At 37.9% G+C, this 72089-nt stretch overlaps 1 protein-coding gene across 1 annotated transcript; it reads right to left on the bottom strand.

Moving 5' to 3' along the window:
* Positions 1-18292: 18292 nt before the first annotated feature.
* Positions 18293-56529, bottom strand: ATLIG4 (DNA ligase IV). The gene is made up of 27 exons (XM_078582891.1): positions 55674-56529; positions 55402-55493; positions 54234-54319; positions 54028-54164; positions 53758-53832; positions 52849-52940; positions 41049-41120; positions 40281-40360; positions 40174-40211; positions 40085-40091; positions 39485-39640; positions 28152-28227; positions 23519-23643; positions 23401-23435; positions 23265-23323; positions 22273-22356; positions 21804-21896; positions 21658-21706; positions 21488-21575; positions 20886-21086; positions 20656-20781; positions 20490-20589; positions 20293-20398; positions 19611-19744; positions 19057-19233; positions 18811-18984; positions 18293-18732 (listed from the first exon to the last, which is right to left on the bottom strand). The coding sequence occupies exons 1-27, from the start codon at positions 56010-56012 to the stop codon at positions 18504-18506; spliced, it is 3030 nt and encodes a 1009-aa protein (XP_078439017.1). The 5' UTR covers positions 56013-56529; the 3' UTR covers positions 18293-18503.
* Between the last annotated feature and the right edge of the window lie 15560 nt (positions 56530-72089).

Below are 72089 nucleotides of genomic sequence, written 5' to 3' on the forward strand. Positions count from 1 at the left end.
CTATGGATTATGATCTTGTCATGATTCATTAAGCCATATCATATATTCATAAACACCATCTTTAGTATTGCACATGCATAATGATTAATAAATTTTATTAGTGGACAGTAAATAAAAATCATAGCAAAACTTCAAAAAAAAATTGAAGAATGATCAAATCATATTTTCAAAGATTGAATGCATGATTTTCAATATCTCAAATGAGTTATGATGAGCAGTTAAAGTATCCAGCTACAAGCCGTATCCACCTAATCCTCATCACATCAATACACCTTATCTTCATAAATCACCCTCATTATTGTCTAAAAGGCACCCATGGATTTTGATCATATTAAAAATAGCAAAGTGATTCACTCAATCAGAATCTCAATGGGCATGTTCTTGTATACTAATAACAAAGGACTCAGGAGTGACATCTTAATCAAGTTTCACAAAGAGAAAGCAGCACTTGGTCAGTTAGGCACGTGGAAATGATGTTCCTATGATCTGCATATTTCTCAAACTTACATCTTTATACTTTTTCCTAGCTTACCATCTCCATTGCTCATAGTATGTATCCATCATCCTCTGCCTAAGCAAGAGAGTCCGTAAAATCTATATTACTTGCCCCATTCAGCCTCTCGTCAATGTGTATCCACAGGCATCTCTGTCATACTCCGTGATGGCAAAATTCATCCATTCAATCCATTTTTTCCACAACTATCATCGTTATCTAACATTGTCGAAGTTCCAAAGAAGGTACTTTATTAGGCTTAACTAATATTTATCATTAAAATTTATAAAAGTTAGGTTCATTAGTATAATAGTTTGGATGGTTCCTCTACTTATTTTGATTTATTTTTGCAACTCTTTTTATTAAGTTAAAATCACAAATTTAAAAATACAAAGTGAAGACAATACATACTCCCTCTGGATTCAACCCATACTCTACGCGTGTAACAAAATGTATGAATACGTTTTAGGAATCCAATCCCTCAACAACACAATGATGAATGTTTTTTGGTTTATCAAATTGTAATGTGAAGGTTTTAGGAATATTCGATATCAATTTTGGTCAGCAACATGCTACAGTATTTTTAATCTTTTTATAAAATGAATTGCAGTGCTCTTATTCATGAAATATTATAAAACCATCTGCATCCAGCAGGTGCATGCATTTTTAAAACATTCAAGAAAAAACTAGAAACGTTACGAAAGAATTCAAAATTTTAAGCAGTAATTAAACTAGCTTCAGAGAGAGAAATAGTTGAAATGCACACGCGTTCAGACTTGGTAAATATTGAAGAAAGAAGTCGCATAGAAATATATGAAACACTATAATATCTATGGAAATTTAGACTCCACAATCAAGATGTGTTTTTTGAGGCTAATTGAGTTGGTACAAGATTGAAAATTATTTTTTAATGTCTTCAAGACCTGTATAAATTAATCCAATTATATGAATAGATAGAGGTTAAAAAGATAAAAGTCCCCTTAAGTTTTAGCACAATTGGGGAGATAGATCTCCAGATATCTCTGTTACAGACTGTCTAAGTTACAGATTCAATAAATACTTGACACACTCTCGGCTAACAACACTATCTGAAGATCTCTAGAATGGGGGTGTCTTCAATTCTTCTCTTTGACTGTTCTCCTCCACAAGCATCTTTAACTCCTCCTTTCTTCCTATGGATGTTAACAAGCCTCTGAAGATACTGTCTCAAATCTTGATCTGCGGCTCTCAAAGATAGGTCTTTGCAGCCTTGGTGCCTCAACCTGAAATTTTCGATGCCATAATCACTTCCAACAGATCTCATAGTTTTCCCCTTTGAAAGTATGTTAGTTAAATTTCATTAAAAATAACTTTCATATACTATTTCCTAATGTAGAGATTATTCTATTTTCAATGGCTTCATAGAGAAATAATTTCTAATAGTATGGGTAGTTCAACCACTGGAATTTGAAAAATGATTCGTAGAGTCCAATTTCAGATAAAGTTTTGAATCAATATGATAGGCTAATCTGCATTGATATAAAGTTGGAAAATACATTTAGACTTAAATGCTGACAAAATATTCATAGGAAAGTTAAAGTTTCATGGTGTACAAAACTGCATGAAAGATTTAACTTCCATAAAAATATTGAAATTTCACTGCTTCCATATGACTGTAGAAAAACTTGAAGTTCCCTGGAGCAGAATAGTGAAGATAGAGACTTAAAAACTTTTATTTCTGTGAAATTTAGAGAGAGAAAAAAAATTATACAGTAGAAAATTTTGCAGAAGGGGGTAAATTTTGTTAATGCAATCACAATATTAAGATAAATGCATATTTGGTACTCTAAATTCATATTTCTAACGCAGTAAAAACTTGCGCATAAACATTTTATTTGGTAATCTAGAAAACATTTCCTACAGAAAGATCCAAGTTCTAATGCAATAAAATTTACTGATAAAATTCTTTTTTTTGCTTTAGACAATATTGCTGAAATTAATTTCAGCTTTTAATGATTCCTTTAATTTTTTGCTTTGGATTAAATATTTTGTATGAAAATTATAGAGAAAACGAAAAATTTGTAATTGAATCGAGATTCAGTAATGATTACATATGAGCCTTTCTTATATTCAACAATGCATCAAAACCAAAAGTGATGATTACATATCAAGACAAGTTTAATATATCATCGATAAATTCAATTAAAAAAATAATTACAGTTACTTGTTCATATAAGGGAAAATTTGATACTTCACCTCAATTAATCATATTCCATGATAAGAAAATATCATATATTTAAATAGATTGAAATTTTTAATTAAAATATTATATTTAATTAGATTACATATTTAATGCATATTATGTCTTGAATCAGACTCCAAATTAAAGAAATATTATACATTGAACCAGATTTAAAATTAAAGAAAAATGATAAGTTCAATCAGATTTCAGATGAAAAATGTATCATATATTCAAATATATTATAAACTAGAGAAAAATCACAAGTTCACAAATTTTTTATGCTAACAAAGATTAGAGTAAATTCATTTTCAGAAGAAAGGGGACGATTAATATCTCAGTATTTTTGCTAAAACATAACTTGAGGGAAGTACACAATTTATGAAGAGTTGAGAATAAAATCTAATGAGCATTTGCCACATATTCAAGATTTATTTTCAGCCAATGAAATGAACAAAAAAACAGAATCCAACCTAGACAATATCATCCCTTATTTTTAATCATCCAAAGAAATAATTTATAATGAAATAGAGAGCATTGATTGTTATAAAGATTGTCTATAGAGATCTGATTTAGATTGATCCACACAACTGAGTGTAAAATTGAATTGGATGTGGTACCTACCATCCGACGTGAATGTTTATTTTTCCTGTTATTTATTGAATATATCATTAAATTTTCCTATAACCTACATCAAACATGTATGCGTCAATAAAACTCAGTACAATATGAATGACCACCTATTTGGCCTCATAAATTTACGTAGGGTTAGCTAATCATATCCAAAATTAATAAAACTGGAAAATATTGGTAATAATTAGTTCAACATTATCATTCAATGTTTATCCATAAAAATGTATAATATCATAGTATTCAAATCTACACATTTAAAATAGATAAATATACTGCTGCATTTTCTTGTTGAGCCAAGACAATTAGTCTGCCCACTTTGTCGATCCTTTATGCCAAAATAATTTAAAACTGAGATATTTTTAAAAGATTTATTCTGACTCGATAGACTCATTGATAAAGACACATTGGATATTTAAAATAAATTAAATATCTTAAAATCCATGAAGATGAAATGACTCGGTGATGATAGCAGAATCTTATTTTTCACCATTTCACACATATATTATCCTATTTAGTGGTATTTAATAATATAAAATGGAAAATTATGTGTAAACATCATTATTACAAATCAGTCTGAAATAATCATAAATGACATCTTAATTCGTCATACATATCTTTATATATATTTGGTATCTTGCCCTCCCTACTTGAATCATTTCTTTTTCATTCTAAATAAAGGAAATGGGAAAATAATGATTTTAATTTTTATTCAACTACAGCATGAGTTAGGGAATAATGGGAGATTATATGAATTATCTCTCCTAATTTTATTGCAATGTCTACAATAGTTACATGCCACACTAAATGTAATCAAAATGATTTATACATTCGTTTAAATTATACTGATGTGCACTTCATTAATCTATACATGCATCTTATTGATCTACATTCTACTCTATTATGTGTACAATGTAATATAATTAAGCTTAGTACTACCATCTTCCACTATTCATAATTAAGCCTGGTGTCAAACAACTGATGTTCCTCATGTGTATGGCTGTGAATACAATTACCAAACTACAAGGGCAACAACTATTCCTGAGACCATAACACTAATATATAAAACTGATTAGAATATTTGAATATTCTTTATCTTTATTTTTAAAAAAATTTAAACTTTGTAGTATTAGTTCTTAAAAAATATTCGATATGGAGAAACTAAAAACTCTACAGAGATATAATTTGACCCCGCATGTTCTGTCCATAGAGACATAGTTTATTCTATAAATAATATTTTGCTTCCCTTTGTGGAAAGAGCATCAATATCTTCGTAATTGTCTTTTAAGGAATAATGCACACTCTTTTAATTGCATAAAAAATTATGTGGTGCTTCATTGGCCTTGCTGCAAATACAAGAACGAAGTTCAAGAAGTTGAGAACAATTAAGGTGTATATCTGTGTGAATTGCCTTATTAAACCGACTTAGTGTTCGTAGATAACCTTAATAAAAGTATTTAGATCTTAGAGTTTATACACCCAAATACTTTCCCAATATAAAGCCACGAACACTTAGATTTCCCTTGTCCTGAAAAATTGATGCACATGGGAAGTTACAGATGAATAAATCTGAGTTTAAAACAATTCATTCCAATTCAGAACTATTTTCCTTTCCAATAATAAAATTTTACATTATCCTGAATAAAGTGTGACATTGCACTAATTAGGTCACGTATGGTCCGTGAGGCATGTCAAATAAGGCAACTTATGAAAGCAAGTCTTTAACATGCCCTCTACTTCAATATAATCCCTTGTATCATTGCTGATCTAGTCTCTAAGTAAATAATTTTACATAAATATACATGATACTAATGTTACTAAGAGTGTTTTTAGAAAAAAATTTAAAAAATGAAAAACAAACTCTAGGTTATGATTTAGAAATAATTGGAATCTAGATTATAATTCATCTAACATCCACATTAAAGTTAGATGTATATAAATTTTAATCAGCTAATATGGATTTAGGAAAGCATAACTCCTTAAACGATGTCATTAATTCAGATTCCTAGATGGATGCGACTATATACACTTGTTTCAGCTTACTATGTGCATTTTTGTGATAGTTTCTTTCCTTTTGCACGAGTAACCCTATGATTTTACTCGAATTTTTACCCTTGATTTACTAAAATTCTTTGTTTTTCTTATACTTTTTATATGTGAGGATTACATATTATTGCATGAAATAAAAAAAGATGAGTTTCCAATGTTTATTCTCCTCATCTAATTTATCTATTTATACCCACTGCATTCATCACCTCATAATAATTTAAAATCCCATTTAATTAATTAAAAATCCCATTTAATGAATTCAAACCATCTAAGGTCTATTTATGAAAGCATGGAAATTTTATGAATAAAGCATAAATGGTTCCCATGAATAATGAAACATTATTATTGGACATTGAGGGTTTTTGAGTATTTATATAAGCACCAAATATTATCATTAACAGTAGCCTTTTCATTAATTTAATAATTTATGCCTAATTTTAAGATAATTGCAAAAAGTTTGAGTGAGACTTTTATCTTATTGTATTTAATCAACACCAACTATTCATTCATATCGAGGCTTTGTACTTTTATTTTATGAAATATCCTACCATGACCTATTGCCAAATTTTCAAATTCTACGAATTTGAGTATGAGAAATTACAATATTATTTAACATTTTAAAATTATTAACACATGGAGATTCATTTACCAAGAATAAATTCATTTAGAGTGTAAAAAATTCTATTCTCCAAAGTTTAATTGATCAATTAGATTCAAAGGCTTTATCCATTATAAATCAAATCAATGTGCCAATGGATACCTTAATTATTCATGTAGGATTCCCCTTGATCCTTTATTATCTTTTAACATTTTAACATCTTGGGTATTTTCACCATACGTTTTTCCTCTGATACGTCTGTCTCATAATGTTGTATTATTTGCTTTAACTAGTTATTATGCACAAACTTATACAAGGTCATTCATCAAAGGGACTTTCCATAATATATTAATTTAGGTATTCTTTTTTATTATCCTTTTATTAATGTGTAATCACTTAGAATACCATAAATTAAAATCATATTTCCATTACTCTACCTCAACACCTAAAATTAGAGACAACGGAGCAAAGTGAGGAATAATATGATTGTCCTGGAAAATTTTAATATGTTCAGTTATTTCATTTCTTACTTTCATGTCTTATAGATTTACCTGATTATGGAGTCACATCGCACTCCAAGGTATCATTATACAGAAGTTATCTTAATTATGAAGGTAAACTAATATTATTCAATTCAAAACATGAGTTGATTCATAATGCTGAATTTTTCTTGTCCATCCTACATACGATTCCCAGTATTAGGTTATTCATCATGTAATTGAAAATACTCCTTAATCCCATATTTCTTACATTCTTTTTTCCCTAACCTTTCTCTCAATGTGAGAAACAAGGTCTTAATCTCAATATTCTATTTTACAATAAATTCATTGATAATTTTTAAAAAATATAAATTCATTAACTTGTGTTACCCATCACTGCTTAAATATCTAAGGTTTTATTTTCATTTGCCTCATTAAGCCATTAAGGCTCTTCTAGGAGATAATTCCTCTAGGATGGTGTCCCTAAAGATCACATCTTCTATAAAGTCAAATTAAATATGACAATGTATGCATTTATAGTTCATTTTATATTTATTTCAAATCTGGTCCCAATTTCTAGCAACAATCTAAATTTTACCTAAAGTTCTGTATGTTGTTGGTCAAGTCTTTTGTGGCCCTGGTTCACTCCTAGTCCAATCATGTTTAATAGTCAATGTCAAAAAAAAAGTCAAAATGAATTCGGATAGACTAATAAAAAATAACTTATGTGCTGCAATGTAAACCATAATGTCTATCGTGTGACATGAAAAGAAGAATAAATCAAAGGGAAAAGAAGAAAACAACTGGAGAAGACGATGAGAATAAAAAAAAAAATTAAAAAAGGAAGAATCAAGAAAAAAGAATAATATAAATAATAAACCAAGAGAAAAAAAGCATAGCAAGAATACCAGAAAAAACAACATGGGAGATAAAAATAACAACAGTACAAGAGTAGGGAACATGACAAACATAATAAAAGAAAATTTGAAAACAAGAAGAACAGAATAAAAAAGAACGAAAATAAACTACAAGAAGAACAGAAGACACAAAAATATTAAAAGTAGAATAAAAGAAAGACGAAAACAACAAAAAGAAATACAATAACAAGAGAAGATGAGTAAAACAAAATTATAAAATGAAGAGAATAAGTACAATACAAAAAATGAACAACAAAAAATATGATAATTAAAACAAAACAATAAGAAACGACGAAAAGAACAATAAATTAAAAATAAAAGACATGAGAAGACAAATAAAAAATGAATTTAAAAGAAGAACAGAACCTCAAAAAAATAGTTAAATGACAATAAAATAAAAGGAAAATAAAAAGAATGGAAACGAATAGAATAAAAAGAAGAGATAAGGAACAGAATAAGAAAAAAAGAATAAAAAATTATCTAAGAAAAAGAAGAGAACACAAACAAACGTGATGAGAAGAAATATAAAATCAATTCAAGAACAGGACAAGAACAAGAAAAAATAAATGAAAAAAAAACTAAAACAAGAACGGAAGATGGACGCAATAATAAAATAAAAAAATTATAATAGGAAATTAACAAGAATGGAAAATGAATAGAATAAAAAAATAACCAGAACAAGAAAAGAAAAATAAACAATAGGAGTAATGTAGAAAAGAACAACAATAAAATAAAAATAGAAGAAAAGGAGAAGAAGAAGAAGAAAACAAGATGAAAAGAACAATAAAATAAGATAATAAGAAAATGAGAAGAATCCAAAATATATAAAATGATAAAAAACATAAGATGAAGATAAAAAGAATATAACAGCAAAACACTGATGAAAATAAGATAAAAATAATAAGAGAACAACAACAAGGATGAAAAGAAGAATAAATAGAAATAGAAGAACAGGAGAAGGAGAATAAAAACTAAATAAATAAAATTCAGAGAAAAACCGAAGACGAAAAAAAGAATATAATAAAAAATAATAAGAAAACAAAAAAGTGAAAAGTTAAATAAAAATAAAAGTAAAGTAGAAGAAATAAAAAAGAGGAAGAAAATAAGAAAACAAGAAGAATAAAGAAAGACGAAAACAAGAGTAAATGGAAAGAAGAAGGAAAAAAATCACAAAAAGAAAAAAATAAGAATAAGAATAATAGCAGGACAGGAAAAACGTAAAATTAGAGAAAATAAGAAAATAAAACGAAAATAAAAAGACAACAAGAAAAGAAGAATTGATGAGAAAAAACAAGAGTGCAAAGAACAAATGGAAATACAACAAGAAGAAAATAAAATTAAAAGAACAATAAAACAAGAACAAAAAAGCACAGAATAAGAAAATAAGAACTGTGAATAAAAAATATCAATAACAAAAGACCAAAAAAAGAAAATGAAAAGAAGAGGAATAAAAAAAGTACAAAATGAAAAATAAATAAAAAGAGAAAAATAAAATAAAAAGAGAAGAGGAAGAATCTTGGATGAAAACAAGAATAAAAGAAAAATAGAAGTGGGAAACAAGGAGCATAGAACACTAAAAAAAGAGAAGAATAAAACCTGAAAAGAAGATAAAAAAAAATAAACAAACATAAAAGACAAAAAAGTGAAGAACAGCAATGGATAATGAAAACAAGAAGTACGGAACCTAAAAAGAGGAATAAAATAAAATGAGAAGAATAAAAAGATAGAAATAATTTAAAAATAAAAAGACAAGAAGATGAAGATAAATAAGAAGAAAGGAGAACCAGAAAGAGAAAAAGAAAAATATATATAAAAGATAGAGGAGAAAAGAAGAAAAAAATAAAAGAATAAAAAACAAAATTCAAAGAAAAGAAGAGTAAAAGAATATCGGAGGATGAAAAGAAGAGTTAAACACTAATAAAACAAAAATAAAAATCAAGCAGAAGATGAAGCAGAGAAAGAAGAACAAAAGAACAAAAAGTACAGAAGTAAAGAAAAGGAAAAAGAAAAGAATTAAAGATGAAGTAACCAATCATGTCAGTCTAAAAAATATTATAAACCCCTCTAAATATGTAAATAAATGTATACATACTATGCATTGTAAAAATAACTTATTTATGAATTTGATGTCAGAGAATTCTGGAAGAATCAAAAAATAGGGAAAATCAGGACTTCATTATAAAAGTGTAATAATTTATTTTCGCTGCAATAACGTGGATTATTGAAAACTTGATTCAAAATTTACATAAGAATTAACATAATTACTATCAAAAGGACCAGGTTATTTGTCATTATCTTTAGCCACCTAGTGATTCAGGTTCTTGGAGAAAATTTATATCTTGGCAGTAGGGGGAAGTGCTAGAAGTTTTTTGTAAAATAAGGTATTTTGTTTAGTACTTTTCAGCCTTTTCCCTATAACTTTTTCACCACGTACAGCCATCATAAAAACTTTTGAATCCCACTTTTTACTACAATTTTACAAGAACTTTATTACATCACATGTCACCATCAAAATGGTCTCCCATAGGTGCATCGTCCAGGATTTGTACCCTGACAAGCACAACCATCCACATAAATTTCTGCTGAATTCCCAACCATCGATAAATATAAACAGTTTTGATTGGTTTATTATTCCATTATTTTCACTAAATTCCCAAATTTTCTAAAAAACCATATAATATGTTTAAAAAGAAAATATATGAGAAAAACTGAAGTTTTTTTCTTATGTTTGATTCTATTTAAATCGTGAAAAAGCAAAGAATCATAATATATTTTTATAAAATTCTATCCCATTTTGTTCTTCAATTGGATTCAATCCTTACCCTTTCAAAAGAAAATTAGAAAATTACTATAGCACGAATCAGAGCCAAAAATGATTTTCTTTAACCCAAAACTGTGGCTTGTCACATGACGCCTTTGCAAGGGAGCAAGTGTCATTGATGTAGTAAAAGCTTATTTGCTAGCTCGTTTAATCAAAGAAACACAAAAACAGAGAAGTCTATAAGTGTACCTAGTTGGTCATTTGATTATTTTATCGTAACGTATTGACTTCAAAAGTTTAGGTGAGAAATTTATTATTATGTATTATGATAATTTCGCCTTTGCATTATTATACATATTTTTATTTATTCTAATTCTGGTGAAAAAAAATATCACGAACAACAAAAATATTTTCGTAAAATAATTGAGGGTCAAATGAAGTCTAATCCTCATCCTCAGACTTGATTTTGCACTACTTGGAGCAGTTAAATAGAAGTGAACTTCATTTCAACTGAGTTCAATGCTAATGAACATGAACGGAAGCAAAACATCACCCATTAAATTACACACCCATTTTAGCAAACAATATTGCATTCTCACTTCCAACCTTAATATGAATCAAATTCTTCGTGTGGGACAATTGCTAATCACAATTCTGATGATTAAAAAATATAGGTCGTGAAGATGATGACAAAGAAGAATAAAAAAATTTCTACATAGGACATAAATTATAGATGTCTCCAAAAGAAGCAAGACAATTATCTTATGAACCTCATGGTAGCAAAGAAGTCAACAAGTGTGGAAATCAAGGTGGACCCTAAACTCACACATTAATTATGTGTTTGCAGATATGAAATGCTTTGTCATTTTCATGATCATCAATGTATTAAGTTGATAATGAAAATTTGGAATCCATTCATGCCTTACCTAAAGTAATCCAAGAAAATTAGTTATATTTATTGACTATTTAAACTGCTTATAATAAAGTTTAAGAAGATGATAAGTAGATCCACATCCACAGCATCATCGAAATCATACTCATTGTCCTGTAGCTCTTAGCTCTTTATTCTTTAATAAAGATTGAAAGTTATAAACAGTGTGCAATTATATACGAATGTCTGATGTATTCTAATAATGACAATCATTTTTATGACTAAATATTCTAAACATGACATTCGTACAGAAATTCTGAATGAAGAATTTGTGGAAGGAAACTTAAATTAAGAGTTATTTGAATAAATTATTATAGGTGTTCAGACACTCTGTTAATGAAGAAATTTCTTTAACAATGACTTTTTATTTGAGCTTATATAGAGAAGAAATAATTTATTACACTCTTATACTTTTTAAATGTTGAAAATCATATTTTAAGAGTCATATGATAATCAGGAAAGGGCATCAAGTTTGATATCATATATAACATCTATGACATGATGATGTCGTTTTGAAATATATTAGTGAAATTGACATGCGAGTACTGAGATGATAACAGATCAAATATTTAAAACTAAAAAATGATTTTTGTGACCAAAATGAGGATCATATATGTTTGTAAGGTCGATCATAGATGTTTAGATATTGCATAGATGTAACCTAGGATTTTTCTTTGTAGGAAATGAGGTAGAGGAAAATGAAAACACAATTATTTTTCTATACGAGTTAGGCTAACCTTTAATACTGTCAAGGGGTATTCGTCCTGAGGTGCTGAAGTGCCCTAACTGTGTTTGTGTGAATTCCCCCCAAGTAAACAGGAAAAAGTTGAAGAAACTCTGTCATTATTTACTCCCCAAGTCTTCCATGTAGTGAAGGCACTTGACCTACTAAAACTTATCCCTGTAGCCTTTTCTGCTCTGGCCCCGAAACCATTATTCTCATGGTCCCCAAAGTCTTATCCTGACCAAACACCAAGCTCTAACAGGAACAATATACTTATGAAAAGAATGGGTTTCTCATTAACCACAATTAGTTTATAATCAGCCTCTTTAAGTAAATATTCAAGACAAGGCATAGTTTCATGTACTTCAGAAGAAACATAACATCATATCAGAAATTGGTTAATTAATAGATAATAATTAGTTATTTTAATTAGGACTTTCCTACAGAAATACCTCCCTATTTGTGGTCGCTCTTTCCTGTAGTCATATGTTCCTTCATGTTTCTCTTTGGATGAAATTTTTGATCCGTGTTTGACCTTTGGTGCTTAAAAATGAAATATATTCTTAATTAATAAACCATTATGATTCAAACACCTATTGACTTATAACACACATAGAAACAACTGTTATCTCAGACAACAAGTTTAAAATTGAATTGAATCAGTGTCTGAACATTAATCTTTCACCATTCTTAGACAACGGCCTGATTCATCTTCATCAAAGTTAAAAACATGCAACTTTTTTTAAAATCAACCCAAACATTAGGTTCCAATTTTTATAGATCTTTATCAATGTGAAAAACTTGTTATAAGTTGAAAAAAATCTCAAAATCAACGTAAAATGTACATTAAAGTTATCCAAATTATCAAAAGGTTCAAGGATGAGTGATATTTGGATGTCAGCTGTCTTCCATTGAATCTTGAATCACCCTGTGCACAAAAAACACAATTTCAAATCATTTGAACTAAAATTGATGTAAGCAAAAAATATCCTCTAAAAGAAATGCTGAAAAGTACTCAAAATTTTCTTCATTGAGTGAATGGCCTCTCTTGTTTTTTAATTGGAATTTTCAGAAATCAAGAAGAAGGGGAGACTTTCAACGAATATAACAAAACTATATAAATCAGAAAAGGCATACTGCTAACTTTTCAAGATTCCAACATTCGTACATTGATTATGATTAGAGAATATCAGAGCATAATCCTTTTAATTTTAAACTTTTATGGCCACTATTTTGCCATAAGTTCAAAAAACCTCTCAAATGTTCAGATTAAAACTAGCCCTCATGCCAACAACCTCAGTTTTTAAAAACTCTAGACATTTCAGTTCTGTTTAATACATCATTTTAATCAATATATTATCACTTGATAGTAATATATCCATGTATTGAATCTTTATTAACTCACTAAAAAATTCAGTCTTTAATACCATAAGGTAGTAATTGAGAATTTGATAAAGTCCTTAAACTAATCAGATTTGGTCGAATCCACACAAATATTTTAATAGTGTTACATCATATTGTTTTTTTCACCATATCGTCAAACCTAGGAGCCTTTTAATACAACTCAAGATGACATTTCATCTTCACATATAACCAGTCAACCAATGACTGTGGATCTATCGTTCTTGATCACAACCCCTATTAAGTCATGCATTCCTTTTAACATTCATCAAAACACATTCAGCAAAACACATCAAAAAACATCCCTTTAGGCTTAATCTTCAGCTTACTTTTTTAACCTACAATTTTCACTTTGAATTTTAGAAAACTGGTATTCATAAAACTGGTATTTTTTAATAATTGATTAGGACCATGCTTCTTTTTACGTGATGAAATTTATATGATATTTTTAAAAGTTATTGTTGTGCTTCAAGTTTAGTTAGGGGAAATGATTTTATGGAAATTGATAATTCTTAAGGGCTGCATCTTGATAATTTTGGCTATCTTTAGTTGAATGAGTATTAATTTAAACAGATTCCTTTTGTGAAAATGTGCTTTATAAAACAATGTTGATCCTGATTTTAGCCAGCATTTATCGGACTTCCAAATAGTAAGGATATCTAGTTGAGTTAGGTGGCGGTTGAAAAATCAAAGGGTAGAAATATGGAAATGAGATATGAGAGTGACTGTAGTATATGAACACTACCTCATTTAATGGATAATGATCTTACCTTCACTCCAAAGTTTCTTTAAATACTGGAATATTGAGTAGGTAAGGGCTAGGTATGTTTCATAACGTAATTTTTTTGTATGATATACATTCTAGAGTATTTCATGAAAATAAAATAAAAAAATTTCAAAATAATATTTTCTTTATTAATGCAAAGGAAGAAACCAGTCTCATTCTGCACCATAATTTAGAGCCATAATGATGCATTTTTTAATGCTTATAAAAAATAAGTGCTTCTCTCAATCTAGACATTAAAGATTATAACATGTTGTGGCATTTATTAAAGCAGTAACTTCTTGATTTATCTTTCTGGGGGGGGGGGGGGGGGGGGAATTAGGCTATCCTTTTAAAAATTTTAATTCATTAAATTAGGTTAACTCAAATTCCACTCTTTCAAATATTCTCAAACTCAACCCTATTCACCAAAAATTTTGATACAAACTTGTTTCTATTTTAGTAATTTCTCATGTTTACCTGCATACAAAACAGTTAATGCTTAAAACATAAATGCATTAAAACATAAACCCAAACCTGGAAGGATTTATGCAAATCCTTTGGTATTCTTCCTTCTTTTTTTGTGCAAGATATGCATTGACTTTCCTGCATTGTTAATTTTAAACGAACATGAATTATACAATATGAATAAGCACTGATCACTTACGTTGAATCAATATTAATCTTGTTCAATCAGAATCAACCGATTTCAATTAACCTTAAACTCTATTAAGCCAATTAAATTTATACCTATTTGATTCAATCCAATTTTAATTCAATTCAATCTAACTCAGTTCAAGTCAATTTAATTTAATTCAATCAAGTCCAGTCAATTCAATTCTGAGACATCCAAATTAGGCACCATGATTATAGTTTAATTCTTATCAAGTGGTTTTAATCAAGGTAGAACATTTTCATCTAATATCAATCAGATTTTAATAATATCAAATAAATGTTCAGAAAATCTAGATCTGTATTTTGGAAAAACCTAATATATGCAATTCAATTTGATTTCAGATGTTAATTTCCATTAATTTACCAAATAAAAAAATACTAAATTGAAGGAGACCTCAAGATATTTTTATAGTAAATTTCAGGAATCAATTTTAGACAATGGATTAAATTTAGCATGAGAAAATTTTAAATAGTGATTTAAATAATTAAGATAAAGCAGATTAAATTGACAGAAATTGATTTAAACTCAGATGGCTTCAATCAGGTCTGATATTTTAATTCAAAGTTTAAGAATTCAATATAAAATTAGAGTCTAGTTTCACGATCAAAAGATATAATAACACTCATATATATATATATATATATGTATATAAATATATACATATATATATAATCCAATTAACTTGGAGGTATTTGAAACTACTTTTAATCCATAATAAATCAGAAAAATATTACCGAGAAATTGATCGTCGATCGTCGAAGAATGCTGTATCTCAGGACACTTTGTCAGATGATTCCAGGTATTCATTATGTCAATTTTTTTGTTTTTTAATTTTTTTTCTTAACCTAACTGAAAATAAAGATCAAATTTTTTATCTGAGTCTGCTTGATCTGATCAGATTTCAGATTATAATTCAGATATTTTGATCTCTTCGTTGTGATTCAGAGGCTTGATTCCATGTCAAATTTGTTCGAGTGCCACCGCGTGTGGTCTCTCTCAGGGCCACCGCATGTGGTCTTTTGTCTTCAATTACCTCGGCTAACTTGCAATCAGGACGTTCATCAGAAACACAAATCGATCTCACCAAACGTTCTTCCAGACGATTTGTATTTCCAGATTTCTGGATAGATCTGCTTCCCAAATTGATTCTAGACTTCACAACTCCATGAAGTGATCTTGATTAATCAACTCAACAATCTTCTTCCTGTTCATAGATATCACTCAAAATCAGGTTTTCTTTTGCGCTGTGGTGCTTCGCATCGCCAGATTAAAAAGATCGTCGTCGTTTTGTGTTTCTTTTTTTTTTATCGATATAGAATTTATGCCTAAAATGTCCCTACATTTCTCAACCTAATGAACACTTCTTCTGAGGGTAAAACTGTAAAGATAATAATTAATTAAAATTAATTAAACTTAATAATTAATCCAACAAATTTACCATTATAAATATTAAATTATAGGTCTAAAATTTCTGAAAATATTATATTTGCAAACTAGATATATTTTGGATGTTTTTTGTGTGCAACTCATCCTTAAAATCATCATAGATTATCGGATAATAAATAGAAAATCATTTCATACAATTTCAACCAAAAATTGATTTCTACCTTTGACCACTAAATTTACCTATCAATTGACTTTACATGTTCATAAATATTTGCAAGCATACGAATTCAGGGGTTCTAAAATTTTGGAGTCAAAATTCATCCATTTGGCCCTTTGACCTAGTGTTACAAGTTAACCCATGCTATGGTAGACGTCTGATTGGCCTTGGTTTAAGTCTTGTAGATTCATCAAAATTCACCCAAAATCAAGATTAATGCGTAGGCAGTAATCTTCAGTCTTGAAAACTAAGTTGTCTTAAGAGCGGCAAGTGGATAAGGGACTCCTTTGTATCTTTAACTAGATAAGGAACAGGTTGTACATAGTTACCGATAAGGAACAGGTTCCATAAGTGAGTCAATACACACTCCTTTGTATCTTCAAGAGCACGAAGTGTAGCTTGACACCCCACGGGTTGTAGAATCAACTGATCAATCGGATTAAATCAATCTTACATGAATTAATATATATGATAATATAGTTAATTAACTACAAAGTCCAATAAAGGTATGGAGTTGCTAGAGTCTTTAACTAGACTGATACATGGGCTTAGAGGGTCACATGAAAATGATCTTTAGGACGTTAGAATATATACCCAAAGTTTTGGTGTCTTTATGAAATATACTACTTAGGGAAGGCCCTGAACAAAATTCACCCTAGCAGTAATTGTTCAGGGGATTTTGCATTCTTTTCCCTTCTCCCATACCTCCGCTCCATTCTCAATGTGATCGGGGCGGCATAATGACAATGACAGTGGGTGAATAGAGCTTGTCAAGGCGAATGAGGAGATTTGACATGTCGAGGATCATGTAGATACTTCTAGAGGCTACACACATGATCATCTCCACATGAATCATTCGAGGATCGAAGAAATCACGGATGCAATCCATGCCAAGGTGATTTCATTATTTTGTCAATGCTGTTATGTTTCCATTTAATTCATCCACCGTGAATCATTCTAATTTTTTCATCCAGCTCAAGGTTGCAGAACCCAAAAAAACATCATTAATGAACAAAAAGTTTATCGGAATATCTAAATACACAATATTGATTCCTTATTGTGTTTATTAACATCACATTAGATTTTTCATAGTATAAAAAAATATTATTGAATAATTTCCAAAGCGAGTAAATTAAAGTAAGGTAATCAATGTAATAAAGTACCTTATTTTATATGGAAATTTTAATAAATAATTAAAAACTGTTTGAAAAGTCCAATTTTATTATTTTAATAAATGATTGAATAATTTTAATCATTCATATTTTTAATCAGTAGAAAAACTGTTTGAAAAGTCCTGGGGCCGTAGGGCTTCGACCTAACACACTCAATGATCAACCATATTCCAAGGATTTTTCTCCTAGTAACTTATCAGTTTTTTGAAGTTACAACACTTATTTGGCAATGCAATTATTCTAGTTTAACTCAAATTCAATTAGAAATCTGTGTCCCCCACCTGACATTATTTCTAATCAATACATAGGACATTTTAGGTTAGAAAGCATACTCAAAACTGACATTGTTTTTATTAATATCCGTCTCATTTTCCAAATTTTATACCCTAAAGCATTTTGGATTTTATCTGGCCAAATTTCGAACTAATGCAATTTAAGCCTGCGCTGATGTATAATGCAACCCTTTCTTCCAAGTGGATCTACCTGGTTGACAATTATCAGAGAAGAATCCTATTATTTATTTGTTTAAGATTTTGAGAATAATAAGATTTATTTTATTTCACCAAACCAGAAATGAAGTTGGGAATACTCTTTTTTACAATTAATGGATGATGAATTTATTCTTTCCTGATCAGAAATTATTTAATAGTAATGATGCATCTAGTGTCACGGTATGCCATATCAATCATTCCGAGCTGTCAATTATACCTAAACATCACTAAAAAAACTCAAATTTATTTAAAAGCATGACAACTGTTAATGAGATAGGCCCAGAGTTAATATATAGCAAGGGGATCCAATAGTCAAATGGGTAAACTTAGGGGAACCTTCTACGATTGTAGAAATCCAATGTTAAAATGGAAAAAAAAAGATCCACTAAGAGAGAGAAACACACTAAAGAAGAAGAAAGTTATACATGTATACATTTAACAAAAATGGTTTATACCCTCTAGTCCTCTATCAACAAGTTGTTTGACTGCAATTCCAAATAGAGAGAAGGAAAAATGTTGGTAGACTTTATCTTTGTGTCTTGCCATGATGATAAATCTCTAAATTTTGATCCAAAAAACCATCAAAATACCTGACAATCAAAGCTCTTCGAGAAGCCGAGCTGCCATCTCCTTGTAGCTAACCTTCTTCTTGTCCTCATCTTGGGCATTGCCAGCCTGGAGTCCCTTCTCTGTATCTTCTGTCACCTCTCCCTCTGTAATCTTCGCACGAGTTCTATCGCGAGGCCTTGCAAGGGTCGCAGTACCACTTCCAGAACCTTCCCGCTTCCTCTGAACCTTGTCTTTCAGAGAACCAACTTCCATTTCTCTGAAAAAAGAGAGGCATAAAATAATTTCCGGTTAAGCTTATCGGCGTTGTTAAGACGGATCGCACAGTCTATCGTACCTGGCCTTCCCCGCCATCGATTCTTTAACCTTGAAAATATCAAAGTCAATGGTTTGGGGTCTAACGGAGTAGGTCTCCTCATAGAGCCTTGTTCTAGAGGTGAGAGAATCTTCGAGCCAACGGATGTCTACTACATGAAGCTGTCGAAGGAGTGGCCTCTCAATTGGCGAGAAGCTGAGAGAACAATCCCCATAATTAGAAACAAAAAAGTAAATGACTTAACCGGAAATCATGCATAGTTTCCACCTGTCATGAATCATCCAGAACAGCTGCTCCGATGATGGTGAAAGCTGTGCAGCTGCCATAGTTAAGACCAAGTGCGTGGCTGTCGAGAGATTGGTGCTGATTTGGCCGCCATGCCAGGCGACCTCAAGCTTCATACGCCGCTCACCAAGCTGTGATATGACCTTTCTACCCTCATCCCTTCACCCACATGAACATGGATGTGATGGTTGGATATGATAATTGGGTAAGGCATGATATGGGTGCTACATTTATGTGATGTGAGAGAAAAAGAAGATAAGTATTTTCCACATGACAAAGGGACCAGAAAGATTTTTTTCTGGTTTAGTTTTTTGTCCCCTTTCTATCTATTTATGTTTATCTATCTGTCTTGCAGCTGCAGGATTTATAAAATTATCAATGGGGACGTGATGGTTAGATATGACTGAGGGGTAGGCATGGGATGGACGAGAGGTATATTCGTTGTATAGACAGAAAGGGGGAAGAGGGATACAGATTCAATACCCCTACAAGTGGAGGTCCAAAAGGAAAAGAAAATAGAGAAAAAGTAATCTTACCAGTCAGGTACTGGAGCCTGGTAAAAAAACATGTAGCAATCATGAAGCAGGCGCCATCTCTTTGAAGGCCAATACTTTGCGTCATAGTGGGTGACTTCCAAAGACTTCCTCGATGAGATCATGTTGCCAAACATCTTTCCAGGAAAAAAGGCAATGAGTTGTAAAATATTTTATTATCAAGTATAGAAGACACGAACAAAAAAAGACCAAAACGATTACATTTTCAGCAATTCAGCAAGAACAATGTTCTTCATCATGAATAATAAAAATTCATAAATCTCTCAAGCACTAATTTTAAAAACTTCAGTTTTCACCGTGAATAATAAAAATTCACTAAATCTCTGAAGCACTAATTTTAAAAACTTCATCGATTTATTGATAAAAAAAACATTACTATATTTTAAATATAGTATTTAAATTTTTGCTATTTAAAATGCATTGGAAATACCAATGCATTCGAAGTTATTTTGCTATTTTTATTATCCTAAAAATTTGAGATATGGTGAATAGCATACCAGCACAAACAAAAACAGAATTATTGCCCACAAGTTTGCGATTATTTCTTTGAAAATGTCGAATGTATCCTTGCTATTTCCATTTTCGCACTACACTCCATGAAAAAAATAAAAATGCATATTCTAAAAATCTATCCATCTGTTCATCACTAAGATGAAATGGAAACCTGTTTTAAATCCGTCAAATCAATATCCCAATAGTAGTAATCAGAGTACAAGTCCATCTCCTCTTGAAGTTTCTTTTTGGAAGAGTCCGAAATAAATAGCAAGTACCTTGCAAACAAAGAGGAAACCAGATTCTAGTTTTGGCAAATGGTAAACAAAAAATAAACGTAAAAATGATCAAATTTGATGCAGATTTTACTTAGGTTGCACATGGAGAAGACGCTTTTGGGCAGAACAGTCCAAAATCCAGGAGTAATGAATTACATCACCATGTCGCATGGCAGCCTGATATTTGATCCCTGAGTTCATAACACATGTTTTTTAAAGCAATAAAAACAAAGTCCACGTCAAAAAATAAACCCTACCTTTTCTTTCAGCTGCAACACAATGAGTGACAGAATCATTCAGATTCATGGAGAATTTTCCTCCATTTTCGGTCACTAATTTGTGAAAATCCTCCAAGGTAGATGATGATGGAATATTAGCAAAATCTAAGCGCGTTAAGTAATTCTCACCATATTAAAGCATAAAAATTGTAACAATATTTCAGAGAAAAAATTACAAACATGAAACTCATAAAGAGACAAAAGGATACAAAACATCATGTGCGTGAAGATCGGTGTTTCTTCTTTGACGCCTGAGACATCAGTCTTAGCTAAGTGAGAAGGAACAACATGAAACTTATGTCTCCCTCTTTTTAATGATTTTACACGTTCTGGGGGCTCTTCATGAACGTTTCCTTGTCCTTGTGTAATTCGTATTGTGCCACTACTCGAGTGTACCAGGTCAATGAAAGCTATGGCAGAAAGAAACAAATGTTTGAACTTATAAAAAGGAAGAGCTAATTCTAAGAGCCAAAGACCAGTAGCCCAAATTATTCAATGGCAGGTGATGAGGAGTCCTCATCATCCTTGTCATTCATCTTAACCAGGATGATGATAATGAAGTTATCATTGTCATTGTCTCTTTTTCAAAGTCATGATAACGACAATGATTGTCCCCCATCATTGCTTCTCATCACTCTCTGTTACCCTCAATCAGATGACAAGAGACAATGATAACAACTGGGTTTGGATGATGTTTTTCATCATTGTCCACAAACACTAACTCAGACTTAATTTATCACACAAACCTGGCTAAATGGCGCAAAAAATATATAAGGAGAAATATTAAGGGTACCACTCGCAAATCACTTACACTGGACATCCAGGCACTCATGCCAAGGTTTATCATATCTTACACGATCAATTCGAGGGAATCTCAAGCTGTATGGGGCTGCAAACACCTAAAAATGATAGATATGATATCTTCGTTGAGGTTGAATCCACCTTTCATCCTTGTTGGAAAAAGAAATATTAGTATCAAACCTCAGACTTTATGGTTCTAACATCACTGGTGATAGAGAGTATTACAGATCTGAAAATTTTGAAAACAAAAATTTACAAAAAGCATCAGTATCATTTGAATTGGATGTCATCCACCATGAGTTTAAGACACATTCGTCGGTGATTACCTGTCAGGACTTTCGACCCAGACATCTGGTCTTTCCTTTGCATGGTAGGTAACATCAAAGAAATGTGGAGCTTTCTTTGGATACTCGTTTCTCCTGTAAACCTTGACCACATGAGTAAATATAATTTTTGGGGCAAACAGTTAACAGAGAGACCTGACTACCTTAATATGTAAGAAACGTAAGGCACATAATCCCTCCCTTCCCCTCTTCCTCTCTCTCCCTCCTGATACAAATTAATTTTTCTCATCTACATTCTGCCTGAATTCACATAAATTTTTCTTCCAAAGTTGATAGGCTTTCATCACAGGAATGATTTTTAGAAGCTACTAAACATAATTTTATAAAACATGTTCACAAAGAATTAAAAAGACTTCAATCCAAAGATTTAAGGGGTCTGACGTAAGGACTCAATGGAGAATAACTAAATTAGGATAGTTGAAATAAAAAATTACAAACAAGACCAATGTACCTGAAAAATGGGTTTAGCTTATCAACGAGAGAATCAAGTTCTTCATCAGATAGCCCAGAACCAACTCTACAAAATGAGATGAATCTGGAAAGAGAAAGAAGTTATCACTGCTATAAAGTGAATTTAAAATGATCCCATCTGACGTAATCAAAATCCTTATAGGCAAGAGTAGGAGGGAAAGAAAAGATAAAGTCGCTATCTGACATAGAGGTACAACATCTGGCGGACAGAAGTCGATAACTTAATCGTCTGGCACAAAAAACTGGTGGAGTGAAGTCACAAGGCTATCTCACAATCCAAATCTAAACGATTCTAACCTGGAAAGATTTTTCTATTTTCCATTCTTAGTATCAACACAACCAAAAGAACTTCAAAGGGGGAGAAAAGATCATGACTTATGTATTTTTCCAAAAATATTAATGTACCCTAAAGACATGGAAAATAAATCTCACATTTTAAAAGTATGATTAAGCTTACTTTTCTACTTCACCACGATGAAAATTTTCATGGCTTACATTCAAAAGCTAAAATCCAATGGTTTAGCAAAACCAAAGCAAAACAAGAACTAAATATCATTTTATGAAGTCATGATAAGAACTAAAAATGGACCATGAATTAACAGGTATGAAATTCTTTCTTCGAGAAAATTAGATGGATAGATAAGTATCACTGAAATGGGCTTAACACACTGCTTTGAAATAAAACCATAAAAAAACAATTATTATGATCAGAATTTTATAACTGTAACTGATGCCCAACACCAAGTAGTGACCATGTTGTCAATGACCTGATGGAACAATAAATCGATGACCACTATCTCCTGAATGGAAGTCTAGGAAAATTCTTTAATATACTAATTTTTCTATACTTTAGCTGCTCGTTGATCAACTTCTGTGTCATGTATATGAAGACATGATGTCACGGATGAAACGGAAAAGAGAGTCCTAAGCCTAAGAAAGACACTTCCCAGCAAACTAAAGGTGGTGCTATACCGCCTTGGGTGATTATCAGGTTTAGAACCATCAGCTAAGGCCATCAGAAACTGTGAAACCTGCAACCAACCAACAAGTTAGGTTTCAGCCCTTAAAAATTACCAATGAAAGACTCAAAAAGTAACTTGATGTCTACCTGCCCTCCTCGACGTCCAGAACCAAAATATCCTCCTAGAGGGAAAAAAAAAATGATATAGTTTTTTGGCAGAAAAATTGAAAGCTAATCAAGTTTCTACAAAACCACAAATGCAAACCTATGATAAGGACATCTAAATCTGCACCCGCATGGATGTAATCAGGTTTCAGCTTCAGCCATTTTCCACTTCGGTCACTGGGTTCCCACTTGGAACCCAGATCTTTCAGAATAACACCTTCATCCCTGATAAAGCGAGTTTAGTAGAGACCAAGATAACCAACTAAGAGTTGTAGAATTGAAAAGCAGACAACAATAGCTTTGATCTAGATGATACCGCATCAGGTAAAGAAACTCGGACAATGAAGTAAGTTGTGACACTGTAAGAGCATCATAATAAATTTGAGAATGCCAGAGGGTAGTAAAAAGGCATCGACCAAAAACAATGGAAAGATACTAAAATGTTTTATATTCCATCTTCGTAATCAATCAATCAGGTCGGCACTTTGGGAGTCATTAGAGATATTTGAGTCAGTTTCCATTTCATTCTGGGACAAAAACAATAGTAAGTTTTTACGCGGTCTCGACAGGACAGATTTCCATGCTCATTGGAGCTGCTGGAACCATTCCCCATGGCGGACGTGCACTCACTCTCAAGGCTTGTCTGATCACTCCCCAATTGTGTGGCAGATGCTGCAGGGTCATGGCCAGTCTACAAATTTCATGATGGTCAGATCTGGGCTGCAGGAGCAGGCTTTCAATGAAGAAGTGGAAAAATGGTAGTCATCCCAGTCCATGCAGGGTACTGTTACAGCTAAACTGGCTCTAAAATTGGAAGGGCTCCAAATTCATCTCCTCGGAGTTCGGAAACGCATTTGGGAGGAGAGAAACAGACGGTCAAAGGTTTTGGATAGCATAAAACAGTTAGATGGTCTGGAGGACACAAGAACCCTTACAGTAGAGGAGGAGACGAAGTAAAGAAGTACTGAGAACCCGTCGCAGTGGGTGATAAAAAGTTGGAGATGGAGTGGAGGCAAAGATCATGACAACCAAGGCTGAAGGAGGTGGACGCCACACTCGATTTTTTCACCTCACAGCAAACAGAAGGAGACGATCAAATAAAAATATTTAAGTTACAAGTAGGGAACTAAGAAATCGTGGGGTCACGGGCAATAGCTGAAGCTTTGGCAGAACATTTTAGAGCCCTCTCAAGAAGGGAGCCCTAAAGCCGCAGGACATGGAGTGGTAGAGGACCCACCAAGATGATGTGGGACCAATGTGGAGTTTTCTTTTAAGAAAGATAGGGAAGATCACACAAAAGCAATGACCCTCCCGATCTGATAAATAAAATGATTCTTAAGTACACATAAGGTTTAAAAGGTCACCCTCCCTGGCCGTGGTCCTTAAAACCATGCAAAGGCAAAAATCACCACTGCTTGTACAACAGCGTCCATCCTGATTTGAAGGCATCAGATCTCTGGTAGAGGCTAAATCCAGTGATCCTCATATTTTAAGAGGGGCATATCAGGGAGAAGCGAAAGAGAAGAAGATCCAATGCCTTAGCCCAAATCAAGATCTTGGATAGCCTAAAGGATGTTAGAATCCTAGCACAAGAGTAGGAAAGGGAACGACATTGCCATAGAGAGACATTAACAAAGGAAGATTAGAAGGTGGAGACGGATTGGTGGCAGAGCTCGAGACAAATTCTTTCATTTTAAGGCAAATGGGAGGAGGCACACCAACCAAATTTTGAGGGTGCAGGCTGGAAGCCAAGAGTATGTAGTAGCCCATGCAGTTGGTAGAGCGCTGACTGATCATTTTAAGAGTTTCTCTTGGCAAGGGGCTAGACATAAATGGAGGTGAAGTGGACAAGGAGCAACTCTGTTGAGTGCAGCACAACAGGAAGAACTGGTGTGTCCCTTGTTAGAGACAAAGTTCCGACCCAGCATCAAAGGACTAAGCGAAGGAGCCCTGAGCCGGATGGCCTCACAGTTTTCTTTTATTTTGTATTTTGACCGACAGTCAAGACAGTGGTAATGTCCACAATGGTGGAGTTTCGCCAATGAAAATTTTGGATTAGAAAGAATAAACCGTGCATACTTAGTGTTGCTCCCAAAATGCCAAGGTGGCACTAGAGTGGGAGATTTTCGGCTTATTGCATTATCCAATTCCATCTATCTTATCATAGCCAAGGTCTTGACCAACCCATTCAGGAGACTAGGTAGGACCTTTTCAACCCATCTTTATTCCTGGACAACAGCTGGTTGATGCCACAGTTCTTACATCAGAAAATTAGACGACACGAAAAAGAACAAAGGTAAATGTGTTTATATGGAAAGTGGATTTTGCCAAGGCGTATGACTGCCTCGACTAGGACTTCGTATGGACATTTCTATGACCTCAAGGCTTTCCAGACGAATGGGTTGGGGGGGTTAAAAGATGTGTTATGTCTCACTTTTTTTCAGTCCTGGTGAATGGGCAGTCTGAAGAGGGATAAAACAACAAGGGATTAAACAAATATGCTCTCTAGCACCACTGCTCCTTGTCTTGGCCATGGATGCCCTTGCCATAAGCACTATAGAAGCTTGCATAAACAGCCTGTTGAAGGGATTTCAGACCGCTAGTTTCCCAATACGCGGATAATACCACATTCTTCATGGAGGGTTCTGAGAATGAGGCCAAGAACCTATCCATACTGCTGGACCTAATCATGGATTGTTCAGGGCTACACATTTACTGCGCCTAGTCAGCCTTTGTTGACTTTAGGTTGTCGCAAGATGAGGAAGCCCTGTATTCCAGAGCCTTGGGGATGCCAAATGATATACTACCCATGAAGTATTTGGGTCTACCATTGACAGGGGGTCGTATCAGGAACACAGATTGGTAACCGGTACTGGAGAAGGTAGAGCAGAAGTTTGAGGGATGACAAGCCAGCATGCTATTGAGGGGGGGACGATTGCTGTTCCTCTGACACGTGCTTTCAGCGATACCCATCTTCTATTTCTCGGTGTTGAAGATACCAATGCGGGTCAGCAAGCACCAGTAGAGCATCACGAGAAGGTTCCTATGAAAACGCATAGGATTAGAGGAGGGCAGGGGGATGGCCCTCATATCACGGGACATAGTATGCAGACCAATCTGTTTTGGGGGGACCTGGGAATACTGAAAATGCAAGATTTGAACATAGTTTTACTGGCCAAGTGGGTGAGCAGACTTATGGGAAGGGGTACAAATATGGCCACCCATGCATGTCTCATCATATGGAGACAAAAACCCCCCCTTAAGGTGAGATTTTTCCTTTGGCTGCTTCTTTGGCAAAGACTAGTGATCAAGCTTGTTAGAAAGAGATTGCTCTCGGACGCTTAAACGGAGTGTGCTATCGCGCTAGCAGCAAAGAAGACAACACCCAGCTGTTCTTTCAGTGCTCATTTGGCCAAGCTGTATGGACCCAAGCTGGGTGGATGTCTCAGAGGCCTTTTGGGACTCTATTCGAGGCACCCCACACAGTGCTTTGGGCATGGACAACCCTTCACAGTGCTTTGGGCATCACGACTGCCTGGAACAAAGCCATCTTCAATAGACAGGAAGCATTGACTGATGCTGTTGTACAAGCAGTGTTGTATTTTACATCTGCATGGTTTAAAGGACCATTGCTAGGGCACAGAGAGGCATTCTAGGCCATTTGTGTACTTAACGATCATATTTATATATCACATCGGGAGGTCACCGATTTTGTGTGATCTCCCCTATCTTTCTTCAAAACAAATGATACCTATCAAGGAGGTTTTAGGAGAAAACAAATTTTATAACTTCAACCCATTCCCCTCAAGCTGGGGATTGAACATCCATCATTCCCTAATTGCAAAAGAATTGATGGAAGCCTCTTCAGAACCCTTAGTGAGAAGATTCACACACTATTTAGTAGAGTGCAAGTATGGCGCAAAAGTGATGGAGAAAAGTTGTGATCCACTTCAATGCAACTGGTTTGACAATATTGAACTGGGTCATGTGTGAGTATTTTCTGTTGTGCCACATTTGGTTGGGTTTCAGATAAGGGATCTTAAGATCTTCAGAGCGACCCTCAATACAAAGTGCATCTCACAGTCTGGGAGCAAGCGCACAACATTTGGCTTCTAGCATTGAACATTTCCCCACCCAGACTTTTTGCTCTACCACTGCCTGAAACTCTACACCAATTCTTCCTACCAATGAATATTTCCCATAGCCTAAGGGAAAGTCTTAATTATGCAGACGGCTGTTGGACGTTAGAGAAGAAGATTTCATATTTAGATGTGACTTTGAGTTAAGTATATATCTAGAGGATCAAGTGATTGTTCTTTTACCTTCTCTCACATGCTTACGGAGCATAAAAGGCAAGTCCAAAATTAAGGTGAGTTGGTCTACAGTTGGTATTGGGAAGTTAAAATCCTTGAAGAAGTTTTTGAGTTTTGGTATCCCAAAAATATTCAATAATTCATTTTCAGAGGAGGGTTGGATTACAATAGGCTGATGTTGGGAAACTTGCTCTTGTAAAGTTAAGAGTAATATGCTGAGATCAGCATGCATGCCCATTATATCATGAAAGAGATAGATCAGTTGATAAGTGAGGGGGAATAGACATAATGCACTTAAAATGGCAAGTATAGGGAAAAGAAAAAGCTTTATCTTCACTAAAGGGTTTTTCACCTAAATACAAATATCAATATTATTCACCAATAGAAATAGGAAAATAACGGTCATTATTGCTTTCTCACCTATTTTCAACCATTTCTTTGTAGAATTTTTCTACATCGTCCAGCGTTTTTGCCATAATAGACCAGCACGGTTCACCTGGAAAAAAGTAATAAAAGGGATCAGCAGGTCCACAGTATTTATATGAAAAAAGAGATGGCAAATTCAATTAGGAACAGAAGCAGAAATGAGAGATTTGGCTGTGTCCACCAAAAACAAACTGTCCTCGCATTTCAAACTATCGCTTAAAATTTTTTACATCAAAAAATGTATCACAAACACTAAAAAACGTTGGAATATGATATGGTATGATACGATATCCGAACCCCCAGGGATATTTCACTCATGAGTTTTAGGAGTTTGAAAAGACCCACATTGTATTTCTGGTTAGTTTTGTCATTTTATCCCACTAGGGGCATTTTGGTCACTTTGAGCTTGTACTGTCCTTTTGTAGGGGAGCCCTCCCATTTGGATGATGGGCAAGAAGAAAATTGAAGCATGTTGGGTTCCATTATCTCCCCCTTCACGGGCAGAAAGGAGGAGGAAACGAGGGATAGTGGTTGAGGCGCATGGTGTCCCGTTGGTACATTGCAGAAGATCGACATATGAGAGGATTGTCGAGTCTTTCGGACGACTTACACATATCATCTCGACGGGGTTGGAGTCGGGGGACCCTTGAGTGGTTTTGATGGAAGTCGAAATGATGGAGGGAGATCCGACACCAGGGTCAGTCCAAATCCATGGCTGTGATGAAACTTTCAGAGAGGGTATCCGAGCCAGACCACTCCCACCAGCACCTTTTGGAACCGGGGGGCATGAGGCGCGACAGGGAGAGGTGGTGGGGAGTACTCCCAAGCGACTACACACCACATTGCAGCCCAAAGATGACATGCCGGCACCAGTCAGAGATAGAGGGGACCAAGCCCAAGGAGAATCTGTGACATCGGCTTCTTTGACACAATTGACTGCAGATGTTCGAGCAACAAAGAGTAGCGGGTCAGACCCTCCACAAAGGTTGAAGGAATTGGATGAGGCGACCATCCTAATATCTCAACAGGGTGACCCTGCCACACAGGGGCAAGGACAACGGGGGAGGAGATTAAGGGCAGCCCAAAGAACACGACGTATCACCAAGGAAGATCTCCGGCGGTTTAAAGGTATTGTATATCGTCGGGGGAAACTTGCCTTGACGGATGAGCAGGGAAAGGCGACATGGCTAGTGTCAGGGAAAAATGGTCAGATGCGACTGAGAACGGAAGGACCATCAAGGAAGACAGTTCCGCGTCCGTTGGTGGGTGAGGGGACACAGCCTGCAGCTTTCCCAAGCCAAGGAGTGGAAGCCGTGATAGAGAGGAAGTCAGACATGCAGTTGACGATACGTGAACTGGCAGAGAGAGTGGAGCTCCTATCGGAGCAACCATTGGGGGGGAAATCACCAACACAATTATGAGGTGCATCTCCTGGAATGTACATAGTCTCCGTGATGAGGGGAGACGTGGTGTGGTGGGAGGGTATTTGCGACAATGGGGAGCTGATGTGGTATGCCTACAAGAGACAATGCTGGAGAGGTGTGATGCCAAAGAGTGGAACTTGGTGGGGCGAGGGTTTTTGGAGGGTTTCGTGGCAGTCAATGCAATCGGCAGATCAGGGGGCTTATTGGTGGCATGGAACACGGTGACCTATGCTAACGAGAGGTCTTGGACAGAGCAGTATGTGGCTGCAGTTAAAATTAAGAGAAGGTGCGACAACCGCCACTAAGTGGTCGCATCAGTCTACGTCCCAGTCATTGAGGCACGCCGGTACATGCTATCGGAGGAGCTGGAGGCTGTGGCCTCGCTCTTCCAAGGGACCGCCATGCTTATTGGAGGGGATTTCAACGTGACATTGGAGTCGGGCGATAGGCCAGATGGGACGGGAGGGCAAGATCTGGGCTCGGAGGAGTTTTGGACCTTTACATCACGAGCGGGCATGCAAGAAATGGGGCCAATGAATTGTGTCTACACATGGAGAAGTACGAGGGGGCTTAATACTCTCTCCTGTTTGGACAGGTTTCTCTGCTCAGTGGAGTTATTGGAGGAATACCTGTTGGCCGATGTGCGTGCACTCCCTAGACCATTGTCGGATCACACCCCAATTTTATGGCAGAATAATGTCGGCCAAAACAGACCCACATACTTCAAGATGGATAAATCGTGGTTGTAGGAGAAAGGGTTTAGAGAATAAGTGATGTCATGGTGGTCATCTCAACCCGGCAAAGGCACAGCCATGGTGCAATTGGCCACCAAACTGGCAGGCTTGCGCCTTCATCTATCAGAATTCAAGAAAAAGATCCTACAGAACTTCACCGTCGTAGAGATGAAGCCCTGACACGAGTTCAGCAGATAGATGCCCTGGAAGATATACGGGGCTTAACTGATACGGAGCTCATGGAGAGAAAAAACTGCAGAGGGATAGTTGAAGACGAAGACAAGAAGCTAGAGCTTGACTGGAGACAGCGATCTCGCCAACTATGACTTAAGGATGGGGACGCCAATACTTGCTTTTTCCACTTAGCGGCAAATGGAAGATGGCCGCTCGAATCAAATACTCCGAGTGAAAGTGGGGGCGCAAGAATTTGTCGGGACACAGATGGTTGGAGAAGCGCTGGCAAACCATTTCAGAGAAGTGAATAGAAGAAGGGCTCGGAACTAGTGGAGATGGAGCGGTAGAAGTACATCCAAGTTAACACAAGCCCAACAAGATGAGCTGGTGAAGCCATTCCTGGTGGAAGAAGTGAGGAAGGCAATCAAGCGCTTGAATGAAGAGGGTGCACCGGGCCCCGATGGATTCCCAGTATTCTTCTTCAGCGAATTTTGGGAGGTGATCAGATCAGAGGTGATGAGTACATTGGAAGAATTCCGGCGTGGTAATTATGGCTTGGAGAAACTAAACCGATCATATTTATTTCTGCTGCCCAAGCGCTCTGGTGCCATCAACATGGGGGACTTTAGGCCCATTGCACTCTCGAATTCTATATATCTTATCATCGCCAAGGTGTTGGCGAACAGGCTAAGGGTGGTAATTGGAGACCTGATCGGACCTTTCCAATCAGCTTTCATCCCACGTAGACAACCGGTGGACAGTGCGGTGGTGGCGGGGCAGATCGTATCCACATGGAAGGCGAAGAAGAGTAAGGGGTTCATATGGAAAGTTGATTTTGCTAAAGCATATGACTCGCTTGCCTGGAGATTCCTATGGTCTGTTATGCGCAAACGTGGGTTCCCCGATGAGTGGGTGACCTGGGTAAAACGATGTGTTACGTCTCACTCCTCGATACTGGTCAATGGTCGTGCTGAGGGGGGATGGATCCGGCCACAAAGGGGAGTCCGACAAGGCTGCCCACTAGCACCGCTGTTGTTTCTACTTGCGGTGGACATCCTGGCCACCTGCACAGTCAAGGCCTGCGAGCAAGGCCTTTTCAAATGCTTTCAAACAGCAAGCTACCCTGAGGGCATCCCGCTTCTGCAAAATGCAGATGACACCACGTTTTTCATTGAAGGCTCGATGACAGAAGCTCGTATTCTATCAGCATTACTCGATCTGTTTGCGGACTTCTCAGGATTGAAACTTAATCGAGCTAAGTCCACGTTCGTAGGCTTTGGACTTACTTTAGAGGAAGAGACACAATGTGCTGAAGCTTTAGGCACACCTCGATGATCGCTCCCGATGTGTTACTTGGGTCTCCCATTAACAGGGTGGTGTATTCTAGCAGATGAATGGCATTCGGTGGTGGAGAAAGTAGAAAGGAGGCTAGAAGGATGGCAGAACAAAGTACTTTCGAAAGGGGGATGACTGGTACTTCTACGGTCGGTGATTTCTGCGATTCCGATATTCTACTTATCGGTATTTATTAAAATACCAGCGGGAGTGGTGAAGCGCCTGGAGGGGCCGATGAGGCGGTTCTTCTGGGGAGGCAATGGAGAGGAAGAACGAAAGGGGGTGCCGCTAGTAGCGTGGGAGATTGTATGCAGACCTGTAAAGCACGGAGGGCTGGGGATCCTACATCTGGAATCAATGAATTGGGCACTGTTGACCAAGTGGATGGAACGGATTGCAACTTCAGTGGAGGGGCTGGTTTTCAACATCCTGAGAGACAAATATGGCTCCGAGATAGACTGGGAGAGACGTTGGGCTAGAGTCAGAGGAAAGTCCCCTTTCTGGAGCGGTCTGCGTCAAGCCATACCTCGCATTCTCGAGTTCTTTGAGCCCAGATTGGGAGATGGGGCAATATTTCGCTTTTGGACTGACAATTGGTCCAACCACGGCCCTATGCATTTGAGGTTCCCAAGGCTATTTGTGCTAGCACGAAATCCAGAGGCCACGGTCAGGGAATGTTGGGATGAGGCTTGGGTCCCTATGTTGACAGATGCTTTATCATAGCCACGGTTTGGGGAGCTTATGGACCTGCAGGAGTCACTTCTACCTTTCAGACCGAAAGCTGATTCCCACGACGGTTGGATATGGCGGGGGTCGTCCTTCTCGGTGAAAGATGCATATTTGAAATCCGAGGAACAGCTCGGGACGACGAGACGACCAGTAAGGCCTGCCATATGTTGATGACGCTCAAAGTCCCCCTTAAAGTGCGGTTCTTCAGCTGGTTGTTGAGGCGTCGAAGACTTGTCACACGAGTCTATCGACGGAAATGGACCCCTGCAACTCCCATTGGCTGCCCTATGTGTGACAGGGGAGAGGAAAATTGCTCCCACCTGTTCTTCACATGTCAGTTCGCACAGGGCGTCTGGGCATCACAGCAATTACCGGGGGTGGATATCTCCTCAGACGAGGCCTTTTGGGCTTTAATTTCTGACGGAAGACACGGAAGCCGACTTGATTGGGGCCGCTTGCTCACAGTGCTCTAGACGATATGGATACATCGAAACGAGGTAGTGTTTAACGAGAGGTCGGCTTCAATAGAGAATGCCGCTCATGATGTGGAGGCGCTGAAGTCGTTTTGGGGTGGAGGGAGAGGGTAGCCTATTTTGAGTTTGATTGTACATTGTTTGTACATAATCTTTATCGTAAATGATAGCAAGTAGGCCACTGGTTCCGGGTGGTCTTCTTTATTGTTCAAAAAAAAAAAAAAATTATCTCCCCCTTCACAGGCACAACCCATTATCTCCCTCTATGTAGGAGAGTTTATTCCACCACTCCCTTTTTCTTGGCAACATCCATTCCATCAAGTCCTATCTTATTTTCTCGGTGATGATCTCACAGCCATCCTTCCCCACTAACCAATAAGAAGTGCAGGTTCTTATTAGAGTTCTTAAAAATAGATGTGAGTGTTCTCCCAAACGGAAAGGCGACAAGAAGTAACTACTGGTGCACATTCAGCAAGGAGGGAAAGTGGAGGGGAAACTGGACAGTGGATGTGGCTGATCGGCATGGGTGACTTGGCCCTATGTAAGGTCCAGGTCAGTAAAGGAGAAGCTCTTTGGAGGTACAGGTGCTGATCCAGCAATGTACTTCTGTTGACCTGAAAGATTCCAATCTATTGATCTGTTGATCTCAATCTATTGATCTTGCCAGCATATGACCCCCAAACTTTGTTGTTTCCTTCTGTTTTCCACCTTTGGCCTTTTTCCCTATGTATTTCTTAATTGGCTTTATGATACTATAAAACTACCCTTGTGAGATCCGATTGGATACATATCATACAAGGGCAGGTCTTACTGGTCTACGCGGGTACTACCATGTAAGTGATATGATCCCTAATCTACTAATTTCCCCTTAGGGGTAGTCATGTCCTTTCCCTTGTGCATGTTTTCATTTAAATAGAGCACCCTCCCTTTAGGGGGAAGCAGATAAGTATTTGCTATTGGAAGTACCCGTACCTTTCTCTCCTCTGCGTCTGAGCTTCATCCCTCCCCCGCAATCTCCGTCTCTCGTGACCTCTCTTGATCGTTCTCCACTTCACTGCATCTTCAGGCGGCTCATCCTCGGCCGATTCCCTACTGATAAGAACTTCATGAGCACATACCAGATGAGGAGCAAGAGAAGATGATACTACACGCGCAGCCCAATAAAGGCACGTGCCAAGCTTCAAATAAAAAGAGACGGAAATAAGAAGGCATAAATAAAGACCCAAGCCGTGGACGGGGGAGAACTTGAAATTTGAAGTCGCATCTGGCAAGATGGCTGGTGGGAGATCCTCCTGACCAGAAGAGCAAGAACCAATTCGGTTTGCTCTGAGTTGTTCGTTTCTTTGTCCCATTCTCCTTTCCTCTTCCTATACTTCTGATCTCCATCCCGAAACTCTATTATCATTCTTACATATTGATCCACGGGGATCGTGTTCATACACAACTGTTATCTTCAAGAACGGTTTACCAGTTGGCGATCGTGGTGTATCTCGTGGTGTTCCCTACCCTCTCCTTGGTCTCTCCCCGATTATTCCCATTCCACACTTTTCCCTGGGAACTCTCTTTATCATCAAATTCCATCAGAGATGATACGTCCCCTGTGGGATCTTATTAGTAACCTGTATAAATACATCTCTGCGCACAATAGAAAGGTATGCCATGTAATTTTTGCTTTCTTCTGTCGCAGACACACAGAGAAAGATTGTTGGAAGAGCAGAAGTTGACAGATCTATAGATTGCTTTATTTCTTCCAGGAATATCTTTAATTTGAAAAAAATCTTTCAACATCAATATTTATAATCAAGCCTGCATAACCCCATATTGTGCCGTGAAAAATACTAAATTATGACAGGCATCTCAATCTAATGATGAAGTATTTGCCATTATTACCTCTAAAGACTGATCCAATGCCTAGAGTATTTGGCTGTGTGATGTTTGTTCGCATCCACCATCCGGTTAACATATCAATTTCAAAGGCGGTCAAGAGTGTATTTGTAAGCTACTCTCGAAAACCAGAAAGGTGACAAATGTTTTCATCCTGCAATTAGCAAATTTTTTATCTCCCCTGATGTCACATTTTATGGAGTAAAATCCATACCTTCCCAAGGGCGTTTAGTTAATGAGCCTCCTATTTCAATGGACACTTACCGAAGTATTGATGATGCTCGAGACCTGGAAGTGCTACCCAGTCATCAGCCCTAACCACCGGTGGAAGGGCATGTTTACTCTGAGGAATGCCAAATAAAAACTAAAGAACAGAAATCCCATTTATTCTGAAGAATGCCCACTAAAAAGTAAGGACCAGCAATCTTATTGAGGAAGAATGTGGGAACAAGGAGCATGTCAATTCTGAGGATATTAAATCGGCAGAAAGTGCTGGAAAGGAAGCGGTGAATGGCTGATTGCTCTGCGGAAAGGGAATAGAGGGTGCACCCAAAACAGATCCTTCCGGAGTAATGATGTACTGCTTGATGTACGGTTGTATTGAAGACGAGGCCTTGACGAGAAGTGTAGATGTTTGCAGGGTTGAAGTAGAGTGCGAATGATCAGAGGAGAGGTCAAATGGAGGAGGTCGGGATTGACTGAAGGTGAGCCGCCTGAAGACGAGATGAGAAAGAGACGATCAAGAGAACACGGATTGCAGATTTCCCTATTTAAGGTTAATACTTAAGTGTCTGATATGGCTCCCAATCAAATTAGAACAATTCACATAAGAATATAGCAAACAAACATCCCTTGATTCCAGGGATGTCAAGAACGGTGTGAGGTCGATGAGGTGGAATGTGGTATAAAGAACGAGGAAGTCAAAGAACTAGAAGGGAGAATAGATGGTACTGGAACTAGGGTTACCCGTCTGAAAACCCTCCCTTTGGATCAGGACACTCCTGCTCTCCAGGCAGTCGCCACCGCAACAGACTTCAAGAATGAGTTGGTATGCTTCTCGTCCTCCCCCAACTATTTATGTCTCCTTTATTAGGTTGATTGTGCCCTTCATATTGACCAAGGATGCCTAGTCCTCCGATACATTCCCAAGTCGGGGACGACTCGATGTTCAAAATGTACCTTCAATTCCAATAAAGAAACGACTCAAACAATTCCAATCGAGGTGCAATGTGATGCAAGAAGGGGGAGAAGGGAGGAGGGATAGAAGAGGTTCCTGGGATAGAGAGGAAGAGAAACCAGAATGGCGAGGGCCAATGGCAAGGGATTACCGGGGAGCAGTTGTGGGCTCAGCAGGGGGGATGATGGTCGCGATCTGCGAGTCAAGAGAGGGACAGATGACACAACTAAGGGGAGAAAGGTGACCAAGAAAGAGGGAAGACCTTAGAGTCTGGTTTCCCTCCAAGCTCCCTCGAGTGGGGCTTTAAGTAGGATGCGTTGTAGAAAGGGTCTATGCTTGTGGATTGGGCCCTTCTTGGGCCTTCCTCTGTACATACACCCCCTGGCATATCATATCATCCTCTTATATGTACGCGGAGGGCTTGTATCAGTGTCAAATGATCAAAAAACCACTGTGGACTAATTTGATGAGATTAACCCAAGATTGGATGGGAATCGTACCACAATCTTTCTTAACAGTGCTGAACTTCGTGGCAATACAATCACCTTCCAATCTAGAGTAAAAGATAAGAATTCGAAGGAAGCTACAGATAATGAGATGAATGCATTGACGAAGAATGGTACCAGGGCGCTAGTTAATATCCTTCAGTGTAAAAGACCAGCGGGATGCAAATGGGGGTATACAGTGCAGTACCGCGCAAATGGGTGTATGGATGATACAAAGCATGGAGCAGATGGGTTTCTGAAGTAGTGACATAAAGAATGCCTTGATCCATGGAAACCTTGACGAAGAAATTTATATGCAACTTCCACCTGGGTACAATTGGAAGAAGCCTGGACATAGAGTGACAGTTGAAGAAGACATTGTATGGCCTGAAACAATCTACATGTGCATCATTTGGTAAGTTTTCGGCAGGGCCGTGCTACCCGTGTATATGGGCTATCACCAAGGCAATATGGATCATACACTGTTTATAAATAACTCTGGCACAGGGAAATTTTCTACTTGTATATGTGGACTACATAATTATCACCGCTGATGATGTTGGTGGAAATCATCAGCTAAGTGTCAAGTTATCTGAAACATTCGAGAAAAAGTCCCTGGGAAGGCTGAGATATTTCTGGGCATACAAGTCATCTACTCAAATGAAGGTATAATTATCTCTCAATATAAGTACATTTTTTATTTATTGAGAGAGAATGTGGCCAAAGAAATGCAGGACGCTATGTGAATTAGGAATTCGTTCGAATAAGTCGGAGTAACTCTAACTGCATAAAAACTCATGTCTTGTGATTGATATTGCGCATAACCCAGTGCATCATGACAGAACGAAGCATCCGGAGATTGATAGACATTTTATCAGAGAAAATTGGATTGGAGAATCATCCAGTTGGAGTATGTGAAGTCAGCAGATCAGGTGGCTGATTCGCTAACCTAAGGACTGCTAGGAACTCTTTGTCATCGGCTCACTGACAAGCTGGGCATTAGAAACATCTATGCACCAGTGTAAGACCCCAAAGTGTGTGGCACTCCTGCGCGGAGGCCTATGCGCTAACTACACAGAGTACGTGGGCACACACAAAGAGGAGAAACCCTACATACTTAGACTTTGGACAGGAAGCCGAGTTCGTGGCATGGACACAACTAAATACACCAAGGGTGGTGGCGCCCATCCCTAATCTTTAAAGCCAATGCCCACATGGTGCTCGTGCTCATTGGCGCGCATGCGAGGCGGATCAGGGTAAGCTGCATGCGAGGGTAGCTGAGGCTGCGCGCACTGGCTGCTGAGGCTCCGCCCACAGGCCGCCGCAGTCTGCACCACAGTGTGCAGGTACTTGCCGCATGGGACGGGGTCGTATCCCGCCAAGGAGCTAAAGCGTGCAGATGCCCGGTCGGTTAGCCATGGCACGCGGAGTGGCGAGACGGTTGAAGGGCACCTGGAGTGTCCCTGCGGGCGGGGCTGTGGCGCGCAATTGCCAGGCTTGGGGTGCCAAGCACGGCGGCGCCAATGAGGATCAAAGCAGTAGAGGTGTCAGCCAGGCTGTTGGAGGCACGTGGAGCGTTAAGGTTGGGCTTCGACCACAGTGGTCCTACAGAGGGAAGTTGGGGCGTGTGGTACGACCGATCAGAGAACGCGCAGAGGGCCATGGCCCACAGGCAAGTGACGCCCGGCCTGGGGACACATTTGGAGTGGCAATGCCCACAGGTATGCATACGGAGCTGTGGGCCCCGCGGCGCTGGAGAGCTACTACCCAACCGCGTGGACTGTACCTCGTTTCTACATTCCTATATGGGCCTTGTGCCTTATATAATGGCTACGGCCACCAATGTATCTTTGCTCATGTAGTAATAAAATGTTCTAGTGTTCTGTTGAGAGCCAAACCCTTACTCAACCCCTAAGCAATCTTAAGCATTCCAAAGAGACTTCTACTACCGAAGCGAAGGTTCTTCAACGTTCCTGCCCAAGCGTTGAGGCTGGTACGCATTCAATTTGAGCATTGTTCTAAGATCTGGGTTTGACCACGTGACAACCAGCTTAAGAGGGACGTCAGCCAAGGAGTTTCTTCACATTGTGTTAAATTTGGCTCCTATGCCTGATATCTTTCCATATTTGTGTGTCTTTATGAGTCTAACATGTAAGGGTCTTCTTTAATAGACCCAACAAGGACCACTTTAGATGTGTGGCCCACATTGTAACCCTATATAACCATGTAGGGAAACCCCTACAAAAGGAATGAAATGAGCTAGAATTTCGACCTGACGGCAATGGTTAATGCACGAGGAGCGAAAGGACCTAGTGCCAGAAAAGCCAGCAGACAACAGCAGAGGTTTTTCCTAGAACAGCCATCATCTTCAGCACCTAAGATTTTATTGGAAACTATAACATCTAAACCTTATTTCCTCAACAGATCATCATTTAAAATTGTCCCATGGTTGATCCCTACCTTGGTCTCTCCTCCTCAACCCTGGGCAATTCCCTCCGCCTGTGTTTATCTCTGTCACCAGATCTCGAGTCTTCAACCACCGATTATTTCCTATATCAGATGGATCCCTCCATTATCTCCTTCGTCAACAGGAGCCTCTTAAGGTACTGGGTCCCTTATCCAGAGAGAGAGAGAGAGGTGAGATGGAATGAAATATTTATTTTTTTGAAGCATATCAGAATTAACAAAGTAATGTCACAAAAAAATGCTACAGAATCCTTAAATTAATTAATCCCATGATAAGTTTCCTTCTATAAGGTTAAAAGGATGAGCTGATGAGGTATCATCCAAGAATAGATAGTTTTGCACTTATTTTGAACCATGATTACTGTTCAAGAAATAATTGCACCATTATTGATAATAAAATTTGAAGATTACTGTTTTTCAAAATCAAAGGCCTTTCAAAGGTTTACCTGGAAGGTGAGAGTCATTTAGGCCACCATTAGGCACCAGAACTTCTAAGCGACCTTTAACCGGCCGTACCATTTCTCGTAAAAGAGCATGCCTCTCCTCTAAACTCTGATGAATTACACTGCTGTCTCCAGCGTACAGAATGTCAAAAGCAACATCTGGCAAACCATCACGTTAAGTTAAAACATCTACATCAGATGTGCAACCCATATATTTAAAAACCCAAGGAAACGCTCATGCTAGCTCACATAAACAGAGAAAAACCTTCGGAACACTTTGGAGGCTTAGTAAAAGAAAAATAGGGCAAGAAATATTCAGTGGCAAAACATAACCAACTCTCAATATCTTTCAAAAATCATTTAGCCTGTTGCATTCTGATTTTTAGCTTCTTAAAATCTCAAACTGAATCTTTCCATTCAGGGAGATCTTTTCATGGTATTTTACTAACTCATCTGCCCCCAGGAGAAAACCAGTTATAGGCATCAAACTCTCCAGGCCAATGAAATGAGTTAAATAGAGTAAGGAAAGTATAACAGATAATTTTCCCAATACACCTCGTATGAAGCATAGATTCAGAAATATGTTCACGAAGCAAAGGATACAGCACAACTGCAAGGAAGAAAAAAAAACAATAAGAGTGGAATTTGTTACAAGATTGCAGTCTCAATGGAAAATCAAAATTGTTAGTAACCTGTCTATTGCTTTCTACTCCTTCACGGGCAGCCTTTGCTGAAAGATAGGATTTGTATCAGATTAGTCTGGAAGGAAACATTGATAGGAAGTTTCACAAATAGAGACCGATTTCTTGATTTGTGCCGAACTCTGCAAAATGATTAGTTGAAGTGTCCCAGACCAGCATCTCACCGTCAAGAATGCACCTGGATAATATCAACCAAGATTCGATGTTTCAGAAAGATTTATTTTTTGAAGAATAAGTCAGAATGACACATTACCAGAGGATAAGACCCATTATAAAAAAAAGTATTTAGAACCTTGTGTCAGATGTTTCTACTGCACCCAATAAAAATATAAGAAGTTTTTTTCAGGTATTCAACATTGTGTGCAAAATAATGGTTAAAATTGGACAAAATAAACTACAGAGGTGAAATATTTTGGTAAGTTAGGATCAAGGAGAATTAATGTCAGAACATTAAAGAGATAATGTCATATATTTCTTTTAATTATGTACTAATGAATAAAACAATGACTAATGGCATTTTTAAGGAAAATAAGGAAGACAATGAAACAATCAGTCTATTGGCATGTGTAACCGATACTATCGGCCGTCAGAATAGATAAGGTTTCCTCGTGAACACTACGAAAAGTACTATGCTCAGTTCTAAAGGATAAATTCTTCATTTCCAACAATTTGACCCAAATATATAGTTTATAGCCTGTAAATGCCAAAGTTTTCAAATAGGTTCAAAATAAAAGTGAAGAGAATGTACTCTCATCATAAGCTCTTGAAACAGAAGACAAGAGAAACACACCAACAAAAGTGAAATTTAGCTATAAATAAACAATATTATCTCATCCATAAAAAAACCAACTGAGAGTTGAGGTGACCTGTCTACTGAAATATTGTTTTCCACAATTTTTGACATCCCAGGAGCATACTCAGAGTGATCTAGAAAGTTCCTGTCACAAAAAAGAAATCAGCTCTAAGGTGTAAGTTCAATGAATTGGCTAAATGTATAGAAAACTTGAATGATCACAGCAGTATTAGAAAGTTCAATAAATATCAATGGCAGACTTGAATGCGGAAGAGGCTTTTGGAAGGAAGGACAAAAGCGAGCAGGTACTGGTGGCACTTTGGGCCATATAGTTGCATAGAAACGAGGTGCTGTTAAGGGGAAGGACATCTTCTACCAACGGGGCTATCCATGAGTTGGAGGGACTTAAGGCAGCCTGGTTTCCTCGGGTCGGATGGAGAGAGGGGGGTTTGAACATGTGTGGATAGACCGAGATTGGCCGTAAGGCTCTACTGGGAGGGTCACTGACTCATCGGGTGATCATCCCTTTTGATGTTTCAAGAAGAAAGTATTTAAAATTTCAAAGATCCCGCAATAAATACAGCATACTTTGCCAATAAAAAGATACTTCGCCCTACAACTCAAATGTGTGACTCAATTATGTAGCACTTCGCCCTACAAGTGGAAACCTAGCACGAATTAGAAAGTGCTGGCCAATCCAACAGAGACATATGCTGACCAGTGATGATGAGGAACAGCTGCACCGTTGGTCCTCTCTCTCTCTCATCACCAGCATGTCGCGCTCAACAGAGGAACTACCCAGGGACGGTATCCTTCTCCACTCAGGGATCTCCGTCAACATCCCCAGCTCCATCTACCATCTATCTTCTCATCCCCTACACCATTCCTCGACCCTTCTCTCTTCCCATCAGAATCGTGAATTGAGCAGCGTATTGCACTATTGGGACGTTTTTCTCATCAAAGGAAGTGTCAGCTGGCAAGCACCTAGAACATTCTACACCATTATCTCTAACTAGAACCATCTGACACTGTGGTTATAAGCAGTAATATCAAACTACTATTTTTTCCTTCCTAGATCCCTTTAGGCCCAATATTATCAGCCAACTTGTTACCCTATAAATATGGGGTGCTATAAGTGTAAGTGGCTTTTTTGGTCTTCTTTCTCTTCAACCCCAATTCCCGAGTAGTCTGGACAAGCAGGAATCTGGCTACAGGGATCGTGATGGCACAGAGCTCCTCCATGGTTCAACAAGAAGTCTTGTATCTCTCTCACCAATGGGGTTCCATCAGTGTCACTCTTGGTTAGAGTGTCCATTTCCGCATCCATCGGCTCTCTCAAGTTGGAATTTTGACATGCTTTTTTAACTTTCCTTTTTTTTAAGAAAGAGAAGAGAGATACACACAAAATTGGTGACCCTCCCGTTGTGACATTTATATATGAACGTTAAGTACAAAAATGGCCTACTCGGCCGCCCCATGTCTTGGCAATGGGCCTTTAAACCATGCAGAGATAAAACATGCCACTACTTTTACAACAGCCTCCGTCGAGGCTTCCCGTCCCTTGAAGATTACTTCATTCATGTGCAGCCATAATGCACAGTGCACTGCAAAAGGTTGAGCAGGCCCCTCTCGCCCCTTGTGCGGGCCGCCTTGTACGGAGTCCCAAAATGCTTCTTCTGATGAGACATCCAACCACCGGATTGGCTGATGGGTCCACATAACTTGGACAAAGTCAAAGAATAAATGGTCGGAGTCTTCTTTGCCGATTGTGCATAGAGCACATTTTGTCGAGGTGTCTGGGAGTCATCTCTTCCTAACGAGGTTCGTCACTAGTCTTTGCTGAAGCAGCAGCCAACAGAAAAATCTCACCTAAAAAGGGGAGGATTTGTCTCCATATGATGTGACACGCGTGGAGGGTCCTCGGGTCTTCCACTATATGTCCGCGAGAGTCTCGCATTCTCATCTCGAACAGAGAATGGTGTGTCTATCCACTTCCACCCGTCCTGTGTCCCTCCCAGCGGCAGAGGTGGATCAGGAGATGCTTCAGCCTCATATATTCTTCTGTTCTTTAGTCGGACAAGGTGTCACCAAGGTTTGTGATAGGATTCCTTGGTAGACCTCACGAATTCCCGAATCAAGGATCTCAAGAAAATATAATAGCAATCAAGAAAATCCCAGATCTGAGTTGTGCAGGGGGAAAACTGAGAATGTAGAAGAAAAGTGTCATGGAGAAGAGAGTAAGGATAGAGCAGGAACAACTCTAGAAAAGATAGAGGTGGATCAAAGTCGGATCGGCCCCTCTCCTCTGGCGTAGAGAATCTCCAACCAGCCCGCGCCCTTGCGACTGAGAAAAACCAACTCGATGCCCTTCCCCTTTTTCCCTCTTTTTTTATAGCCTCCCCTCCCGCCAGTTATTCTAACTTTCACACGTGCTTCTAGCGACCCGTATGTGCGACTCTTTGTCTTCCTATGGTAAGTTTTCGGAAGATGCTTATCAGCGTGTGACGCCTCGTCTTCTTTGATAAGTCTTCTGAAGGTGCTTATCAGTTTGGGGTCCATGCGCCATCCCAGCATTCCCAAACCATTGCTTGAGGGGTCTGTACACGCGCAAATATGCTCAGAAGTTCTGATTTGAGTGTGCCCAGACCTGACTATGCGTCTAGCCAAAAAAGGAAGAATTCTCGGACTCGAGGAAACACCTGCCTCATTCCCTACCAAAAAGCATTGGACCCATGGACTGGAGCTGCGCTACCTTCCCAGTCTAAGCTGGATCTATATATGTCCTTCAAAATCCTTGTAAGTATGTTTGTATCGGTCCTATTAACCTCAGCACCCACTTCGCCAATAACGCTATGTTCAAATCTTGCATTTTCAACACTCCCAGCCCCCCAAGCAAATTGGTCTGCACTCTATGTCCCATGTTACAAGGGTCATCCCCCGCCCCTCCTCCGATCCTAAGCTTTTCCATATGAACCTTCACATCATACTTTCGAAGCACTTGACAACCCCTACTGGTAGCTTTAACACCGAGAGGTCGCAGAAAGCATGTGTCACAACAACACCAATCGTCCCCCCCTCGGAAACACTTTGCCTTGCCATCCCTCTAATTTCCACTCTACCTTCTCTAGTACTGGTTGCCAGTTGGTGGTCTTAATATGATCCCCTATCAGCAGCAGGCCCAGATATTTCATGGGTAAAATACCACTAGGTGGCCCCCATCCATTGGAACAAAGGGCTTCCTCCTCTTTCGATAATCCAAAGCCAACAAAGGCTGACTTGACGCGGTTAATGTGTAGACTAGTGCAATCTCCAAATAGATCTAGCAGGATGGATAGGTTCTTGGCCTCCTCCACAGACCCCTCCATGAAAGAAGTGGTATCGTCTACATATTGCATAAGGGGGATACCCGCTATGAAGCGAGGAGTTCGGAATCCCTTAAACAAACCATTTGAGCGAGACTCTATTGTGGTTATGGCGAGAGCGTCCACGGCCAAGACAAAGAGTAGCAGTGCTAGAAGGCATCCTTGTCTGACCCCTCTTTGCGGCTGAATCCAACCTCCTTCAGGACGCCCATTGACCAACACTGAAAAAGAATGGGAAGTAATACATCTTTTAGTCCATCCCATCCATTCCGCTGGAAAGCCTCTACAATTTGATGCCCATAGAAAGACCCAATCAAGGAAATCGTATGCATTTGCAAAATCCACATTCAACGTATGACCAGCAATATGTTCCATGCTATCAAGACTTCTGGAGCGACTATTGTACCGTCAACCAGTTGTCATCCTAGAATAAATACATATTGGAGATTACTAACCAAATCACCGATCACTTCCCTAAGCCGGTTGCCAAAACCTTGGCAATGATAAGATATATGGAGTTCGTAAGGCTTCAATGCCGACAATTAAAGCCCGGAATCCAGCACACAAAGTTCATAATTAAAAAATTTTGACAACACATACCAAGGGAGTTGAGACAGTCTTGTTCCCCTTTTTATCAGGGCAATAGGCCACCCTGACTCAACATCATCATCATGAGGGATTTCCATATCTCCCATCTCTTCCCACTTAACAGCCTCTGTCATTCTTAGGTTCTGTCACAGGTACTAATATTGGGTTCTCAATGCTCAACACTAATGAATCTTCTGTAGCAGGCAAGTATGGGCTTACTGCAGGTAGAAATTCCTGAGCATGTCTTAGAGGCAGGCAGCTTCACATCACCTTCATTATGACCTGGCATAGGCACTGGTGCTGGAAGCTCTGCAGCACTTATTGTTTCTAGGAAATAGCACTCAAAGTTATTTTTTTGAAGAAAATAAGGAAGACCACCCGGTGCCATTGATCAAATTGATGCTATTAAAGTATATTAACAGTTCATACAAATATTGACCAAAATGATCATCTCTTCACCCCCCCTCTAAACCAGTATGCCATTAGCGTCTTCACATCATGAATAACACTATCCATTGATGTCATCCTCCCCCTAAACACCACCTCATCACAGTGCAGCCATTGCCACAGCACCGCAAGACGCCTTCCCCATTCTCGCTTGCTCTTGTATCTGCCATCCCCGACAGAGTTACAAAAGGCCTCGTTGAAAAGAGAAAAAAAATAGCTCTTAAGTTATATAAGGCAACATCAAGTGACAAGAACTTTATTGATGCATAGTGAAAATACATGTTAGCTACGGATATCTATTTTAGCTTTCTTATATTAACCTAACTGTGTTTTTACCTAACTCACCTGCAGCCTGTTATAATAGGCCCACTACACCCCATATTAGTATCTGTCAGCTCTATTTGAGCAGAACAGACCAGCAGCCAGCCTCCACATTTAGGGTTTCAGAAAGGAAAAAAAGACCACTTCAAATTCGTGCTCAAGAGTATGGGGTTTAAATACCCATGACTTGCATTGTGGGATTGTACCCGGGCCCAGGCCTGGAGTGGGCACAGTACTAGGCCCAGGCTCGGCCCAAGTTTAAGTGACTTAATTCACATAAACAGTGAAATAAAAGATACAATAAGGGGCTCCGTTTAATTGTATCCCTGTATAAACAAAAGTATGTGGGAGACTATTCAATGAAGTAAATGTGAAACTTTTGTTCCTTTTATCGGTTACAGTTTCCTTGGCCTAGGTCAGACAATAAATATACCCCTTTTGCGTCAAAGGATAGCCGACGAATACACACCTGATTGCCTTTGGGTTGAGTGTATCGCCGGGCCTGTGTAAATGCACAAATGCAGCACATCCATATATTCAGGTCTTTAGTCCTGTTTTCAGGGAAACTGAAGGGAATAACTGAGACACCCAGTCTATTGGACTTCTAACTTTTCGTACTTTTAAAGGAGAGTCTGTTGATGAGGCGTAAGGTTGTCGAGAGAGCTTATATCAATGAACGGGACTTGATTAGTTCCACTATATCAATGTTGGGTGCTGCTACTCCATTCTGTTGAGGTGTACTAACAGAAAGACTCAAAAAAATTGTTGCCAATGACTCATTAAAAAACATACAGCATTATCAGATATGAACATCCTAATCTTGAAATCAAACTGTGTATGTATGAATGCACAAAAATATTTTACGACCTCCATTACTTCGGATTTATGCTAAACGAGGTACTCCCAAGCCATCCAAGTATAGTCATCCACCAAAATGATAAACCATCAAGTCCCATTGAATGACACCGTGGGACTGGGCAACCCCACACATCACTATGGACGCAGTTGAATGACTGATCCCCGCTCTCACCCTGACCATGAAACGACACTCTTTTATGCTTGGCACATCGGTATTTGTGTTTTATCTTTGATACGGCACATTGGCCTGTCCATTATATCAATGTAGAGTGTCCACCATCATCATTCTTCTTTAGAGAAAAGGGTCTCATTCTAGGCCACCATCACCCTACCAGATCTTCTAACTGCATTCACAGACACATAGCCGGTGAGGAAGTCACCGCCCACAATTCTCCAATCCCACACCTTGTACTGTTCCAACATAGTCTCCTGGACGCACCACATTTGTTTCCTATTTGCGAAGATATCTCCCCACTATCCCTCTTCTCCGTTCATCCCAGAGGCCTCACACAGTCCATGAGATGCATATCATGGGTGGCCCATATCAGCGCCCTCCAGCCTCCGTGTACACTGAAGTCCTGTTCCATCTGCCATTGCTTCAATCTGAGGGTTGTAATCCATATCTTCTTCTGCTCATCATCTCGCCCCCATGCTGGCCACTGCCATCTTGGTGGCCATCCCTGTAGTCGTCTTGGCAATCTGTGTCTTGCCTTTCTGGTCTGTATCTCTTCCGCCAACATCGGTATAGTACTCGATGTGCCTGGAGTGTGGATCATACTCCGCAATTTTCAAGATATTATTTCCGAGTTTTTATATCAGATTGTGATACCTCCAGCCACTAATAGTTATTTCTCCCTTTTTAGTATCCTGACTTACTCAGGCATGCGTGATACCATGCTAAATCCTCTATACTTGAAGTTCCCTTGTTAGCCGGGCAGTCAAGAGTTAAGGTAAGATTAGCCACTTGGCTCGGCTTCTTATTTTATTCTGAATTTTTGGTACATCCACTAGCTATTACTCTCAGTAAAGCAACCTAATTGGAATATTTTTGGCCCCCAACTTGCTATCTGGTGAAGGGGAAATCTACCTGAGAACGTCTAGCTACAGCATGAAATACGGGACTTCCCGGGAGATATGTTTGTCTGATGCCATGACCTTACATTGTTTCCGCAGTCGCGAAATTAGCTTGCTCTGTTCAATAAGAAGTCGTGCGATCTCCGTCTTCTCAATTGTCCTAGCCTTCAATTGATTTCTTCCTTTGATTTGTTGAAGTCATGAAGGGATCGCTCATCTTTCTTAGTAGTCCCCTTGACTGTCCAGTGACGCCCCACCTAAATGATCGCCTCACAGGATGTTCAGCTAACTCCCCTCCAATCTGATCCCTATCCCCCCCCAAATCGGTTCTCTTCTAGTCTTTGACAATCCCCATCAGCGCGATCGTCAACCCTTCTTGTCCCCAGTTGATCCTGGCCTCCTCCATTCGACCTCTCCTCACATCACTCCCGTTCTACTATCCAACCCTGGGAACATCTACCCTTCCCCGACACAAACCTAACCAATGTTCGTATCAATAAGATGGACTATATATCAGAGGCTTGCCATGAAGCACACCGATATCTCCCTGTGCATCCCATTCTTTCCTTTCCGAAACTCTATTCCCCAGTTTCAGCATTAGAATCTTTGCCAGTCTTCAATTTTACTCAGTCCAGTACCCATTTCCTCCGCCGAGGCACCTGAAGATGACTTCAGGCTGCTCTCCTCTTCAAGAATAATTTGAATTGCTTCCTACAGACTGGGAACCCTCTCCCCATTGAAAGTTTATCTTCTAAGGGTCTCATAGTCATCAATTTTTTTGAAGAAAGGTCTCAGAGTCATCATTAATTTGTCTTACAAGCAATTTTTCATTCTATGTTGAGGGCACATGTAGTCTGCTCTTTTCCCAGATGTGTAAGGGTCCATCTCATGCCAAATAGCCTGAAATTCAAAAGCATAGAGCTGTAAAGTCTTCACCCTTTGCTGAAGATGTGCTGCTCTTGGGGCCAACTCAAAGATCCGTTTCAAGCAACTCTTTTATACCTGATCCCAGAATTTTTAGTATACAAGAGAAGGTACATGGGTTGTTCAAAAAAAAACAAGAGAAGGTACATGGGAATGAACTCTCCTTTAATGTTCCCAAGGAGCCATGCCTTAACTTTTGCATCTTTGAACTGAGGATCAGTGGGACATATCTCTTTTTTCTCCCCTCAAGAGTCAAAGTGGTCGCTCAACAGTTTTTTCCCTCTGGAACACTTTCAGCATACTTTTTCCAGGAAAAATGATTGAAGCCAGTACACTTCATCAAGTTTTGAACCACAAGAACCATCAACGGAACTCCTGTTTGTTTGGAATGCTCCTTCTTAGCTATGTGATAACACAATAACTAGTCAGCAGGTGCCAATTTTCTTTATACTTTCTTTCCTCCCTAAACTCTGCATTTCAGGTTATTGTGTAACTACCCTTATGGGATCTGTTTCGACCGGATCCATCATATCGGGTCCTCAGAGGCCCAATCAATGTAACCCAGTATAAGTAATGGGCAACTCACGTTAAACCCATAAGAGTCATAATTTTTCTATTTAAGTGCATCTCGCTCTCTCTTGGAAGCTAGGATTTGGAAAGGTGGAGAAGGAACAATGAAGAACAAGGTGTCTCACTGCCTGCTTCTCCTCTTCTAAAAATTTGGAGAATGCTGAGACACAGTTATATCAGCTTCCAGCTGATATAACTGTGTCCCAGCATTCTCCAAATTGTCGGCTTGTTTGAGTAGCTCCACAAATGATAATAATCCTGACATGATTTCTCAAGGTCAATACAAACTCCAGAAGCTTCTGTGTCCAGTTATAGTCTTACTTCCACACCGTCCACGCTTCCCCAAGCTACAAGTTTTGAGAATCACAGACTCCCCCACGTTTTACAAGGGGTGGCATCTCCCAACCGTTGGCAGGTATCCAGCAGCTTCCTGCCAACTCCCCCCGCTCACCAAGAAATGGAAACTCCAAGCAGGTTACAATCTTCAAGCAATCTCCATAAACATCCCAGCTCCTCATACTCTTGGAAATTGTCAATTTCCCCCATGTTTCCAAGAATGGAGACTCCCAGCTCCCACAGATCATCCTATTTGTGTGACAACACCGTATCCGTTCTTTTACTATGCTGAACGGGGTTGATGAAGACCACTTCCACCTGCACCCCTGGTCCACTCGCCTATCTCTCTCACTTAAACCTAGACAAATAATGAAGAGGATTTGAAAACACACCTCTTTAAGTTTTCTGAAAGAGCTCCCAAGTGGGATGGGCTATAGGATAGAACGACAACCCATATCCAATTAACTATTAGAGTTTAACAGCATAAACACATGAAACAAATGAGGAAGTTGATAAGATCCCGGATCTTATAAGAATCACACTTCAAGAATGCCAAATTTCCTTCCCACAATTCGAGAACAGTAGTAATACATAAAATGTTCGTAGATGAAACAGAAGATCAGATCAAGTGAGTAATATGTAATGTCTGAGATGAAGAGATGATAAGATGAGAAGAGATGGCCAAATTTGTGGTATCTTCTCCCTGAGCTGGAGGATCTCCTGCTCCCACGGAGACTGAATCATTTTCTGGAAAAGTTGATCGAGGCCAATACGTTGCCAGTACGATGATCCGTTTCCTCTTATTTCTGACATTTTTGCCACCACCTATCTTGAAGACGCACGTGCAGACTCTGTTACACATCCAGACTGATAAGACTCCCCTGGTCGACCCTTAAGAATCTCCAGTGGACTCCTCTGAAGGACAATAATCTCTCAAGAAGGGAGGTAGAATGCCTGGTAAACCCAAATTGAAGTCTTGCAAAAGGGGAACGGGACAACACAAGGAAGAAGTATCGTGAAGGAAGAAGTGAGGATGGGAAGAGTACACTCAAAGGGATATGTGGAGGGTTGTGGCCAAATCGGCCTCGCCCCTTCTGGTGCAGAGGATCTCCCACCAGACCGCGTTCAGGAGACCAAGAAGATAGCTCGATGCCCATCCTCTTTATTTTCGTTTCTTTATTTGTAGCCTCCCCTCCCGCCAGTTATTCAAAAATGTTCCATGTACTTATGGTGATCCATACGTGTGATGCTTCATCTTCTTCGGGGCGCTTGTCAACGGGCGCCTCTTCGTCTTCTCTGGTACGTCCTTGGAAGATGCTTATCACAGACACTGATGTGTTCAACAAATGACACCATATTCCTTTCTATTTATGATAGGTCCGAGTTAGAACCTAGTCCGAAATATGGGACCTCTTGGCTGACAAAATGGATACATTTTATTTGAACATTCTATGGGGCGACAATCATTTAATTTTCACAAAAGTCATCGTTATATCATTTTTTTTCTGAAGAAAATATGGAAGGCCACCCAGAACCGGTGGCCAACCCGCTATCATTAAATTGTAAATGTTTTGTACAAACAATGTACAAACCCGACCAAAAAAGGACTATCCTTCCCTTCCAACCCAAAAATACACGAGTGCCTCTACGGCATGAATAGCGTCCTCTACCGAAGCTGCCTTTCCTTTTAACACCACTTCATTCCGATGTAGCCATATCGCCCAGAGCACTGCGAGTAGCCACCCCCATTCCACTCCGCTTCTGTGTCTTCCTTCTATGACTGAAGTCCAAAAGGCCTCATCCGAGGAGACATTCATCTCCGGTACCTGTTGCGATGCCCAGACTCTCTGGGCGAAGTGACATGTGAAGAATAGGTGTGAGCAGTCCTCCTCCCCCCTAGCGCACAAAGGACAGTCAACGGGATCCATGGGGGCCCATCTCTGCCAATAGACCCGTGTGATCAGCCTCTGCCTCTGCAATAACCAGCTGAAAAGTCGCACTTTCAGTGGAACTTTGAGCTTCATCAACATGTGGCATGCCCTATTGATGGTCACGTCATCCCTTGCTTCTCCTCTAATCTTCAAATATGCTTCTTTCACTGAGAAAGATGACCCCCGCCACGTCCAACCGTCTCCACTTTCAGTTGAGGGGCTGAGTGGTAGAAGTGACTCTTGCATCCCCAAAAACTCCTCAAAACGTGGCTCTGATAAAGCTCTTGTCAATATAGGGACCCACGCCTCGTCCCAACACTCACTGACTTTGGCCTCTGGTGTCTCGCTAGTGCAAATAGTCTTGGGAACTTTAATTTCATGGTGCCTTGGTTAGACCAATTATCAGTCCAAAATTGAACCTTGCACCATCCCCCAATTTGGGCTCAAAGAACTTCAAAAGGGGGATTCTCCCCTGACACGAGCCCAATGCCTCTCCCAACCTATATCGGAGTCATATCTGTCTCTCAGGACATTGAAAACTAAGCCCTCTGTTGACTTCATAATCAGTTCCACCCATTTGGCTAACAATGCCAGGTTCATTGATTCCAGATGAAGGATCCCCAGCCCTCCCTGCTTCATAGGTCTACACAATATCTCCCATGCCACAAGAGGCACTCCCTTGCCCCCTTCCTCTCCAGTGCCTCCCCAAAAGAACCTTCTCATAGCCCCCTCCAATCTGTTTACCACTACTGCTGGCATTTTGAATACTAACAAGTAGAATAACGGGATTGCTGACAGGACCGACCGAGTAGCACCAAACGACCCCCTTTTGACAGTGTCTTGTTCTGCCAACCTTCAAGCCTCCTTTCCACTTTTTCGACTACCGGATGCCACTCTGCTGCTAGGATCCATCTCCCGGTCAACGGAAGACCCAAATAGCCCATCGGGAGCGAGCCTTGAGGTGTGCCTAAAGCTCTTGCACACTGTGCCTTTTCCTCCGAAGAAAGTCCGAAACCCACAAAGGCCGACTTGGCTCGATTAAGTTGTAGCCCCAAGAAGTCCGCAAATAGTTCAAGCAATGCGGATAAAATAAGCTTCTCTCATCGAGCCCTTAATGAAGAAAGTGGTGTCATCCGCATATTGCAGCAGCGGGATTCCCTCTGAGTAGCTCGCCGTCTGAAAACCCCGTAGTAGGCCCTACTCCCAAGCTTTAAGTATGCAGGTGGCCAAGGTGTCCACTGCAAGAACAAAAAGCAATGGTGCTAACGGACATCCCTGCCTGACTCCTCTTTATGGGTGGATCCACCCTCCCTCAGCTCGACCGTTGAGCAGAATCGAGAATGAATAATGTATTATATCATAAATCGAGCAAAGTCATCATTTTATCATAAATTATGCATTTCTCTTCACAGGTTCTATTCTACAATATTAACAATGAATAATTTAATTCTTATATACATACCTGGAAAAAAAGCTAATATTCGATCCATTTTTATGGATCTGGATGCGGTCACCATCAAATTTGCACTCGAGAACCACTTGCTTGCCATGAAACTGGATGAGATAAAAGCAAAAAATAGTCATCTTGCATCAATCATAATACACAAGGGAAAGATAATAAGAAAGTAGAGTTATCAATAATTCATATGGAGAGGAGAATTCCAGAGGCAGATGCAATGATGGATATGATAATTAATCATAATAATAATAAAAGAATCCAAATAGCAACTGCACAATCACTGGATATCAATACTTTGTAGCTTCATGTAAACAAGCTATTCGTTTATAATGTGATGACACAAATGGAAAATCAAAACTTGGTATGCTGGTTACAGTCATCAAAATAATTGTACTCCATAATTAAGGTACTCTCGAAGCATTTGAGTCATTTTTGCAGTCTGGCCTAATCAGTTGATGCTGGAAGACGTTATTGGGGTCTGACAAAAGTTTGATATAAAGTAAAATCATGTCCTAAGTTATTGATTTGAGTACTGGGGATTCATCAAAAGTTCTTCCAACTTTAGAATCCTTCCCTATGAATCATACAGCAGCTGATGTTTCATTCCCCAACCGTTAAGAAAGTTACAACACAAAAGGATTGCGCAACTTTAAACAGTTTCTGACTTACAAAACGTCTGCAATTTCAATAGTTATTTTTTTTTGAAGAAAAATTTCAATAATTATAACGATCATTTCTACCTTTTTTTCTCGAACAGAAACTTAAATGTTTCCAATCGAACTATGCCTTAATTTCCCTTAACAGTAAATTTTATATCACGGCACAAAAATCCTTTTGGACCGCATAAAATTAATTAAGAAACTTTTCTAAAAATAATGCTCGCATACGCCAACTACATCTATGCAGCATTACCTTCTTCCATGCAGTGGCAGCATTGCTGACCCTCATTGCCAGCTGTGGCCTCACGGGCTTTCCAACTTCAATGTCCTACTCATATAGCATGGCATCAGACACCACAAAGGACAACTACTCAAGAATGCATTTGTCAGAATTCCAAAGAAGATAAAAGAATATTTGTCCTCAGTGTGTTCGTGTAGTAGGTTCTAACGAATCAAATTGCATTACTCACATTAGTAAAAACAGAGTTTAAAGATTCCAACAATGGCTTCCTGCTTAAGGTACCTGACGTTTGTGACGCTGAGATCTATCTTTCAACTTTTCACACACCAGTTTTAAGTCGCATGTGACGTTAAACAAGTCCTCTGCATCTGGATGAAATTCTTGGAAAATACTCCTCTCGCTGATCCCCAGTTTGAGATCTGTATTCGGGCAAAGAAAGGGATCAATATTTTGGGAAAGAAAAGAAAATAGCTTCCAATCAGGAGAACCTTTTAATATGATCATCAAGATCCACTTCATTTCCATCGAATTGGTTCTCTTAATGAGATCTGAAAGGACAGAAGCTTTCTCTCCTCTACATGATTTGGTTGAAGCCATGGAAAGGAAGAAGAAAAAAAAAAGTATTAATCTTTTTTTCCTCATAGTTCAAAAAAAGTGAAACGAGAAAAGTCGTTCAGCGCTGATAGCGCAACAGATTTTCATCCGGAATGTAGAAATTGAAAAAAAAAACAGTTTTCAGATGACAGCACAAAAACTTAGAGCCTTTCATAAAACGTAAGAGATATTTTCGGAATATTAGATAACGTCGAAAAAATCCACAACTTAAACTGATCGTGGCGGGAAAAATGAGAAAATAATGAAGGTCATCGATGAATTAGATAACACCGGTCAAAAACAATCCACAACTTAAACTGATCATGGCGGGAAAATGACAAAATAATGAAGGTTAACAATGAATTAGGTAACGTCGAGGACAGTTTCCACAATTTGCTGATCACAATGGAAAAAATAATAATAATAATAATTAAGGTTATCTGTCAATTAGATAACGTCAAGGACATGGCTTCCACAATTCGATGATCATGACCCAAAAAACACAAAATAATGCAGGTTAGCGATCAATTAGCTAACGTCAGAGGACAAAGTTTCCCCAATCTGATTATCAGGACAAAAAAACCACAAAATAATGAAGGTTAACGATCAATTAGATAACGTCAGAGGACAAAGTTTCCCCAATCTGATTATCAGGACAAAAAAACCACAAAATAATGAAGGTTAACGATCAATTAGATAACGTCAGAGGACAAAGTTTCTACAATTTTTTGATCATGACGAAAAAACCACAAAATAATGAAGGTTATCGATCAATGAGATAATGACAGATGACAAAGTTTCTACAATTTGATGATCATGACGAAAAAACCACAAAATAATGAAGGTTATCGATCAATGAGATAACGACAGATGACAAAGTTTCTACAATTTTTTGATCATGACGAAAAAACCACAAAATAATGAAGGTTATCGACCAATGAGATAACGACAGATGACAAAGTTTCTACAATTTGATGATCATGACGAAAAAACCACAAAATAATGAAGGTTATCGATCAATTAGCATCCTCATGGAGACTTTAAGAACTAAAAATCTTGCACCTGCTTTCTTTCGATGCAAGAAGATCAAGGGCATCGTTGAGCTCTTTCACGGTCAGCCCCCCTGAAACCAATCCTTGTCTCCGCTGCAAGACCTGATACCGCAGAAATCAAAGAAAGCTTCCTACATTTTCTAACTCTGCGCAACTTACAAAACTTTGATCAAACGACAGAAAGACAGAAAAACGAAGCACACATTTAACATTCTCTAGAAAAACGATGAAGAACAATTCAAAAACGGTAAGAAATATCATCGGAAGATTAGATTAGATTACGTCGGTGGCAATCAGTGCGAAGTTTCCAGCATTGCTCCCAGATCTGGCCCCGCCCTTGCGCCAGTTGACGAGGCGGGAGGCGTCTTCGGAATCCTTGGATATGCCCATCGCTTCAATGAGGCAAGCGGCGAGGGAATGCTCCTTGAGACCGTAGGTTCCCCTCTCTCGATCGAGAGCGGGCAGGATCAAGCGAAGCGCGGAGAAGTAGCGATCATTTGCCGTAAAGACGCGATCGAGGAACGTGCGCAAGTGCTTCCTCTTCTTCGCCGATGATCTGTCTCGCAGCATCGCCTGGAACATGGCGCACAGAACCGCGACCTTCACTGTCTCGTCCGACATCTTCTCCTTCTTCTTCCTTCGTTCTTCGTTCTTCGTACTTCTTCGATGTTCTTCGATGTTCTTCGTTCTTCTTCGTTGCTCTTCGTTCTTCTTCTTTGCTCTTCGTTGTTCTTCGATGCTCTTCGATGTTCTCCGTTCTTCTTTGTTGCTCTTCGTTCTTCTTCTTTGCTCTTCGTTGTTCTTCGATGCTCTTAGATGTTCTCCGTTCTTCTTTGTTGCTCTTCGTTCTTCTTCGTTCTTCGTTGTTCTTCGTTGTTCTTCGCTGTTCTTCGTTTTTCTTCGCTGTTCTTCGCTGTTCTTCGCTGTTCTTCACTGTTCTTAGCAGTTCTCCGCTCTTCTTCGCTGTTCTTCGTTCTTCTTCCTTCTTCTTCCTTCTTCTTCGTTCTTCTTCGTTCTTCTTCGTTCTTCTTCGTTCTTCTTCGTTCTTCTTCGTTCTTCTTCGTTCTTCTTCGTTCTTCTTCGTTCTTCTTCGTTCTTCTTCGTTCTTCGTTGTTCCTCGTTGTTCTTCGTTCTTCCCCTCTTTCCCTCCTCATGGACTTATTTAAATATGAAATCCGAGGACGTGGAGAAAAGTCGTGTTGCCACGCATGTCCCTGCATCAGTTATTCGTCCTCTCCTGGACTGAAGATGACGATGACGAGAAAAAAAGGGTTAATAGCACGGTACATCACAAACCATGTCCAAAGTCTGCAAGTTAACATTAGCTTTTTTTTTTGGTAAGGTATATCCCAAACTCAGTAAGTCGTCTGCGATATATCTTGGTGATGACGTGGAGTCCATCGTGGCTGCCAGGTGGATCTCCGCCAGATTTTTACCTGGCGGAACCCACCTGGGCGCCACGCTGGATTCCACGTCATCACCGTGATATGTCTACCTGCCAAGGGTTTAACTTAAAGAGAGAGAGAGAGAGAGAGGCATTCTAGAGAGAGAGAGGGAGAGAGAGAGAGAGAGAGAGAGAGAGAGGTTCTAGAGAGAGAAAGAGAGGTGTTCTAGAGAGAGAGACGCGCTGCTCTCTCTCTCTCTAGAACACCTCTCTTTCTCTCTCTAGAACCTCTCTCTCCTCTCTCTAGCACGCCTCTCTCTCCCTCTCTCTCTAGAATGCCTCTCTCTTATATCAGAAAACCCTTGGCATGTTCTAGAGAGAGAAAGAGAGGTGTTCTAGAGAGCAACGCGTCTCTCTCTAGAGCACCTCTCTTTCTCTCTCTAGAACCTCTCTATCCTTCTCTCTCTCTCTAGCACGCCTCTCTCTCCCTCTCTCTCTCTCTAGAATGCCTCTCTCTCTCTCTTTAAGTTAAACCCTTGGCAGGTAGACATATCACGGTGATGACGTGGAATCCAGCGTGGCGCCCAGGTGGGTTCCGCCAGGTAAAAATATGGCTGGAGATCTACCTGGCAGCCACGATGGACTCCACGTCATCACCGGGATATATCACAGACGACTTGGTGAGTTTGGGATATACCGTGCCAAAAAAAAAGTTAAGGTTAACTCACAGACTTTGGACATAGTTTGGGATGTACCGTGCTATTAACCCAGAAAAAAAAATCTACGCAGTCCTTTTTTTAATCTTGCATAGATGAAGAGGTGGAGGACGAAGCTGACGAAATCATTACAGTCTTAGTTTTAGCAAAAAACTAAACCTAGACTATACAGCAGGGACGCGGACGGGATGGTTTTTTTGTCCCAAGGTGAAGAAATCGTCCCCTCCGCGATGTTGGACGAAAATCGGGACGGAAATTCATCCCGAGACCTCCGGATGGGACAGTTTTCGTCCACTTGGATGAAAAAACCGTCCCATCCGGAGATCTCAGACTAAAAAACCATCTCGTCCGCGTCCCTGCACTGATTCCGGACGTCAGAGGAGACAATCTTTGTCCCATCTTGTCCATCGTCCATGTCCCTGCACTGATTCTGGACGTCAAACGAGACAATCTCTGTCCCATCTTGTCCATCGTCCACGTCCCGGACGATCCGGAACTATAACCTAGACCTGAAGTTTGGCCGGTCGTGGCTCTGACTCGGGTCCAGCCAAGTTGACTCGACGTTGTGAAAGTCAGAAGTCATAGTCGTCAATGAAAAGTAAGAGGTAAGTGTTGATATCAAAAGATAAACATGTAAATTTGTTCATGAACCCATCTAAATGCATCAAATAAGATGATCAAATTTTCAACTAAGTGATGTTAGGATCTGGTCTTGGGCTTCGCCCAGGCAAATGCTCCCAGTGGTGATTGCGACGTGTATGGCAAGACATCATGCGGTGCCGCCCCCTCACAACTAGTGTTCGACACCAGCTGCGCGAGGGAAATCAGACAGCAGATGCCCTTGCGTACCACGCGGTACACACACGAACCCCGTCATCCCTTTTCCTTTCTTGGCATGCACCCCCTCCAACAGCTCGTGGATGCTATCGCGCTGAACGCCTCGGCTTGCCAGCCCTTCGTACACGTCGCACACTGTTGAAGGAAGGCCCACGGGAGTGACTGTTAGCCTAGAGTGCTGGAGGCGAGGGAGCTCACCCTCTCGCTTGATAGTCTGTCAAGTCACGCACCTCCACGATGACATCTGTGAACAGCGGGGTGGACTACGCACTCCACATTTTTGCATCACGATGAGGGCTCCCCCAACTCTTGTTGGCACGAATGACCATCTCTCGGTCATCACTAGGTAACACCTATGTACCTTTCTCTTCCTACAACATTGGAGTGGGCGAGTAAGGTCCATGTGTAATTGGGACGTGTACACTCGCTCCATGCCTAAAGAAGATGAAAAACACAATATTATATAAATAAACACCCCCTGGGTGGCATCCAGGGGACGGATGGATTGGTCTACGGGCACAAGCATAGGGTTGGACACACCCGGCACCGTGATTTTGCCAAATTAAAAAAAAAAAGCAGAAACCTAAATTTAGACCTGAAGTTTGGTATGATCTTGGTAGGGTCTAGATCTGGTCTTGATCCATTTTGGGTTGACTAATCAGTGTCAAAATGTTAACATCCTAACTTTGTGCCTACATGAATCACGACAAACTGATAGTAGAAGATAACCCCAGAATTTTTCTCCTAGAACCAACTCAATAATTCAAATAAGGTGATGAAATTGTCACAAGGGAACATCACGGTCTGGTCTCGATCACGATTTCACAAAAACCTAAACATAGACCTTCAGTTTGGGCTGACCTTGGTTAGGTCAACTCGTTAGTGTAAGCCTCAAAGTTAAAAAAGTTAAGGTCATAGTTTTCAATACAAAGTAAGAGCTAAAAGTTAACATTTAAAGGAAGCAATTCACGAAATCAAATGTAATATTGACATTAATTGCCATGGTAAGGAAATTCATGACATTAAAAGGTTCAGACAAGCGAAGACTATCAACAACAATGGCATTTGTTAAATGTATAAAGAATGGTTTAGAAGGCACACAAAGATCAAACCTACAGCTGAGAAAAAAACAACACAACATTGATTTCAAATCAAAAGTGGAAGACTACATGCATGCATTTCAAAAAAAATTGACAGAGTAGCCACTTTTGCCTTCAAATTATATGTAGAAAGAATGGTTTCCAAAGCAGTAATCAGGGCTAGATATGCAGCTTATATGAGGGACGTGGAGTTGGCGCTAACAGCCATCAGTTAGATTATGGCAATAAAGAGCACACTCACAGCTACAGGCGCACATGCTAGGTTGTATGCTTTAGACTACTAGATTGGTAGAATAGAAAGATACATCATTAAAATTTTAGTTTATAAAATATAATAATATTTTTTTCGTTGTTCAGTCTAGTCCGAGGCTCGAACCCAACCCGCATTGAAAGATTGGCCCATCCAAAAAAAGCAAACTGATGGTCTTGGCTTGATACAGCCAGACCAAATTGTGTCATATCATGATTTCTCTAGTTTACACCATCACTCAAGTTGTGGGCAATGAAAATAATGGTTTTTGTATGACAATGATGGATACCATCAACAAGTGCCTGTCAGAGTTTTTCTATAAAGGGATTGAGAAAAAAAGGAGAATTATTAGTTGATATGGGTTTAGCATACATATATAAGTGCATATATATTTATTATGATATTGTGGAGTGTTGAATGGCAAGATATATATCATAGTCAATTATAATGAAAGATGTAATGACCCAAAGTGAGGAGTATAAAGAATGTAATGAAGACAATATGGAACTTTAAGATTTAAATACTTGCAATACTGCGGTCCTTAGAAGACCATAATACCATCTCGAGGGTGTGAGTGTTGGGTTCTATGGCTTTGATCTAGAATACTTGAAACTCAGTAGAAATGACATTAATAAAAAATGAATAGAATCACCTAGGCACAGATCCTGTGGGTGCTTTTCTTGGATCCTTCAGTGAAACATGAGTTGCTCAAGTGTGCAATGATAAGCCGAAAAATCACGTAAAATTACGTGGTAGTTGCGCTTTTTAGACTTATGCAATAAATTTATAATTCCCTTAATTACTAAATAAGAATATAGAGCAAGCAAGGGGTCGATCCGCAAGGAGGCAACAATTCAGAATTTTCAAACAATTTTTATGAATCAAGTCAAGTAATTTTGAATTTTGCAATATTTAATTCAATTAATATTAAATAATATTCTTAAAATAATCAAAATTAAGTAAAACTTAATTTTGATTTCGGTCAGATAATTCCAGATAAGAATATTATTATTATTTTAAGCTCATAAAAATATAAATTATTAATTTCCCAATTTAATAAAATTTATAATAATTTTCAGAATTAAAATTGGGAAATTAATAATCAAGAAAGTGATTTTTGAATTGGAGTTCAAAATGGATGAATTTTTGGTTCAAATTTTATTTTTGGGTTTTTCATATATTAAATTAAATTTCTAAACAATAAAAACCGAAATCTAGAGAGAGAAAAAAATCAAATTAACCTAGAGAGAGAAAGTGAAGAAATTGGGGAAAGCCCCAATTTCGACCCTAAATTTAAAATGTAATGAAGCTGAAATGTCCTAAAATGATTAAGAATGAATTATCAAAAGTCAGATCTTGAATCCAAATCAAAAAGAAGTGCTGATGCATTCAAAACATGAATCTAGGGCATGTACATTTCGCCCATGCCAAGGCGTTTTCGAATCGTTCTAGAAGATGATCAAATACAATTCAAAAACTTACAAATTTGATAAAGAGATCCAGATCTGACGACTTCCAGAATGCCTCCTGTGTCCTTCCTGGCCAATTGCTTGGGGAGAGCCTCCAAAAAGTGAATTTCGCCTTTTTTCTGACCTCTATTTAAAGATCCAACCGTCCAGATTGTAGAGGAGGAAAAGACGAACCTGCCCTCAAAATTTTAGCCCAATCGGAGTTGTAGATCTCAAGATATCGCAGTTTTAGTGAGATCAAATGTGGGCCGTTGGATCTCTTTTATTTTCTCTAAAAAATCGGAATTTCCTATTGGCTGGGCTTGATTTTCTCGCTTTCCGTGTTTCGGGACACGTGCACCCTCGTTGTCCGCGTCGGCCGCACTTTTTGACTTTTCAAATCTCTCTCCTTCTATTAAATATCTTTTCTTCTCTCTCCTCTCTAGCCGCTCTACTCTCTCTCCTCTCTCTTCTGCTTTTCTCTCTCTCTCTTTTAATCACTCTATTTGACTTTTCCTATCTCTCTCCTCTCTTCTCTCCTTTCTTATTTAATTAATATATCCCTTCATTCGCCCGAATTTCGGGCGAATGACGTGGATATTCATTTTAAATGCATTTAAAATGCAAAATAAATAATCAATATATTATTTAATTAAATAAAAATCATTTCTTGCCTAAATAATGGTCAGAAAAATTCAGAAAAATTCATAAAAATATGGGAAAAATTCAGAAAAATCAAGAGATGCTTTACTGACCTTAAACCAAGCAAATAAAATCATTTAAAAATATTTCTTCACTGAAACAATGTCAAATTCCATGTAAAAAATGATAAAAAATATGAAATAATAGAAAAATGACATGTTAACTGATTTCAATGTATTTTATCATGATAACATGCAAATATGACCATTAAAACACATAAATAGAATGTATAATTCAGTAATTAAGTATATTAATTTGCATGTTATCATGCAACCTCTAGGCGTATCCATGTGGTCCATAGCACATCGAATCTCCTCATTCACCATGACGAGCTCCATTTATGCTCCATCATTATCGTTACGCCGTCCCGATCGCACCAGGAATGGAGAAGAGAGAACAAGGAGAGGAGCACTAAAAAATTCTGTACTATGTGAATTTTGTTAAGGGAATTCCCCTTTTTTCTTTAAAAATACCCAAACTTTAAGTATATTTTCTGACGTCTAAAAGACCATCTTCATGTGACCCTCTAGGCCCATGTATTAGTCTAGTAAATGACTCTACTATACCATGATACAGATTAATTAATGGTGGATCTATTTAACCCAATCAATAGGTGAAGTCTTTAGCCCCTTGGATGCCGATGTACACCTCATGCTCTCAAAGATAAAAGGAGTGTGTATTGAATCACTCATCGAACTTGTTTGTCATTGGTTAAAGTGCATGTATAGTCCCTCATCTACTTGATGCTCCTATGATGAATTAGAATTCGGTCAATTATCAAACCTTAATTGATCATTTGAGTTAGTACTAATCCATTCAAAAATTGTTAGAGAACTCTTCTCTGGTATTCAAAAGTCTTGGCCAAGGACTTCATCGCGTCGTCTTCATTGAGCTTCCTTCACAAAAATCGAGAGTGAATGATCCCATCTCGATGACTTAATCATCTTCATGGACTTTTTTATGAAACCGAATTAAGAAAATTTATAATTCAATAATTAAGAACTCGTAGGCCATAATCAAAGTACAATCGTCCATACACAAGATATCTTTGGTGTTTAAGGTCAAGGATCACTTACACAACTGTGATGTGAATTAACCTAATTGAAAATTTAGCATAATATCATTCAGGAGTTCATACAAATCAATTTAGTAAATTATTTACACTAAAGGACACCCACTATCTATATTTAGTGTCTCCACACTAATGGCTACAGGATATGTCATACTCATCATATGATTGAGACTAGATATTGATATTCTATCCATATACTTCAATGTCCTTCTCAAGTATCCTTTTAATAGGAATATTTTGAACACATGCTTAAAGACTAGTATCAATGTCTCATCAAAATTCAATAAGTTTGATCATGTGTTCATGGACTTCATTAAAAGTACCACATGTACACTGTAATAAATACATTATATTAATGAACATGCAACGTGTAGAAAAGAGAAGAGGGGTTGATTAGAAAGGAAGGGATACATGCCCATGTATAGAGCTGAGAGACATGGAATGTGTAATTGTCTTGTTGATCACATATATTGCCATTGGTGATAAATAAAGCCTGAAACTTATGAGTAACCTTTGTACTATCAATTGTTCATATAAGTTTTAATCCCAATAATGCATCTTCATGAATGATAGATATATCTGATCTCTTTAACGGAGACTGAATTCCAATACTAACAATTTATGATAGCATGTAAATAGTGAAAATCATATTAATTTTCCACTTGTGCTACAAACCTATACAGTAATGAGAATCATGTCTACAAATTTATGGTATCAAAAATACACAATCATTTGAGAATGCATTTTAAGTAATACCATCACTTTTCTACATTGTAAAAGCTAAGGAAAAAAGGTATAATGTACTATGGGATGGTTTTGTACCCCTATGGGATTTACTGAAAGGACGCGGACATTATTTACCATGTTTTTTATAATACTTGTTGTATTCTCCACCAATATTTCATACAACTGGTTCAAACACTTTTTAAATTTATTTGTAAACCTCATCATAAATCCTCATAATGCATTAAGAGGTTGTGACTGGATCAGATACAAGTACAAACTTAAGCATTTACTTTTCTTAGAGGTATAAGGAGTAGAATTGGCTTTGAGATTTGATGGTGTCAATAAATGGAACAATGGAAATTTTTATTATCTCCAATTCTGCAGAAGTTTCTGTTGCCTTCTTGCTCCCATTAACATCTTTGTCCTCATCTATCAGCATAGAATGTTAAAACCTCCATTTATAATTATCCCTCTCTCATTAACTTGAAGTTTATATTCATTTATTATCTTCTCATCAGCCACCTATGTTGGAAAATATCTATGAAATGTCATCATTAATTTATTATTATATATGTGTCATCGTCTCTGTCCCCCCCATCTCAGTCTCTCTCTTCCACATTTCTCACTCCATCTATAATCAATATGTCTTTATTGGTCTTGTTATTCATTAAACAAGTAAAAGGCATGAGTTTTCAAAATTCCACATTACTCAATGTTGTTCAAATTCCTAGCCAGGTCGCTTCATACATTCTTCCTAATATTCAATGATATGTTTTTATTTCATAAATACAGGATAACTTAAGAGAGGTAAATTTAATGAAATTTCATAAAAACTCAAACATTAATTTCATTATTAAGAGAGGTAAATTTCATAATTTGATGAAATATTAATGAGTATAAACTGTATGTAATTAGTATTTCTTACTTTTCGATTATTTACATATTTTAAACCTGATTCTGACTTTGATATATCACAATAGTTTCTCTAAAGAATAAAATTACTTGCAAACATGTAGTATATCTCAAAATTATATCAACCCAAAATATCTTTGTAAGCTTCTCTTTATTCCCTTGGTTCAACGTTACCTTCCGTATCTATATTCACAATATATATATAAATATCATCATAGTGAAGTAAATATCAAATGGATGTAAACATAAATAAAATACAGTTATGTGTTTAGTTTTTTTATGGTCCCTGAACGTCTTCAATAAAGAATCAATACCTTTTTTGATTGATTAGAGATAAAAATAAGGAACTTTCAGAGAGAAATCTCTCTCTATTTATTTGGATATGTGTTTTCTATGTATACATGTATATTTGTCTTTTTATTTAATTCAAATAAAAGTTAATCAATTTATTTAAATATGTTTAACAAAATAAAACTATTAAAGTATTGATTAGGGATTTCAGACTCGACATCCTTCAAAAAAATATTTCATAATCATGCATAATATTTATTGAAATGAAACTTTAAGAAATATCATTTCAGTTATGACTCCAATGATGCTCTTATAGCTACTTAACTCAATTTCAAATCCCATATAACATTACTTTGAATATTCTTTGACAAGGAAACTATCTCATTTCTCTTTAAATTTAGATCACTAAAGGTATGTAGATCTTCTAGAGAGAACCGTAATTTTATTGAAACTGCATAATAATCTTAGTTGTATAATACTTTTCATTTGATAGATTTCAGATACAATCTGATGGCCAGGCCACATATGCATTGATACTCTCTACTATGTGACAAGCAGGTGAATATTCAATTTATCCCTTTTTCTATTATTAAATATTTTAAGTTAATTTATGCCAATACATTTTCTGAAAAATATATGTCAATTTAATCGAACCTTCTAATGATTCTAGTCAGTTGCTCTTGTTATTGCAGCACAAGTTTATTCAATATGCCTTATATTTTTAATTGTTTTATCCATATTTACCCTTTCTTTCCCCATAAATCACATAAAGCTATTAGTACATTATAATTTTAAAACTGAACATTAAGATTAAAAATTCCAAAAAGAAGCTTTAAAAAAACTAAGAATGCCCAAAGGGGCTCCCATTACAAAGGTTGTCATAAGTCAAATTTTATGGTTAAATATGGCATTTTGGAGATCTGATTTATGCCTAAAACCATGGTATCTCCTCACTTTTAATTGATTAAGGGCTGAATCCACAAGAAAAATGCTACCAAAATTAGAAAACTAATATGGGAAAGAAGATAATTATATTTATGAAAAAACTTTTACATATATGTACCTAATTTTCCTTAACTCATCGATAGATCTATAAATTCAACATTTATCTTAACCTAAAAACAGTAAAAATAACAGTTTTTGGGACTTGGCAGCATTTGACAACTAGTTGGAGATGATTGATGGAAGTCTTGCACAACACATGCATTGCAAGTCGTAGTTGCATGAGGGTTCAGTGTTGGATGTGTCTTGGGGTTGGCTGAAGCTATGGCTATGACTATGGCTGTGGATATACTTATACCTATAGTTGTGGTTGTGCATGTGGCTGTAATTGTGATGAACACTAGGGCCATGATTTTGTGGTTGTGCATGTGGCTGTAATTGTGATGAACACTAGGGCCATGATTTTGTGGTTGTTTGATGGCAGTTTCAGGGAAGAGTGTGTGTTGGGGTGAATATTTTCATCACTTGCAAAACTTCAGTCGCACCAAACCCCCAGTACGATGTCCACTGCAAATTTGCGTGAAAATTTACATCACACAAAATCACACAAAATGACTGCCCTTATTGTGCTTAAAAAACATTTAGTTACAAATCCAAGAACATCTAAGCAAAAAATATTTAAATAGTCATAATCAGATATGCCCCCAGATAGTTAAGAAAAAAACATTTAATGGTGTGAATTTAATTTCATAACAATTGGATTCCACTACTACGTAGATAATAACTATGTATTGTCCAAACTTAGGGGTAATATGATTAATATTTAGGACCATGAGGTTAAGTGTGCACGTGCAGTATTTCATAAAATATTTATAAGTCACAAATTAAATAATAACTATTGAATTTGACTACTATGTTGATAATACTTTCATTATTATATAAATTTAGGGGCATTGTGATTAATATTTTAGTAGAAATTAGGTTTCGTATGGCCATCTAATATTTTATAAAATATTTATGAATCAAAAATTAAATGGACAGTAGAAATGAATATCAAAATATAGCTTTACAAAAATAAAGATGATTCATCTTGGCAAGTCACCCATCAATACCAATAACATTTCCTCACACCTTCAACAAGATGAAGCAAACAAAGAGGGCCAGCTTGATCAACCCTTGGGTCCTTGTCATCATCTTTGTCATTTTGGTTGGTATCATTGTTGATATTGTTATCTGCTCGCCACCAGCAATTCAATATCATGAGTAGCTTGATCCTCTTTGTTGTCAAACTTGGTCACTTGTAGTTGATGACAACATGTCCGACAAAGAAAAATCTCTCTAATTAGGGCACACTTTTCACTAAGACTAGCACGAAATCCTTCAATTACATTGCTAAACCTAGATATGAGTGTTCATATGTGACCCCTACCAGTGCAATGGTTCTATCCCCTTGATAAAAGGTGAGCTACTGTAGACATCTAACACTGTATGAGTTTTCATCTGGAAAAAACGCATCCAGTGCATCATTAAAAACAACTGCAGTTGTCCAAGCCAAATGAAAACATCCAGAGGAATCTACATGTACCATGCTCTAAGCACTGGTGACCCCTTGCATAATTATTTAATTAGTTACCTACAATATGAATTCATCCCGGTTGTCACAGTCAACTAACCATAGCTTCATGGATGGATCAATGAGTGCCGCAACAGTGAAGGCCAGGTTGCGAGTGAGGATTGTTGCACATTTAATCATCTTGATTGTCATCACTAGACAAGTGTTGTAGACATATGTCTGTTTTCATGATGATATGGCATTATTTATTTGAAAATGGTCTCATATCTGATATTTTGCATGACAATATCCAGATGTCTCGCTTGATCTTTGACAACTACAACTGCTTCATTTCTTGTTGACGACTTTGATTGGCAAGTGAGGGCAATAGCCATCATGAGGGGCTGCAATATAACTACAAAATCATTGATCATCTACCACTCCTCAACCAAAAAATATTTCTTCAACATGTTTAATAACATGATGTCAAGAACATCTATCATCTCGACTCTAGCAACCAGCACCTCATACTTTGAATTCCACCTTTTTGGGTTGTCTAAGGGAACCTTTCCTTGGTTGTGTTAAAGATACATAGCGCTCGTAGGTTGTGTTGACCACCTATTGTGCTGACTATCTCCATGAGCTGAAGTACAGTGTCAAACCACATAGATGAACCAAAGTCAACATATGCATTGAGTTGTTAGTGTCGTTCATCCCAATGATATTGTTAGGATCTCTTATGGCCTGCTCTGATGGAGCCTCTAACACATAGAGGGAGCTCAGCCTGGCCTGGACTATGATGTGTAACTTACAGAGCACTGGTCTACTTGCACTAAATTGAGGGTTTACCCACTTTAATTCTTCTTATATAATACTAATCATTTTTATGTTTTTACGCATTCTCGATAGTCATGACACACATGCGTATAATTCTATCATAATGATATATATGATTCGAGAAGAAATATATTATTTACAATAAAGTGATGCATATATTTGATTTCATCTCAAACTCCGTCAAAATTTGGAGGATGTTTGCGCTCATGTTTGCCCCAGTGTAGGAGCCTTTCAACTGGCTTATGCCAAGAACCCATCACACCATTTCAACTCCGCAACTACCCAATGCACAGTCACACCTTTGAATGAAATGTTGTTCGTCGAATTCAAAATTGATATGGCTTTGAGATTTATATAGGTGTTTCAAATTGTCAAATTTCTGATATGGGATTGACCTTCTACCTTTTTGTAAGTGTAGTGTGAACTGGAAAAAGGTAGTCAGATGTGCAGTCTTACAAAGTTAGTCATAGAAAATGATCAGGCTTTGAGCCGACCTAGCCTAAAGCTGTATCATTACGAGCCAATTTTTAAGTATACTGATATATATCAACTGGCTGATCTTATTAAATAATATCAGTAGACAAGATTCAAATACCTAATATTAAACCAATATTATCTTCTTATTTCAGCACCTAATATCAAAAAGGTATTCAGTTGACCTAACATGATTGGTCGTCATCCAATGAGGAAAATATCAAGGCCCACATGAGATCGCAAGACAATTGACTGATGATGTTGGGGGAGCATCATAGAAGGGGTTTCACCATTCTGATTTAACTGTAGGAATTGGTGCATCTCTTTGAGAAAACTAACTTAGGGGCAAAGCCATAAATCTCTACCCCTGGCCATTATCTTCCTTTGGCTGGACAGCAGCTTCTAGTCAAGGGAACCACCATATCTGATCCAATAGGGCTTGGAGGATCTTTAAGGACTTTCCTCAAGACAAACAGCCTATAGATGCCCTCCTCAACCCTAAAATCATAAGAATTTGTCTTTTCCAGTAATCTTCCATTTGGGAATATCCACTCTTGACTAGAGACCCACGCTGCGGTTTGGATGGCTGACTAGGGGCTGTGAAAGATCCTAGATACTAAACAAAGTCAAGGTGGCTCTATGGAAGCTCCAAGAAGGTTGAGATTGTGAAATAATGGAGGATGATGACCTAGGAAACATGCCATTGTCAAGGGCGGGGATCAACACCTCTGTTCTCTAACCGCCAGAATCAAGGAGATTAGGTTTGACTTACACTTCCTTTGGATGAAATTTATCATTTGAATAAGTTTCAGTAGATTTAGTTAATTTGAATCAAATTCAGGAAGATAGACTCATTGAAGAATTTCATAGAACATATTGTGCACTCTAAAATTCTGAGATTTCTTCCTTATTTGCTCTCTAAATTTAAATTACAAATTATATAAATAACCTCTTAAAACTATATTAAATATAGAGGTTTTGTGAAATTCATATTTTTTTCCTTTAATATAAATTTAAGCCAAATGATAAATTTAGAGAGAAACTATTTAATGAGGGGTTATTTAATAATAACCACTTGAATTCATTTGTCTTAATTTTTTATATTTAATTACTTATTATTTAAGAGTTTTTATTGATCTTAGGATTCCTCTTCCTCTATATTTAATCACTTAAGTTTTATTTTACTATTTCATTTTCTCTCTAAATATTATTCTTCCTTGAAATAATATAAAATAGCTCTCCTAACACACATATCACCGATCTAAGACTGGAAATAAATAATGATAACATATGTCCTCAACAAAAAGTATTATCTCTATTGCTCTATCTCTGTCACTATTTTTATTAACTTTTAAAAATCACATTTTTATGTGTATCTACTGAAATCCTATCCATGTAATCAGACCATAATTAATTCTTCTCTCAACACTTATGGTTTTCTCCTCAATTAAAGTTCATAAACTTTATTTACTCTCTTAATAATATTAATTCTATTATTTTCCCTTCTAGCTTTAGTCAATTTATTGTCCTTCATTAATCCCTAACTTTATCCAATTAGTATAAATAATAATAATTCTCATAGCACCATCAGCTTTACTATCAACTTCTTGCTTATCCCATTTTTTATATTATTAACACCTCTTATTATTCCTATTTTCATAAAATCATCTTGTTCTCCATGGATCAACTCTTCTATTAAAGATATCTCTAATAACCAGTCCCTATGGAAATGACCTCAGTCACCACTTGATATCCCTAGAGAGTTCAAAAAATCATAAAAATTTAATCTTTTAAAGATAATTAAAATTACAACCAGATCAAAATTATACGCCTATTTTGCTTTGATTAGCCACCCTCATCAACTGTCACCTGGTTCCACCAAAGTGCCTGATCAGACATTTATTTAGAATTATTTAACATTTTGACAATAAAAATATATTAAAATTCCTAAATCTATTATATAAATTTGAATAAATTAGCTTAAATAGGAAAATTATTTACGCATCATTTTATAGTTACATAGAATTAATTTTCATCGGATGATTTGAATATATAAAATTTAAATTTCATTTATTCAATAGTTTCAACCTTGAGATTTTAATCCTACTCACCATATGCTTCTAAGGAAAAATATAAATATCATTTTATAAATCATATGCCTTAATTCACTAAATTGACACAAATTTGTGGTTTTTGATGCATACTAAAGTGCGAGGAGGAATGCATACTAGAGTGCAAATAAGAGTGCAGAGGGGACTGTAGTTTGTGATAGAGATGACACAATATATGAACATGACATCAATGGTATGTATGACAGAAGCGATATCAAAGGGACACATGGCAGTGGTGGTTCAAAACTTAAATTTTTCCTTGGGGGATGATGTTTCTTGACTAAGAGCCTTGGTCATATCTATCTGAACATCGACTTAGCAACCTTAGAAATACATGAACACATACAAAGATCTGGAACAAAGAACCATAACCAGATCCTTTTTGACTGTCCAACAGTGTGGAACAACACACATGAAGTGGTGAATGTCTCACTACAGAAGTACAAAGTCATTCATTTGATCTCCACCGGATAAGGATATAAGAGTTGTCAACGATCAGTGGGAGATATCGTCCAACTCATATGACATCCTAGGGCCATTTTATGTGTGCAAAAATGTTGTTAATTTCTCAAAGACATGAAAAGTCATGGATACCCCACACATTCTAAAGGTGTTGACAAGGTCATGAAGCACAATTGAGGGTGTTAAACCATCATCATAACTCTGATTTTTCTCCAATCAAATCCAATACTTAGGGAAAATGAGATGGTAATAAGGATAATAAAAGAAATATTTTATATAGTTTAGTAATAGAAGGGCTAAGATGAATATAATCAAGACGAAGTTGATAAGAAGTGGAAAGAAGTATTAAGAGCTAAAAATAAATAAAGGTAGAGGTAAGATGTTTATGAGAAAAGACATTAATGAATTTTTTTAGGATTAATACTTATAAAAAAGATATAGTAGTAAGTAAATGATGTAATGTAATTGATTTATAGTATTATGTTAAAGAATGATAGTAAGATAGTGGAAGAACTATTTTGTAATTTTAAATAAGATATAGGTTATATGTAAGATAGTAGAGAGATATAATAATGAGGGGCATTACGATTTAGGAATGGAGTGAATAGGTAATTTCACTTTAGTAAGATGTGAGAGGAAGAATGAAGAAGAAAAGGAATGATTATATTAATGATAATAATAAAGAGTATTTAATTATATATTTATTTATTAGGTGAAGTGATTCAAGATATAGATAGGAGTGTAAGAAATAGGGAGGTAAGATGAGAATAATTTTTATATAATTTTGGAAGGATTCATAAAATTAGGAAGAGAGGGCGAGAGAAAGGGGAGAGAGAGAAAAACGGACTAATAGGAGTAATTAATGAGGAAATTATTGATATT

The sequence above is a fragment of the Wolffia australiana genome, chromosome 11 (assembly GCF_029677425.1).
Source record: "Wolffia australiana isolate 7733 chromosome 11, ASM2967742v1".
NCBI lineage: Eukaryota > Viridiplantae > Streptophyta > Magnoliopsida > Alismatales > Araceae > Wolffia > Wolffia australiana.

Coding starts and splice junctions, on each gene's coding strand:
- ATLIG4 (XM_078582891.1), bottom strand. CDS start 56,012: ATGTCGGACGAGACAGTGAAGGTCGCGGTTCTGTGCGCCATGTTCCAG. Junction 23,644..28,151: donor AAAGAAATGGTTGAAAATAG/GTGAGAAAGCAA, acceptor TCGCTTTATCAG/GGATGAAGGTGTTATTCTGA. Junction 18,985..19,056: donor TTCTGGATGATTCATGACAG/GTGGAAACTATG, acceptor TTGTTCTCTCAG/CTTCTCGCCAATTGAGAGGC.